Source organism: Dermacentor silvarum, chromosome 1, assembly GCF_013339745.2.
Source record: "Dermacentor silvarum isolate Dsil-2018 chromosome 1, BIME_Dsil_1.4, whole genome shotgun sequence".
In the NCBI taxonomy this organism is placed as follows: Eukaryota; Metazoa; Arthropoda; class Arachnida; order Ixodida; family Ixodidae; genus Dermacentor; species Dermacentor silvarum.
In genome coordinates this window covers 208,672,722-208,744,810 of record NC_051154.1, presented here as the reverse complement: position 1 = coordinate 208,744,810, position 72,089 = coordinate 208,672,722, and the positions used below count along the sequence as shown (strand labels likewise).

The 72,089-nt window shown below is 45.0% G+C and overlaps 1 protein-coding gene across 1 annotated transcript; it reads left to right on the top strand.

The window, feature by feature from the left end:
* Window positions 1–23,020: 23,020 nt before the first annotated feature.
* LOC119436710 (pancreatic lipase-related protein 2) lies at window positions 23,021–71,650 on the top strand. Its single transcript, XM_049659797.1, has 7 exons — window positions 23,021–23,144; window positions 48,796–48,881; window positions 52,359–52,487; window positions 53,961–54,260; window positions 62,142–62,394; window positions 64,691–64,885; window positions 71,258–71,650. The coding sequence occupies exons 2-7, from the start codon at window positions 48,801–48,803 to the stop codon at window positions 71,557–71,559; spliced, it is 1,260 nt and encodes a 419-aa protein (XP_049515754.1). The 5' UTR covers window positions 23,021–23,144; window positions 48,796–48,800; the 3' UTR covers window positions 71,560–71,650.
* Window positions 71,651–72,089: the final 439 nt, after the last annotated feature.

Sequence of the window (72,089 nt, the reverse complement as noted above, 5' to 3'; positions counted from 1 at the left end):
TTGAGCATAAAGGAAGGGAAGGCGTCTATCGGATTAATTTTGACCAGCAAGTGATCTTTAACGTTCTCCCAATACAGGAGACACGGGCGTTCTCGCATTTCGCCCCCATCGAAATGAGGCCACCGCGGCCGGGATTTGATCCCGTGACCTCGTGCTTAGCAGCGCAACACCATAGCCGCTTTAGTCAACATTAACCGAAATTAGTCTGTCTTTTTATAGTAGAACGAATGTGTTGCCTTATGGTATGTTACATGAAATAAAAATTGCCACCGATGTTTTTAGCGAGTCAAGTCTAACCTGCTGTTTCATCTATCTGTATTTTACTCATCCGCTCCTGCGACCACAAACTTCTTTCGATAATTTTAAGATTCCTCCTACTAAAAATGTTTGCGGTCAGCGTTTGATTCAATTTACCGGGCCTAAGCTTTGGAATGAACCACCAATAGGAATAAGACGGGCGAACCACTTTCCCTCAGTGCTTAAGAAGCACTATCTTGAGGTAAATAAAACTTCCTGATGTTATTGATCATGATGACTCTACTGTTATGATTGTTGTTTTAAACACACGGTAATACACTCTGTAATTCATTGAGATGCAAACTTATATCACAAGACTTTCTTACTACAGCTTGCAAATGTTTATGTTGACGGCAATGTGATGCTTTGGTATTTTAAGTGCTTGTGTTTATCTGTATTTGTTAAACGTGTATGCCTACAAAATAATCTAAAATGTTATACATTAATTTTCGTGGCATTTCTTTATATCTTTGACCAGTTTTAACGTAAAGTAAAAATAATACCGGTAAGCATGGGATGTACTTACTTCTGTCAAGTAATAATGTGCTAACCATGTTAATAACATTATTACCTGTATTTGCCTGACTGTTACTCTTCCATTGGACCCACAACTAGACTTCAGCTATGGGTCCAACCTGTTTTGGAAACGTCGTATGTTTTACACCTGCGAAATAAAATTGAATTGAAATAAATTGATCCTAGACTTAAAGCTTTCCCTCCACTCGACCAAGTTGAGCGCTATATTGAAGAAGACGCTTCGCTTCTCAAGAATTGCTGGGGAGTGTCAAAGGAGCGCAGTGACTGTTTCGGTCGTGGGGCGGCGCTACCATCAACTTTCTTCAGGGTGGCGCTGCCATCAACAGGGAATTGTTATGGGATATTCTTAAGCACGAAGGGCATAGATGACGATTTCGTGGAGCTGACGAGGGAGATATATAGAGACAACCGCGTACAAGTTGTATGGGAAGGTCGAAAAGGTAATGAAATGGTGGGAATTCACCAAGGATTGAAGCAAGGATGTCCTCTGTCTCCATTGTTGCTCACGCTTTATGTTAAGGGTATAGAAAGACGACTGGAAAACAGTGAACTAGGGTTTCATTTATCCTACATGCGTAATGGACAAATAGTGCCACAGAAGGTCCCTGTACTGATGTATGCGGACGACATAGTGATACTAGCGGACAATACAAGAGATTTGCAGGCACTTCCGAATGTCTGTGGCAACGCAGCGGCAAATCTAGGCCTTAAGTTTAGCACAGAGAAATCGCGAATTATGGTCTTTAACGAAGAGACGAGTAATCACTTGGTGTCAGTTCAACAGCAACTCATACCCGTAGTCACGCAATATAGATACCTCGCCGTATACATAAACGAAGGAAGAACTTACTCAAATACCCACCGAGATAATCTGAAAATAAAGGGGAAGCGGAAAGCAGCAATAATGAATCAGAGCATTGTGGGGCCACAATAAGTATGAGGTGGTGCGTGGAATCTGGAAAGGAGTAATGGTGCCAGCGCTAACGTTCGAAAATGCCATTCTGTGCTTAAAACCGTATATCTTGTCGGGGTTGGAAGTTAACCAAAGATCGGTAGGCCGCTTGACTTTGTGAGCCCACAGAAAAACCACAAATGGGGCAGTGTAGGGTGAAATGGGGTGGGCCTGTTTTGAAGTCAGAGAAGCGCAGAGCAAAATTAGTTTTGAAGAAAGGCTCAGGAACATGGATGAAAATAAATGGGCTGCTAAAGTGCACAAGTATCTCTACATGAAAAGCGTGGACAGAGAATGGAGGAAGAGGTCAAGGAAGTTGGCAACCAAGTACAGGATAATCGAAACTGTAAATAGACAACCAGGAGTCATCAGAAAGAAAGTGAGAAATATATAGACAGTGAATTGTATGCAAAGAATGGAAACAAAAAGGACCATAGATATGTACATCAATGAGAACAAGGAAATTAAAAGGAAAAATCTGTACGATAACACAAAGGGCTATCTTATAACACAAAGTGCTTGCTATTTGAGGTTCGAGCCAGTTGCCTAAGGACAAAAACATACCGGAGCTAATATTCGGAAATAGATTAGGCATGTATATGTTGCAGCGAAAATCTGCAGAGCACTCAGCACATCCTCAAGAACGCGAAGGGATTCACCCAGTGAGAACCGTAGGTAACGTACAACTTCCAGAAGCTCTTGGGTTTAAAGTGGAAGGAAACATCAACCGATCAGCTGCGAGTGAAGCGAGTGAACTCACTCTCTGAACTCACTTCACTCGCTGCTGCTCAGCAGCGAGTGAAGGTTCATGCGGTCTATCGCTTCAACGGAAACTGAGCGCCGAAAGCACAGCGCATACAAATGTAGGAGCCGTGTTGCAGATCGCTTTCAAGATACGGTGCGCGCGACCACCTGTGGCCGCGCAAAGTACAAGTGCGCAGTTAATTGCTCGCAGAGCAATAGCCGCACTCCCTCCCTCCCGCGCTGCCTTCCCGCTTTCCTCCTTTCGAGTGGGTGATTGAGTCGCCAGTCCCCAGCCCTTGCGCCCGGTCTGTAGTTAAACGTCGCCTCCCCTTCCTCCCTCCCATCCCCCCACGGCCTTTCGCGTGATGGAAGAGGTCGCGTTTGCTCTCCGCCGTGCATTCGCTCCCCGTGAAAGCGCACGTCCCTCGCGCGCTTTCACTCGCACATACCGCTTTAACTTGCACATACATCATACGGCCAATGAGAGTTATTTTCTACACGCGGACATGCATGACCATCGGAGACTGATCAATTAACAGCTTCACTGTAAAACATGCATAACATACCTAAATAAATCAAGCAGGCTAGGTGACAATGTGTCACAGTCCCATTTCAAAGGGGATGCCATTAAATCATCATCATTAAGTCGAGGTGGAGTGTTGAGTGGAGGAACGTTAAGCGAACACCATGGTAGTAGAGGTTATCTAGTCATATAGGTATAATAGCTATTTATAACAGTACAAGCGCACGCGGAATACAAGTAGCGCGTATTTTCGAACTTACCGCACTTCCACATTTTTTTCTTCAGCTTTTGTTACAATTCCTTAGTAATCGTTCGGTCACCGCCATATTTCATGCAAGTTGAAGCTATTGGCTCGTTGTTTGCGTTCGGAATAGGAATAGGGGGTATCGTATATTTTACACATGCCTTAGTGAGGAGCCAGTTTGGGTATCAAAGAAATTATGAAAAACTATCTTAGTGGGCGTCTGTCTGAAGATTTTCCAGTCTTGTTAGTGAGCCGTGCTTAAATAGCGCTGCGCGTGCGCACATATGGGCGAATGGCTCAGATCAGAGTGCTGCATTGAGAACACTAAAACGAGATTGCAGCCTGGAACGCGAAAAAGTCTAAGCAATACATATTGAGCATGACCCACGTCGAGCTACTGCAGTTATTGAAATAACCTAACCCATGGATGATTAACGATGTGGGAATTCAGTGGCTATTCAGGTGTATATGCAATGTTGTTTCCTTAGCTCCCTACACGCAGCTTCAGTATTACTGGCTCTTAAGCGTTCACGTTTCGTCAGACCTACAAGGTTGACTTTGGACACCGCCTCAAACGAAACGTGGCAGGGGCTTCTCCGGTAAGCTGCAACATCTCTGAGTGTGATGATCAATAACAACGCTGTTGAAATCAGTGCCACCATCGGCGACGTCGCATGCATGTGAACGGCCATGCGTTTTTGTTGCCGAAACCAACAGGAAACGAGGGAAGCAACAAATGTAAACCGTAAATTTTGATCTATAAGGCGAGGAGGGCGGTAGAGACAAGCCGCTATTCCTCTGACTCTCTTTATCTTCTTCTTTTCCCTCTCTCACTTTCAATTTATATATATATTATTTATATTATATATATATATATATATATATATATATATATATATATATATTTGTCAACTGTCATGCACCGAGATTGAAAAATGCGCAAATGCCACGTAGCTACACAGAACCAAGGTAATGTTGTTTGCCGTCGCTTGGAGATACTCAGATTAGTTTTTGCATTCCGCCTAATTGCATAATTAGTCTTAAATAATTAATCAACTTCTCAAATATTATAAAAGATGAAAAGTGACTCGAGCGGCCAATCACGCGACAATTTTGTGTGTATTCACGGTCTTCTTTCACGCACGAAAAACACTTTTATGTAGCACGTATTAAGCAACAGAAAGCTGCGTTGGACAAGTACAACATTTGGGATCGGGCCACGTGTTCAAACTGCACTTACCATGTGCACGGCATTAGAGTGCACTACCTACGCGATCGGTCTACTATTTTAGATGGCCCGAAATCTTCTCACGAAAAGGGTTAGAAGCAGACATACCCGTCACGGATAACTGGGGGTAACTCGCCAAGAGATACGTTGTCTTGCGTTGTCTGCGCAGAATATTGTTCTAGTTATTGTGTTACTGCTCCAAATTATGGCGTGGAATTTCATTTTCTTTTCCTATATTTCGTTATAAACTTCTCGGAAACCACTTTGAGATTCCTGCCATGGACTACGCCGGATATCGGCGGACATCAAAACAACCAGGGGAGTGCTCGTGAGCCCTTAATAAGTGTCGCTGTAGAAAAAAAAATAAAAAAAACGGACAAAAAGTTGCACACTTCACTGCATATTAAGGATTTGTGCAACAGACTCGTTGTAAAAAAACAGGAGCGGCTTTTCATGTGTGTGCCATATCATACTTTTGAAAGGTTGCCCACCTATCACGCCGGGAAAGAACCGTCCGACAGGGCTCTTGTATAGCGGCGCGCTACAGCTCCGTTTGACCTTTAGGTAGGGCTATAGTAGTTTACTCTATAGCGCCCAGGGTGCGTCGATGCGAATGAGGGCGCGCATACAAGCACCCCAGCTTGGCATCTCGGTGAAAGTCCCTCCCTACTGTCTACAGACATGTGCGATTCGCTATAGAGAACCTTCCGTGTAACGAAAGGCGTTGTTTGAGAATGGCACCGGGAAGTGAGCAATATCTTGCGCTTTGCAAGCTCCAGGCAAGAAGAAAAGTCGACGAATGCTTAATTGGGAGTGTTTTATTATATGGCGGTCATAAATCTTTATAACAGTATGAGAAGGAAACTTGGAGTTTCCTTGGAAACGTCCGCGTTCGCGCTGCTTATCGTGAAAACGTGGCGCTGAAATCCCTCGATCCCCGTTTTTGACATTGCATGGTATTATACCAATTTTCTAAGGTTTGGCATGAATTCTTCGAGGAATTAAAGCACAGTGCTGCTTCTCTTATTGATATCCGCAGTTGGCGAAGTGCGCGCTAGCCTCGCGATATTTAGCTGTGTATATGTCTTGCGTTCAGTTAGCTCATTTCATTACGTAATTGTCGGTACATAATAAAAACGTCACTCATTAGAATATACATGTGTTTAAATATTCATAACTCTAGTAATTACTTACTAGAGAGAGAGAGAGAGAGATAACTTTATTTTGTCCAAAATGTGGTTAGAGGAGGGGGTAATGACTAGAAGCCTCCCCCGTCCCCCCTTTAGACGACGGCCGGCAGCCCCTGAGCCGCGGCGGCGTCTTCAGCCATTTGGGGTACTCTTGCTTGAACATCCGGGTCCGAGCTGAGCAACACGGTCTCCCATTGCTCCTCATTTCTTATTATTAAACTGGGTTGTTGTAGTTTTGAAGAGTTATTGTTATTATATTGTGTCTTTGGGCATGCCCAGCTTATGTGTTGAAGATCTGCTCGGTTGTTACAATGCTTACATATGTCTGTGTATACATCTGGGTGATAGTGACTGAAGGCAATGGGGTTGGGGAAATTGTTGGTTTGTATTAGCCGCCAAGCCACTGATTGCCACTTGTTTAATGAACAATGTGCTGCCGGATATCTAGCCCTGGCTAGTCTGTAATGATCAATGATTTCCCTAAAGGAAACCAGCCTATCTCTGCCCGACCGGCGGATTGCGAATGCGTCCGTGTTGGTGTTGGTGATGTCGTCTCGGTCTGCGAAACCTCGAGCCGCGTCATGCGCATTCACGTTGCCTGGCAGGCCAGAGTGGGCTGGTGCCCAGATGATTTGTATTCCCCTAGCTCGGTCTCCGTGGAAACCAGCCTGGATGATTTTTTGCGCCTTTGGCGAGATGCGTCCTTTAGCGTAATTTAATATGGCGGTCTTGGAATCACTTATTATAATTTTATATTTGGGAGAAGATGTCATTGCTAGTGCAATGGCGACCTCTTCTCCTACCTCTGGCGTTGTTGTTAGGATTGTGGCTGACGCAATTGCATGTCCTTGACTATTAACTACTGCCACTGCCATGGCATCTTGATGTTCATAGTCGGCTGCGTCTACATAGAGCACATCATTAGAATTATCAAACCTTCTTCCTAATGCTTTGGATCTTTCTTTTCTTCGTTCTTCGTTGTGCGAAGGATGCGTGTGTTTGGGTAACGGGGGGATATATAGGTGTCTCCTAATGTCCGCTGTTATATCTGTTTTGATGTCAGTTCTGGATTCATAAATTATGCGCAGTGATTCCAGAATATGTCTTCCGGTTTGACTTTTCGAGAGCCTCTCCATCTGGGCAGTTCTGTGAGCTTCTATCAATTCTTCTATGGTGTTATGGAGTCCAAGTGCCTCGAAACGTTCATTCTAAGTGGAGACCGGGATCCCCAGAGCTTGCTTGTAGGTTTTCCTGATCATGACGTTGATTCTTTTCTTTTCTTCAGTTTTAAGGTCTAAGAATGACGCTACGTAGACGATCCGGCTGAGAACAAAAGCTTGAATTAGTCTGATCAAGCTACTTGACTTACTAGAGTTTTGCTTGTAATTACTTTTTTTCATTCTTGACGAATATATTTGTTTTCTATGTCCAAAATATCACTGAATTGTTCAAATTAGAGGTCCAATAAGAGACCACGTATTGCCAGATGACAAATTTGCAGAGAGAATTAAGCTTCAAGGAGCCTAATCAAAGAATCCACATCATTCGAAGCCAGAAGGCCGACATTTAGGTATATTCATGATCCACGCTCATTCCACATTTGCGGCGCACGCTGACCGCTTAGTATATTTAGCAAGCAACTGTAGGATGGTGGTGATCTGCGCTCGGTTTTTCATTCACTTTGGATGCATATGAACATTGTGCAATTCAATGTTTCTGATAGAAGTGGGAAACACGTGGGCGCACAGGAAGAACACTGATATGGTACTTACATAATCGTTGCTGCTTTGGCACCGAGTTAGCGCGTTAACACGTGGACACATCTTTTAGTCCTTCTCCTCCGTCCGTTCCACCGACGGAAATGGTGGTACTCGCAAAGAATCGGCACGAAAATGCACGGATCCACCGCTCGGTACATGCAGTTGCATCGCCCGAATGACGTGAACCCGAAGTAAATATCCAACGTTATCGTTACACTGAACGTAAACAGCAAATACATCGTCGCACTGGCAGCAAATCGGTAATACGTCGTCGCACTCTCAGAAAATAGCCAAAAAGCATAGAACTATATTACTTAGTCTCATTGTGGTTTCCACAATGTGCTGCCAATATTTTCTTTTTTTAAACCTGACAGCAAAACTTGTCCTGCATTGTTTAGAAGCGTAATATTCGATATTTATTCTCCGTGATGGCGTTCCTTCTATTCATATTTTGTTTTTAGTCGGATGAATAATCGAATTATGGGCAGAAATTAGAATGTCTTTGTATGCTAGCATCACATCACTCCACTGCATTCTTGCAACTCTTCCTGTTCTGTCAACTCTTCCACGTGCGGCGACCACAGAAAAATGGTCATTTGTATCTGCACGGACCGCGCATACGTCCCCCACACGGTGCAGCCTCACGCTAATGACCAATAACTCAAGGTCAAAAACACACTTCTACAGACCTTAGGGACCAGCTCTGGTGTCGAAATGCACCTCCGGATGAAGCAGTACCCTCAGAGTTTCCTTCTTTGTTCCCTCTTTTTCTCCCTTAACCCTTTAAGAATGGTAAAAAAATGGAAAAAAAAAGCTTGCAAACAATTCTGACCTTTCGTTTTGCGTGCAAGCAATTCTGTTCATCAGATAAACTTAGACCATACTAAAAGTTTGTGCGAAGAAGGTGAAGTTTATTAGAAAAAAAAACATTGTGCACTGTATTGAAGGTCTGCTTGACTATACTCCAAAGGGGGCTTCACTGCATGTGTTGGTTGACGCTCACAACTTCACTCAGTAACTGCCTTTTTGTGCCATATGATGTTGTTTACAACAAGCACAGAGCCACGGAAGAACACAAGTGTACGGGAATCCGACACCGTTCTGTTGGGCTGAACCACTGTGCGCCCTATTTGCGTGAAATGTTCCGTGATGCCTAAGGTTGGCCTTTCTCCATCGCCTTATCGTTCGGTGGTAGAGCCCAATGCGTCGGCGGAAAGTTGTAGTACTTTCTTGAAGGTAACGTGGGGTTCGCTTTTGCTCCGAAAAATAAACGAAATTCTCGGTATATTTCTGAAACTGCGGTAGCATGTGTAACCAAGACTAAACTGCTTCGGCGGAAAGCTTCAAGCTTTACTGTTGGTTTTACAGCCGGGTGGCCTTTCAACGTAAATAGGGTGACTAGACCGGCTTCAATGTACGTATTGCTTTATGGGCTGCTAATGACACCAGCCTCAGCTAAAGCTATTGACGTATCTGTAGCTGCACATATTTTTGGAGGTGTTGCCGATACTACACTGTCTAGGGAATTGATAAACTGTCAGTCAAAGTAACATTGTCGACAGCCAGTCTTTGAGCACATCCAAAAACCCACCTGCACTTTTTAAGCTAAGAAGTGTAACTTCTGTTAGGATACTCAAACATTTGCGCGTCTCAAGAATTTTCTTAGGCTTCATACCAGTCCTTCTTAGGCCGACTCTTGCATCCACAACTTGCAGTAGGAAAAAGAAAATTGCAATGTCATGACAATGATTTGTCATGAATGATGACAAATTGTTCTTTCATGCTTCTTGTACCACTTACAGCGATGACACTTGCTTGCGTCTTCCAAAACACATCAAAGTTTATCATGTGTGCTGACGGTATAACAAAACAGTGGTGTGCGACATTTTACGGCGGCTAAGTAATTCCGGAACAGGAGATTTTCTTGCCACCTCAATTTTTTACCATCTTGCTCATGTTAGTTACAATCATCTTCACAGGCAGCAAGATAGCAGATAACATACATTGTGTTACGGTATAAGTGCAGGCCAGCACTGCCATCTAGCGCAGTGCTGGGCAAGTTATACATGCGCATGTAAACTGTATGTAGGAGTGCCTCTGCTTGGGGTCTAGTTGATGAAACATAGTTATCTGAAGAGGGGCGCATATTAACACACATGCACAGATGAAGTATAGACAGGACGCGCGCTACTACCAGCTGCATATTTAGGCCTTCAAAATTCGCCTACATACTGCACATGATACCTGGAAGAGATGAGCAGAACCGCAAGGCAATAGACGAAAAAAACAGGCTAGAAAAAGGCAAACGGTTTTCTGATTCTGTGTGACAACTTACAATAAGGCGCTTTCTAACCGGTTCAAAGAATACAGACATGTCATTGATGAACCTATCTTCGTTTTTATTGATGTAGTAGGCTTCTAAAATTTCCCTCCTTGTCGGATTCTAGCTTTGCCCAATAATTTCTATGTTTGAGAAGCACGGTTCACAACTGCAGGAACTACAACGCTCTTTATTTTTGACTACTTTATTTTAACTAAAAAAGGGTTGATGCCGGACGACTCGGCTCAACTGACAACCGTAAAACCTGCTCGTGCAGACCTGAGACCCCATTGAGTCAGCGCTCAACAGCAAGTCGTGCTCACACACGATGCTGCATGCAATGTTTTCATAGGCAGGTAGGACGGCAGTTTTCAGCTGGATTCCCCTGCTTATCTGTGGTTGCAGTGGTCGAGGTCCTACTACGGAAGGTAAAAGGCGCACCAGTAAGAAAGTCTGAGGCTGAGCAACCCAGGATTAAACCGGATGTGGTACACTACAAGCATAGGGTTTCGCATAACCTCAAGAGCGCCTGTTGTGTTGTATACCTGAACAAGCTCGCCTGCCTACGCACTCGCATCGGTTGCAAACGGGAAAGGAAATAAGCTTGCGGTAAGAACCCCACCACATGTTTTGTTGATTGCGTGATAGGTCTGGTATATCGCATACATCTGTCTTGCTGCAAGTGCTACATAAGACAAAATGGCCGCTGCTCGAAAGACCGAGCATGGGAACATGCATTAGCGTTAGCTTTCAGCACCCCGTCATGCCACGATCACACAACGCAATTTCAAGTGATTAAGCTTTGTTGATAGCTTGTTGTTTGGTTGCTGTTTTACCAGCTACCATATATTGATGAGCTTTTTTACAGTTTTCATGCAAACCCAGCGTTTCCAGCCATGCTTCCCACAATGCAATGCGAAATAGTCGATCCTTTGTTACAGTCCATCTGGTAGTTGTTGAGATACCAGCCAATGTTAATGCTTGGCTAATTTTTTTCTTCAGGTTCCTGGAGGCATGGCGGCACAGCGCAGCACTCTGCCTTTATTCCAGTTATCTGAAGAAACTCGTCAAAGTTTCACTGCTCAGACCTTGCCAAGCCAAGCAGCATTTTTCCGGAAACGTGTTTCGAGCTTTGCGGTTGCAGTTGGAGCAGGAGATTGAGGAGTTCGCTGTGGATTCATCATAATCATCGTCATACTTGTTATTGTTGTGTTTTCAAGAAGAAACTCATTTTTCCTACCGCTGAAATCATTGCAATAAGGGAAGTGAGCTGGTGACTCTATTTATTCTTTTTTAAAAGGGAAAGCGCAGAGAAACATCACAACTTTTTTAATATCGCCGGAAATTGAAAGTGCAACAGTGGCAAGTAGTATTGCAGGGTTGACCCTGTGCAACTGTGATTACTGCGTCCGGGCTGCCGACGGTGTCCTGTAGAAGGCGCTCGTCTGTATGACCATTGCCGTAATCCAAGTTAACTTGAGAAATAGTATTTGTGCTAGAATCTCCAGCATCAGTTTACGCTGTATGTCGAACAGCAGTCGATCAACTAAGCCAGAAATCATACAGCTATAGGTTTGGTTTTGGCGAGAAGCTTAGAAAAAACTGCTCGTGTCTCGGTAGGTATCCGCAGCATCCTAACGCGAGTCTCTAGTCGTAGGTCGTGAAAGCAATGGCAAGCTCCTGAATACGAACAGACGGGCGAGAGGGGAGAGGGGTGAGTAGAAGAGGCAGACAAATAATATATCATGGCAGTTCTGGAAAATAATCAATCAGATGCTTTGCTGGCTACGTATCCCCGAAATATTCAAGCGTCATTACCGAAGAGTGTGTTTATTCTCATGCATCGTTCATTCACTGAGAGAGAGAGAGAGAAAAGGGGGAGGGGGGTGCTCATAAATGAAAACTGGAGAGGTTTGCCTGGTGGCACACTTACCGTGCTACTCCAGGTGAATGCGATGATAAATTAAAAGATACACACAGGACATACGACATACGACAAACACATAACACACACACACACACACCTACAAAACATACCGCATACAGCACACAAAAATAAAAGGAACGGGAATAATAAAGGGATTCGAGGGACTCGATATTTTCATAGTCACAACCACATGAAGAAACAAACAACGAAACCAGCGAAAGCATAGGACAAATTATTTCCGTTTAGTTGAAATGTCGAAATAAGTACCTAAGTCATTGAGACCAATGTCTCTCAGAAAAGTTAGAAGCGCTTTCGTAGTGCGGGACACGCAGGCGGCACTATAGTATGCTGCATGGTCCAAGTACATATCGTAGCTCAAAGTGCGATCCATGAGGTATATTTAGTACAGAGATTAGTACGATGCTTTGGAGTGTGAAGGGGCTGCAATAGCAGATTAAGTAAGTGTGCTATCTGCTCTTGTACATTAATCCTGTCCGTTTAACATATATAGAAGTATTTTGCATAGGCAACTTTCAGACTAATGCGATGCAGACATGCATGATCACGCCTGTTAAGTCATTCCCGGAGGCTTTATCGCCAATTCACAAGTTTGGCCTGTTCCTTCTCCACTCGCACGCGACGCGACCGCACTCTGTAGGACAGTCGCCAGGTCGACCACGCACTCTCCAGGCGAAACGTGGTTGAGCGAATCCTTGATAGGTGGCAGCAGCATCCTGGGTAAGGACGGCAGCTCGGAAAGCCGTCGGCCTTGTCGTCGTCCAGATCGCCGATCAGCTTTTCATGATTCGCTGTCGTGTGTGAGTAGGCTAGTAGTAGCGTTCAGTCGTTATAGATTATCGCCACAAGACTAGCGTGTGAATGGTGACTTCAGATGTTTCATATTTTGGAATATTTCTATCTTCTTTTCTCGGAACCGGCAAAGAAAAAGAAGAGCAACAAAAGATGCAACTTTTGCAAACAACCCACGCGGGCTTTCCCGAAAATGTTGTGCAACTTTTATTACTTGAGAGGATTTTCCCGATGGCGCCTGTTCGCCTTCTGCTTGCAAAGAGCGCCGACCCGTGCCAACAGCGGGCTGGCCTTTATGGGAGTGAACCGAGCCGTTTCTAATGCGTGGACAGCTCTTGTCGGATACATTCTATGCAGTTGCAGCAAATCAGCACTCTGTTTGGGATATAGAAGGCAACGACGGTCGCAAAAGGACTCATTGGCGAATCTTTTGTCGATTTTACATTCCTTTGTAATTCGTACGACCTGCGTGTTTTTTTTTTTTTTTTTTGTGTGTTAGCATTAAGAGTGTTAAAGTGGAAAAAAAGTGTGTGGGTGAAGTGTGGGAAGCCGGTCACGTGGTAGAGGTAGAGCTGGGATGGGACAGCTTAGAACAGCGTATATATAGAGTAAAATACTACCCGAACGAACGTCGGTTAAACTAACTCTTCAGTTGTACGAATTTTTTTAAATCCCCCGCCAAAGCGCCATTGGACCCAATGCTAACACATTTCAGTTTAACGAAATATAGTGCAGAACGCATTTCAGTTCTACGAACATATTTTGTGACACCATCCAATGCCTCCCGCGTCATGTCGACCATGTCATATTGATCCACGTCATATTGATCACAAGTATAACCGCACTTTCTGTAGCATAACTTTACCTGTGGCCTTCGCGATAAGTTCCGCCAGTGGCGCGCCACCGGCGCCCATCGCGGAGGCTACTATTTTACGCTGATAACGGCGCTTCATACCACGTAACAAACAGATGGACCCCTTCGGCTTTGAACTGGATTGGCTGGTTACGTACACCCGTGAGCAAAAGTATACGGACTACAGGGTCGCCGAAAAAACTGAATTTCTTGGTAATTGACATGGATAAACTGCAATTGACGAGTACACTGGAAAGTGCGCAATGCCAAGTTTGAGCCGCAGTCCTCAATTTCCAGTTTCATTCGCAGGCAGTTGAAAAAATCGGCTTTTTCGCCCAATCCCTGGTCCGTATACTTTTGCTCACGGGTGTACGTACTTTCGTAACTAAACGGAGCCACAGCCGCACTGCCGCAGTAACAGCTGCAGCCTTAGCCCTGCAACCGCATGCTCGTTATGAGTGCCAAACGGAAGCGCCTGTCTCTATACGAAAAACTGGATGTTTTGCGTAGGCTGCACTCTGGGCAGCGTCAAGTCGATGCTGCGAAGGCATTTGGGATCCTGGCATCATTGACCATTGTCGACGATTAAGAGCCAGCGTCAAGCAATCATGGCCGCATCGGAAAGTGCGCAGCTCGGGCTCGCGCGCAAGAGACTGTGCACTGGATATTTCAGTAAAGTAGACGACGCTGTTGTTACATGGCTAAAGAATTTACGATCCAGAAACATTCCGGTTTCAGGACCCATGATTCAAGAGAAGGCTGTGGAATTCGCAGCACTTTTCAATGTCACTGGTTTTGACGCAAGCAGTGGATGACTGCATCGTTTTTCGGGCGCATTATGGAATCGCATGGAAACAGGTGTGTGGACCACTGCAGTCCTAAGTGCACAGAGTACAGCAAAAGATTAAAAAACTAATTAATTAAATTATGGAGTTTTACGTGCCAAAACCCCGATCTGATTATGAGGCACGCCGTAGTGGGGGACTCCGGAAATTTGGACCACCTGAGGTTCTTTAACGTGCACCTAAATCTAAGTGCACGGGTGTTTTCGCATTTCGCCCCCACCGAAATGCGGCCGCCGTGGCCAGGCTTCGATCCCGCGACCTCGTGCTCAGTAGCCCAACACCATAGCCACTGAACAACCACGGCGGGTACAGCAAAAGATTACTGCAATCTTCAAAACATGCTAAATAAGCAGAAATTCACATTCAAATAAGCAGCATTGCAAATAAAAGGGTTCAAATTTCATTTCAACAACTCATGAAACAACTTAAGCGCCTGATAACAAGTTGCAACATAGTTATTTCAGTTCAGCGAACTTTCACTTCAACGAACTTTTTCTTGGAGTCCCTTGAAGTTCGTTCAAGTGAAGTTTCACTGTATATATATATATACATTGCAACTGATGGTGGTGGTCTGCTCCGGACCACCGTCAGTTAATTGCACTTCGCGCCGTGTAAAGACAGGAGGTGTGTCGAGTGAGCTCCTCAACCACACTTAGCAATGCAACGAACGCGGTTTAAATCATGGATCCGAGAACTCAAAGAGGTGCGACGTAATGCTGATGCATTTCTCGCAAAATCACCACTCATTTTTTTTTCCCCTTTTCTGTTACTGCGTGTCTGTTATATTCTTACTGGCGCATTCTATTCTTTGTCGTTGTTTTACTTTATTATTTGTGGTCTGTCATCTTGCTCTTTTTTTTCTCTTTACTACCCTTCTCCCATGTTCTTCTTTTTTATATATCCTTCTTCCTAAAGAGTAGGCAGGCGTTGTGCCCCTCTCGATGGCAGTTAATTGCCAGCCTGCTCCCTCCCTATTTCTCTCTCGCTCCATTGTATATGTGTATTTTCATACCAAATAATAATAATAATAATAATAATAATAATAATAATAATAATAATAATAATAATAATAATAATAACTATAATTGGAGTAAGCAGTCTAACATTAAAGTTTGTTATTTTCTATGATCGACAATTCATTTTAATTGTGAGGATTCCTTCGGTATACGTAGACTAACTTCGTTTTCACGTTAAGTGCGTTGCAGTATATTGCAGATGAACGTATAGTAGTCCATTGCTATAGTGGGACCTGCTAACACAAATTGTGTGGGACATAACACAAATTGTTGTATATTACTGAGTACAACTCTTAAAATCGTACTAAAGCTTTTACCTCAATTGCAACTCTACAATTTCGCACTTATAGTCGCGTACAACTTCCTGTTGCAATGAAAGTAAAATTTCGGATGCGAAGAGCACATGTGACACCGCTCCCAAAAATAGCCGCACAGTCTCATTCTCGTTCGTTTAAACGGGAGAACCGAAAAAAAATCGCAGTTTCGCGTGAAAGGTGAAGCATTGATTGCGATAGCAAATACGAAATACGATTGCGGCAGCTATACGAAATAAGGCTAGTAGTTTTGTCAGCTGCATAAACTACTGTAAACATTTGCTTGCTAACTAAATCAAGAATCGCACTGTCACGCGCGCACAGGCAAACTCAATGGATGACCACGGACGCAAGCTCTCAGAACAATGGCGTCATAAAGAGCGGCAGCACTGTCGAGCGAATTCCCCTTCGTGCTGCCCCTCACTTCAATGCGACTAGGCGCGCGAGAACACAGCGCACACGAAGCCATAAACTATCTCTTGTCGCCATAGCCTTCGAACCTCATCGCAGATTACTTCCAAGTAGAGTGTACTAGACAATGTTTTTTATTCTAGTACACTCTGCTTCCAAGACAGGGCGCGCGCAGCCACGCTCAGCCGCCGCAGCCGAATAAAACAGATGCGCACTAACTTGCCTCCTTGCTGCCCTCCCCCCCCCCCCTCCCTCGCGCGCGTGAGAAGACGCCGCCAAATCAAGTCGCCAACCTTCTCGGCTCACTGTCGCAAGCTTTCTCTCGCAACGACAGCATACGGCGCGCGGCCGCGATGTTATCGCACTTGGACTTCATACGGAACATCACGGCGACTCCGACGCCGACGGTGGAAATTAGCCTGGAGTGTCCATATAATTGTTATCGCCATAAAAATAAACGACTGAATACTGCAGCACTTATATTACAATGAAAATAAATACGCTGCTCTTTTATTTTTTACTTTTTCATTTTGCTCTTCAGCGCTTTGACAAATGCGAAACCGCCTGGAGTAGCAAGCTACACTGACTCAACATCAGCTCCGAGAAACAGAGACATAAAGTGGCGTCCGACTCTGCATACTACTTGCCGCAGTGGCATATGTGCAGAAGCTCCAACCCTGGAGCTTTCCCTTCATTGTCACGGAAAGTTGTCCACGAGTACAGTTCGTAAAACTGTGTGATCATACATCAACTTGTTGATGGTGTCCGTTATCCTGGTTACAGTCGCGATACCATTTACAATGTATCGTTTGTGCTCGCATACTATCAGGCTATTGCGCTACCGCGCTCAGTATCGCGCTACAACGCGCGACCGCGCTTTGCTAACACCACCTAGATAGCGCAGGCCTACGCACTCCGATCTATGATATCATGCTACCTGACCCGAAATTTACATTGCCAAGGCTGGCGTGACGAAAGCGGTGACGTCAAAATCACTGTTGCTTACGCGGCAGGATCCCCATTAGATTCTATGGGAGTTGGGCCAGGTAGCATGACGTCATCATCGGAGCGCGTAGGCCTTGTGCTATCTAGGTGGTGTTGGTTTTGCCACGCGCTCGTGCGTTTTCACTCACACCGAGCAAAATACTACGCTTAAAAACAACCCACCGCCGCATATTAGACTCCGTATTTCACATGTTCTACGCGATCCCTTATTTTAAATGCTATGAGTGGCTAAGCGTGAGCCGGGAATGACCTAAGCGATTACACAACGCCGAGACAAGCAGACAAGCGCTAAGTATTACGAAAACAAAATAAAGTCGCAGTTTCGCCCGAAAGGCGGAGCATTGATTGCGATAGCAAAGTAGACTACATGAAGTAAGGTTCGTAGTGTTATCGGCCGTATAAATTGCAGTACGTTCGCTTACTCATTTAATTAACAAGCTTGGTCTCACGCGCACACCGGCAAACATGAACAGACATCATTCGGTGACCGGGAACACTAGCTGTCAGAACGCTGGCGTGAAGGAGAGCGCCAGTCTCGGGGAGCGAACGCTTCGCGCTGCCTCTCGCATCAATGCGCCTCCTAAACTTGAGATTACGCTACGTCCAACGCTATGGGCGCGGGAAGACAGCGCACATCAAGCGACCAGGCACCTCAGCTTACGTTTGCACCCGCCGCAGATTACCTCCCGTGGACAGATTACCGGCCGTGAACAGCCACGCGCAGCCACGGCCGCGCTAGATGAAGAGACGACCCCCCCCCAGCTGAGCGCGCTTGATCACCTGACCCCCAACATTTAGCGCGCCGTAGCACGGCGTGCATCACGCTACCATCCTCTTCTAACAGCGAAGCTGTTTAAGCCGGTAGATGCGCCGATAGGTGCGCGGAGAAAACCCTCCGCCTGGCGATGACGTCACATGCGTCGCCTAGCAACGCCTAGCCCAGCTGCGCCGAGCCTCGCAACAGCTGAGGGAGCCGAGCCATGACGTCATCGCGCGCGCCGCATCGCTTCACCTTAGCTCTGCCTAACCATGACGTCACCACACCACGCGGATTGGTCGTCGCAGCTGTGCAGAACCGGAGCTAAGCCGTTACGTCATGTTCCCGCGGGGTATATATTGCTCCGCGTCGCTGCCGCGTCGACATCGCTGCGGAAGGGAATGGGGCGACCGACGAAGATCGTCACTCCCGAGGAACAGGAAGCGCGGCGCGAAAGACAGCGCGCGGCTACTGGACAGCGGATGAGACGACTTTGGGCCGATCCAGAGTATCGCGCCGGCGAAGCGGCGACTAAACGACAGCGAATGGCAGAATATCCCGAGTTTCGAGCCCGTGATAGGGAGCAAACCCGTTTGAGCAACCGGAAGCGTCGCCAAAACGATCAGGGCCTGCGAGTCCTGGATAATTTTCAGCGGCAAGTGCGGAGAGCAACGGGAGGTACTAATGGGCGGTTTCCCCGCGAGTTTATGAACAGTGAGTTTGGACACAGTTGCCGAGTGTGCGATAGACTGTGGTTTGACGCGAACGTGTCTACGCTTAGCTCCGTGCGCGACTTCGAAAAGCGAGAGACTGCGCTGCGGATCGTAGGAAAAGCGTTGCCCGTCGAAGCTAGGTGGGGCCGCTAGCTTCGCTGTTTGCCCAGTCTTCGCGCCACTAGTGCGAAACTGCCCAATTTTTTAATTAGTAATATTGAAATGATTAATAGGAGAGTTTGGCCCCTTTATGCCGGTATCAGCTACTCCTTGTCATTTAGCGAAGGAAACATATATGCCCCAAAATTAATTATGTCACAAAATGTGGCCCTCAGTAGAACACCTGACGGACGGTACAAATACAATGCAGTCCTACAGCACATTAATTATAAAGTTTTGTTTATGAGTACAGTACACATGTGAACATGTTAAGTCAAATATTTTGAATGGCTAAAACACATAACAAGGGATTACACTGCAAAACACAGAACACGAGTGTTCTGTGTTTAGCGCAGAAAACAATATCACATAGCGCAAAAAAACGAGATCACCACATACATAAATTTTGAACAAAGAACATTTACAACACTCATTGAGCTTATTATGATAAAATGAAATTTAAAGTTTCCCGAAAATCTTTGTCTCTTCGGAAAACTTTTTCAACGGGAGAAGTGCCCTTGCTTTTTTTTTTTTTTTTTTTTGAACTCCTGCTGTTGGCCATGGCCGAAGTATCTTTTTGAGAGTTAATGGTCTTCTATCGCAAATCAACACATTTTCTTGCAATACCCGTCGCGGTGAATTATCTTTTGTGCCCTCGAGGAGTAGATGACGAACATCTTCGTCTGGATGGCCACAAGAGCACTGCGGACTAGAGGCACGGTTTATCCTGTATAAAATGTGTCGCGTAAATGCAGTACCAAGCCGCAGGCGGTGCACTAATGTTTCGAATTTTCTCTTTTCTCTCAGATTTGATGGGATCGATAGATTTATAAATTGGTCTATAAAGTATAAGTCCGAGTTCTTTAGTTAGCTGATCAAACCAGGTAGTTTTGCTGAGACGACAGGATATCTGTCAGAGGAGCAGAAGAATTTCACTCCGCGATGGAGGAAGATTAAATGCCTCCGCGTTATTGTGCGGCCGATTCGCAGCAGCGTCTGCCGCAGTGTTACCAGGAGTATTGCAGTGTCCGGGTATCCACTGAAATGCAATTACTTCATTCATTGCGCTGGCTTTTGTGTGCTTTTTTAGTGTCTCATACAATAGCAAAGTATTCAAAGAATGTTTCTTATCGCTTTGCAGTAATGTTAGAGCGGCTTGCGAATCGTTAAAAATAACCCATTTTTGCGCGTTTTGTTTCTGGTGTTATGAAACGCAAAGCACATAGGATTGCAAACAGTTCTGCCACGGTGGATAATGTCTCTCTGGAATAATTTAAATGTTTGTTCTAGCGCCAAATGTGGAATAACGAACGCTGAAGCAGAGTAATTTTTATGATATGATCCGTCTGTATACATGTGGATGTGGTGCGGATATAATGAGTAAATATGGAATAGTGCCAGTTGCTGTGCGGCTACCATGAACATGTCTCTCTTAGATATCCCTTTCAGATGCCAATTAGTTGTGTTGATTGAAAAGTTACTTTCACCGCATTTTCTACATCTTCAGAATCATTTAAAGCTTACAGCTGCAGAACAGATTAAGAGTTTTCAGTTCTTTAGTGCGTTTTGTCAAGTTTACAGAGTGTGGACTCTATGCGAAAACTGACTGCAGGAAAATGAGATATGCAAACATCAACTATTTCATGTCTACCAGGCTTGAAAAACACTTATCCAGCCACTCGAAAATGATGACTGGCGCAACCCATTGTGAAAAACAATGAAAGAAATCAACACGCTACGTACAATGACATACTGTCACCAAGCAAAATACCCAACCATCTCCTTTCATTCTCGTCTTACTAAAACAAGTTGCCTGTGTAGTTCAAACTAGCAGCATGATTTCAATCAGAAGCGCTTCAAGATGTACGGGACACATTTTAAATACCCTTACTTTAATCAATGCCTTTGCTGTTGATGCACTATCTTCTTGTACACAATTGTGTACATAGCGTCTGAAAGGGTATGTAATCCCCTGGACCGATCGATACTTCTATTTTAGGACTTGCTAACATCCAAGGCGCAAGTTGGAATCAGCTATCGCAAGACAGGGGTAATTGGAGATCACAGGGAGAGGCCTTCGTCCTGTAGCGGACATAAATATAGCCTGATGATGACGATGAATATCCAAGGAGGGTAACTAAAATCCACTTTGCATAATTCAAATCTTGGTAATAATACTTCATGTTCTTCAACAACATCGTGAATTGTGCTTTTGTTTGGTTCTCTAAGCGCGAGGTTTAATGGATGCTTCTCGTGTTGAGTTACGATGCCATAAACATGTCGGCATATCTCAACCATTCGTATGACTTAAAATGGTGGGTGACGAGCTTCAGCAATTACTAGAGAACTCGTGGTAGCCTGGACCCCAAGACACATTCTCAGTCCCTTTGCCAGGAAACGTTGAAAACGTTCCTCAGAAGTTTGCGATATACCATGGAGAATAGGTGGTGCCGAATAAGCAATTTTTTTGTGTGTGTTATATGAGTGCGTTAAGAACTTGTAATAGTGAAGAGACTGATCCCCCCCATGCGCCAGCGAGTCGGCGAAGTACGTTTATTGCAGTATTGGTCTGCTTTTCCATTGCGCGGGTGTGTGATACCCATGACAACTGCGGTCAAGAATAACGCCAAGGAATTTATGTTCGTTCACGAACATCAAAGTTTACCCTTTCCTGTATGCACCGTCTCTATTTCTGCGACACCTGTTTCTTCGACATGCAGTGGCGCTTGTGTTTTCTATTGACAGAAGCCTGTCAAGCCTGTCTTTTAAATGTTTATCTATGTCTCTCCCATCAACCCGAAAACAAAATAGATGTATTATTATCTTTTTATCCAACAGTTCCACTAAACTGACCTGTTTACCTGACTGATATTTTGCCATTTATTCCTTAAAGAACAGGTTCGTCCTGAAAAAAATGCCCTTCTCGTTGTTGTAAAGTAAAAAAAAATTATCAAAATTCACATTTAAACGGTATTGACCGTTATTCATAAACGCTCTTATGCTAGAATTGTAATAGCAAATTCCGGTCAATTCGGATGTTGGATATATTATTTGCGGACGCGGCAGGCCAATGGGCAAAAGCACGTACTAACGAAAATCTTTGGGAACACGGCGCCTGGGCATTTAATTTCATTCTGCCTCTCCGCTGTCTTCACCACCACGACTCCTAAATATGAGATTTCCGCGGTGACATGGCAACGTTGATTACAGCGTTCGAAGCGTTCGGTTAATTTATCTAGCGATGTGGCGAAAAAGCTACAAATTATAGTTGGCATAGAGTTCACTATCGCACGTTCGCCTTATCGCAAAACTACAGCTGCGAGCGCGAAGCCACTCGGTCGCAGCGTGGGCGGCCTCTTCGTTGCGCGGACAGGTCTACTTTACACATACGCTTTCAGTAGAGCTTGCTACTTCGCTGTGAAAACTGCGACATTAGAAGGAAGGTTTGCACATTGGAGAAGCCTATTTCAAGGAAACAGAAGCCGAGTATATAAAATAATAATATAGTAATAATATTATTAAATGACAATAATAAATAATAATAATAATAATAGCTATATTGTCCAAATATATATGTATTGTCAGTTTTAAGTCATACTTCTCGCAATACTAATTCTTTCGAATGTCTTCGTTTGCAGGCGCAAATTTAGTTAATTTCCACGCACTCTATAGTTGAAGTTCACGTGCGCTTGGCGAAAAAGAAACCGGCAGCTAGCGATGTGGCAGCTAACGACGTCCTATTTCTGCCAGTTACAGTAGTGTGTGTGTGTGTGTGTAGTAGGGGGGGGGGGGGGGGTTAAGAGCTCCTTCCTCCCTATCCGCGATGCTTATGAGAAAAATAGGGTTCCATCTGTGCACGCTCAGCGGGAACTGCAGGGCAACCTCTCATCTGGAAGAACAGAAGCCGCTTTGTTTTCGTGGTGTGAATGCAGTCTCGTAGCTCCATATAGGAAGCGTCCGCTCTTGTGTGGAATAAATATTTTACATTGGTATAATGCTCAAAAGTTCAACATAGCTTCAATATAGCTTCAATTTGTCGCATCCGTGTTCGCTAGATCGGTGTTTTAAATGTGAAATATTTCAGATCAAGTAAATACACCCAGAATAAAGGAGCGCGAACCGGTACTGTGTACGAAAAACGTGCACTTCGAGTTGTCTTACTTATTACATGTAAGATGAATGTACACTGATTGGATAACACAGTGGCTGCCAGAACAACTTGGTGAGTTATATAGGTGCCTCGCCAAAAGCCACATATGTCTTATCAGATCTTGGTGTCATACAGCAGCTGGCGCTGTCATACTTCCTCTCTACGCCGTTGCAGGCCTCAGTGCAATCTTACTGGGAAGGCTGCAGCCTTTCACTACTAGTATGGCAACGATATACTCGCACAAAATTTAGTTGAGCTGCGCAGTTGTCCGCCGTTCTTTGGTGCTGTTCGTCCACCTAGGCAGACGCAAAACGTCGAAAGACGTTTTGAAAGAATCTTTAGCATTTTCTCTTCGCTGATTTTCAGCCATCCTAGAGCGTCCTTCCAAGGTAAGACGAGTTTTCCTCGCCCCGTGAGCGAAAGTGGACAGGATCACTCGTTCTATGTCATTTGGTTACGTTGCTGCGGGATTAGAAATATTCACGCTAGAAATATTCAAGACAAAATCCCGGATTAATAGTGCTGTGAGCGGCCGGGGATGTTCTACGCCTTCGTTAAATCGTTCGTGCATGTGTCAACTCAGTACAGAGTCGCATTGATAGCATTTCACATGGAAATTTCCCAGGGGATGCAGTCATCGTGGGACCAAGTCATAAGTTTCAAAAAGAACCACAGATTTCACACTATTCCAATAAATCTTTCTTGCGCCTCATTTAAAGCGCGTATAGTGCGTGTACTCGCTATATGCACCATATGAATAAACTACAGGGATTCACAAATGAGTGTAAAAAATGTATCATGCCGAAGCGCGAACTGAAGTCAAACGAAAGAGAAGACACACGAACAAGAAAACATAGACTAGAACAGCTGTTTCACAAGATAAAATGAAAGTGCGGTATTATATCTCTGCATACCCGGCTACTAAAGTACATTTTGCAGCCAGGAAACTCTGCGTCAGATAATAAATCGCGGCAATGCAAAACCGCTATCATAAATACAAAATTGCGTGTTCTGTCCTATAGGCGTCCTATAGGAAGGGTTAACTGAAGCATCAGGCCGCAGGTTTCTTTGTACTCTGTTTTGCTTCTAAAATCGCGTTTGAATTTATTTTCATTGTACAGTCCATCGGAGAGATTAGGAGTTTCATCAGATGCGGAGGGTGTTACCTCGAACGCGAGCTGTAATACAGCGCCTGTCCAGTTTAACTACCGCTTTAGAACCACAGCCTTTTTGTATTTCGTCAAACAATTACTCCTTAAATGCTAGTGCAATAAAGGAATCATGCGATTGAACTATTTGTCGTGGCGCATTCATCGAGCTAGCCACATGCGTTGTGCTTCGAAACGCATAATGCCTATATCAAAGGAAAAACTTGCGTTACGCTGCGCTCTCCTCAGAAAGAGGGGAACAGGCAGGAAGTTTAACGGGGTTGCACGTGGTTTGCTACCCTACGCAGGAGAAAGGGGACGTAGGAAGAAAATGAAAAGTATAAGGGTTGATGTGCACGCACACGCAAGATCATTCGATCACCGTGCATTCAAAGTCGGTCGTAGGGACCAATCGTTTTTTTTTTATTTTAATTATGCAGAACAAATGCACATGTTGGAATCAATTTCAAGCAAACATTTCGTGAAGCGATCACTTAAATGCTATAAAGCTTCGTTTCCACCCCGTCGTTTTGCAACCTGAAAATTACGTATCTGCCCTGCAAGGCGCGGATACCTCCATCACGCCATACACGTAACCTACGCCGAGTACCGCGGATTACACTGTCTCCGGGATCGGCCCAGTTTTCATTATCCCTACTTCGGTATCGGCCCAATTTCCTATTTCACTCTCTACACCATCATCCCAACTTACATGGCAATAAGCCGACCAAGAGACTGGCTAAACCCTCTGGAATATGGCATAGAATGCCTCGCTTAAATAACGGAATTATGAGCTTGAATGCATACATTTATTCCAGTGAGGAAATTTCTGTACCTTTCGTTGCTTCACAGCGTAATTTGGTAGAGAACAGAGCTGGCCTCCGGGACCTCTGCTGGGGTCGTGCTAATGGCTATATATAAGCCGATTCATTGTACGAGTGTTCTCATGTGTGTGAGCACTCACGAGAGCGTACGGCAAGACGACAGCACTAGTAGGCCGCCGCCGCCACCGCCAGCCCGCAAAGTACGGGAGAGTTCGCCGAGAATTGGCTAAGCATTAAATCTGCAGCACGGTTCTCATGGCTTTCTGTGCAGATGAGGGACGAGTTCATGGTTCCAATATATTTTCTTCTTTGAGCTCTCTGACATAAAGCAGCGCGGAAAGAATGGTAGTAGATGAGGCTATGTACTATGGTATCTTTGCAACACCAAAAGGTGCACGAGGCAGTGTCCATCATGCCCACATGCGAACACAGTAGACGTTTGTAAAAGCGATGCCCAGCCACAAGTGACACACTAAAGTTGGCGTCGCATCGAGTAGGCCAGGTGGCGTTCTTCGTAAGCAGTTGCTTTTATAACATGGATCCGTATTCCGCAAAAATATTCTTGCGCAAGATCTGTTCGTAAGAGCAAATTCCAGCCAATCGTGATGTTGGACGCTAACGCAGGCAGTCCGCCAATGACGAAGGGCACTTACGAACAAAAATTTTCCTAGATTCGGCCCTCTATAACATTTGCCCAATATATTGGGCCTGTATTCGCAAAAATCTCGTACGCTAGACTTGTTCCTAAGAGAAAATTCAAACCAATCCTGATGCTGGACAGTGAAGGGGACCGACCAATTTCTACAAAATATTGTGTTGGCACTCTTTGGCCATACCTGGCCCATGCACCATAAAATACATGTAAAGCCCTTACGAATCATGGCCCGTATTCACAAAAACGGTCTTACGCTAAAAGCTGTCGTGCCAGCCAATAGCGATGTGGAACATATTAGCCAATGAGAAATAGAACTTACGAACGCAAAGCTTTGTGAATTCGGCCCCATCCATTTTAACGATATGGATACGCATAATCAACCAACAGCAACCCCACAGGCGCAGCTGGTGGGCCGCTGCGAGTGTGGCGGCGAGAATATCCCACTCGATTCACTCGATCATCACGCTCGTTTGGCAGTGTTAGAATAAAACGTCATTCGCACTGCAGTACTAAAGCTACTTTTTTTTTTCGTTATACATTCTTTCTTCTCCTGCTTCCCATTTCTTTTTCTGGAAATCAGTGAGATGCGCTAACTGAAAATTTGCGTGCTGAATTGTATAATGACTGCATTGCTGTTTGAGAAGTGCGATTGTTTTATTTTGTGATGTGTCGCTATGTATGAGTTGGCCTCCCTTCTTGGACCTATAGAGTCCGGAGGATGGTCTAAGAAAGACAAGCGCTCAGACGAGCGGCGCGTTCAACAAGTGTTCAGTTACGCCAAGCCCCGCCGCAAGGCGCTGCACATGTTTTGGTGGCCTGTCGCTCCGCCCTGGAAAACATTTTCAGCCGCACTGCCTTCATGATGTCTGCGGACGCCTCCTCAGAAATAAACTGCTATTATATAAAACGTTAATTTGCCCTGTTCTAGAATATGCATCCGTTGTTTGGTTTCCCTACAACCACTGTGAAATAATTTCGTTCAATAATGTTCAACGAAAATCTATTCGTTTCATTTGCCAAAATTACAGCCGCAGCTTCTCACCAACCCAGGCTCACTAATCTCTGAACATCGAGCCATTACTTTATCGCATTACGTTATCGCATCGAAGGCTCAAAACTTTTATACGCAATTAATAACACCACCTCTGATCTTTCCGATTGTAACTACATCTCATTTACGAACGCAAGTTTACCCGCAGCTCCCACGCCTGGAACATAACACCTATCTTTGCTTGTACTAACATATTCAAATACATTTTTCCACGTACAATAGAGCTATGGAATTCTATGCCCGGTAACATTCGTTCACTATCACTAAAATATTTTATAGCTACCACCGGTAAGCACCTCGCTAACGTGCAAAGCGCTTCTTTTTTTTATTTTTGTGTATGTCTATGTCTTTAATGTGTAATGTATAGTAATCTATATTGTTCCCACTCCTGCTATAGCCCTACATTGGGCTGCAGTATATGTAAATAAATAATAAATAAATAAATGAAGGCACTCCCCGAACACATTAAACTTCTAGGCCTGTCTGACGACTATGCCTCGCTCTTCATAGTGGGCCCACTCTGAGGTTTTGTTTTAATGAAGTGTTTCTCCCTCTCTATCAGCCGCAATAGAAGCATCTTGAACACCTGTCGCTGTCATCTAGTGATTGTCGACATGGATTTTGGCCTCAGAAAGCTTTGTTCCGGCTCGCATTGTCATATCGGTCTTTTCGCGCTGGTTCAGACAGCACTTTGTGTTTATCTTAACGTTTTGAGCTGAAGTTTCGGGCTAACAGTACTTTTTTTTAAATTAGCGTTCGATGCTTTTGAAGCTCCGTCAATCTGTAGTACGTGATTTGCGCACTTGGTTAATAACGACAAAGAAACACGCAAGACGAAACTTCCAAGTTTATGCCACTTTCACACGAAAGACCAGAGCATCTTCGGTCTTGTCTTGAGAACTCGCAAGCACGTTGTTTGCCGTCGTGTGTAGCATCTAACAGGAGCAGTGGACGATCGAGGAGGCCTCGCTTGAGTTTGGCTGTTTCCGAGGTAAGTCATTTGGTTTTCTCTTCGCAGGCTGCTTTGAAGGACAATTTGAGTAGTTAATAAATATCGCCGCAACTATACGCCTCTTCTACAAGACGTATACTCGCCGGGTTGTACTTGCTAGCACAAGGTCGCCGTGACCAGCAGTCGACGTCTTGGTAAGAAAATGAGGACAGACGTGCTTTTCGCAGACACAGACCGTTGATTGAAGATGGCCTTTTTTCACAATTGCAGTCGATCTTTTTCCCGGTCCGATGAAAATGTACACTATTCCTTCGCAGGAAGCGTAGCCGCTGCAGCACTGCGCCACGAAGCACTTCTGTTTTATAAGAATTGGTGCGAAGTCGTATCGCGGACATAATAGGTCTGACGGGTGTACTACGTAACCACCCGAGCGTTGTTACCACTTCCTGAATGAGGGAGAAGCAATAAAAATACAACACTCTCTCACAAGGAAACGAAGGATTCACATCGTTTTCGTTCAAATCAGTGCAAATATTCTAAGAGAATTAAGAAAGAAATCACGAATGTGAACAAAATCTTTAAACCGCATATCAGACTACTACTCAAGGCACCTAGGCAATGCTTAGAGCGCGGTCAATGTCACAAAGGAGTATTCACTGGTCCTGAATAAGTTAAAAATCGCTGCGTGGCAACCGTCCGCAAGCGAAGTCTGAGCGCCGTCTGCTTGAGCAAACAATAAAAGCCACCGCGGCTGATAAATCCGCTGGCGACGGAGGAAACGAACACGGAATTGCACACTCGTGAGTATTATGTTTCATAGAAGCTCGTAAATAATTCTTGTGAAGATTAACGGTCGTAGCATATAATTTACAGCTAGTTATTGACGCGCAAACTTCTGTTTCTCACTGAGGCCAGTAAAAGCAAAGTGTCGGCTCTTTAAATAAAGTTCATTTTCTTCTTCTTGAATTAGCAGCGAAATCAACAAAACAGCACACAAAGACAGGTGCCGCTCCCTGACGTCGCCTAACATTTATTCGATATCCTCTCCCCAATGCGGTGGGCCGTCGGAACACCTTCCTTCGTACACCGTGGTCTGTAGTACTGCAAACCAATTTGTATTGTTTCTTTGCCTGGATTCAAAAGTTGTGTCGATACATAAGCAATCAGGCACAACGCTTCGGATGCATGCGAAAACATTTTCAAGGATGAAGAAACCTGTGACCTTGTCACTGTAGTATAATTCGTTCTCAGAAAGCAAAGGAAATCGTATTGATTCTTTTTTCGTCAGGTGGGCGGAGGACGATTTTTTGTCATTAGCTTCGAGGAAAGTGCGTGACTATCTAAAAGTTACGAAGTGCTTGCTTAATAGCATTGCAACCCTTTATTGTGCTGCTGTTCTACTCTAACTCCTGCATTAAATATATATCGGGGATCATGATACGGCTTCTACAGCTGCTTGGGCGGAGCATCGCCTCCCATGCCTCAAACACTACGAAGGTATTCCTGACTTTCTCATCTGTGTTCACGTATACTTCTTGACTGCTCTCTGATTTGCCTTAATTACACTGTTCAAAAGCAGACAATCATGCTCCCCTCTTGGTATGTTAAAGCAGAAAGGAGAATGGAGCGTTCGAAGGTGCTGCCTGTTACGCGAAACAAAATACAAGTTTTCTAATATTAACAACGACCACTTTATTCAAACATAAATTTCAGTGCATTTATCAGGCCTGTCGAAGCAACATTCGCATTTTCTGGCACAGACTGGCAGCAGCAAGGATTCAATTCAAAACACAACCAAAGCTGTCTAACATAAAGTCTGAATTACTGCTATATGTTCTCATGTATTATTAATAGACAAATTAGGCAGAGTAAACAGCTACAAGGAGAGAGATTTTATTCAAGCAAATGCTGAGAGGTCGGCCTCTGCTAGTGTGCTCTAGCCCGCTATTGTGTACAGGAAGAAGGCAGGAAGGGAATGAAAAGAAGGAATGAGTGCTTAGATGCAGGATGTTGCAGCACTGCTAATGACATGGGCCTAGTAGAGGTTGTGTAAATGTTCCCGGACATTAATCAGTCAAGATTGCTGTGCATCTTGGTAAACGCCCACTGACGCAAGTAAATGTCCTTAAAGACCTGTCGAACATCGCTACCCATCAAAAGAATGAACCAGTTACTTGCACTCACTCATGGGCTTACGAAACGCGCATAACCTCCGAGCTTCGTAGGTTCGAGATATGAGTTGTAATGTCATTGCTAATGTGAATGGTGCATAGCTTTCGACAGTCAAAGGAAATTGACTCACACAGGAAACGGTTTCAATTATCAGAATGTAACCACTGTCTACTGAGAAGTAGGCACGTAAGCAATAACACAGGTATATGACTAGCTTCAAGAAAGGCATTGAAAAAACAGGCACTAAAATGTACAACCAGGGCCCTTCAATACGCCAATGTATTGAAGGACCCTGGCACAACCTCGATGACAAGAGGAAGCGCCTCAAGTCATGGTGCTAACCGCAGCAGTGGCGTAATGGTAGAGCGCGTACGCCTCGTATACGAGAGGTGCTGGGTTCGAAACCCACTGGGTTATATGTATGTGTGTATACATATATATATATATATATATATATATATATATATATATATATATATAGAAATGCACTCCGATCTGGCGTTCGGTTGTTTATATGGGCTTTCATCTCGTTTTGTTCTTGTACCAAATCTATTTTTCCCTGGTTTTTACCGAACTTTACTTGGCAATTTCTTGCTTTTCCCCTTTTCATTGTTGAACTGTTTTATATGTTAACATATTACATAGTCGCCTTATATACTTCTGTAGACTTTCTTTCATTGCCTTAAAATTGCCTGTTAGACATAAATGTTGCCTCTCAGTTCTATGGTCTCAAATATTTAAACCATCGTTGTAATATCTTTCCCATGTACTCTGTGTTGTTCTGCGAACTGCCTGTTGCTGTCATTGGGAGGGGGCAGCCACCTCGCCAAGCTACTCGCTGTAGTATCTTTTTGAGACTGCTCCTTTCTTTCCCAGAAATATGAATAAAGCATTGAATTGAATTGAAAGGGGGCCCTATAGGAATTGGGCACTGCTTCTCCTCCCAGAGCTTTGGTGAAATAGTCGAGCAACTGCCGCTGCTGTGGGAGGCAGACGTGTGCGGCCGCCGGTTACGTACCGGTAAAATAGGTGTCCCAAAAGGAGTCGGGCGATCCCTTGCCGCCAACTTCCCAATAATTAGGTGTCCTTCCAAGCATCTGGAACTCCCGTAGTTGCCGAGCACCGGGCCGGGAGCTCACTCGTACCGATTTTACCAGTAGGTACGCGTCGGCAGCACTCGTTCACTATTAACGCGATAGCGTTAAGGGTCCCGTGTCGCAGAAAATTCGGCGTCGGCGTCGGTGTCGGCTTCCGTGGCGGAGAAAATCATACCGAACCACCCCGACCGCGCACGCCCTTCGCGTGGCGCAAGGTGTTAGTGAACAAAAATTGAATTTCTCACAGTGAAATCCATCAGAAAAATGGTAAAGTACAACTTAACCACAACCTACATCCATGGTGGCGTCGGATTGTAATTTGAATGTACGCGAAAACATAATTCTGTTACGAGGAAACTCAAACAGAAACCCCTTTTCTAGCATTTCTACCATACAAACAGTGGCGCGCTCGGGTAGGTTACTTGCGAAGATTATATCCAGATGGCGCTCGCATCCTCGGCAGGTCAAATTGGGACTTAGCCTGCCTAAAGCGTTTTGGACAGGCGCGCGCGTCGGGGCAATAGCAAACAATAAAATACGAAAATGCCCTAGGGCCTTCACATTTTATTATACGAAGACTTATATTGCCCCTGGAAAAAACGTCTTCCTGGCAATGTATTTCTGTTTAAAAGTGAAGCCGACTTTAAGGGGATCGGTGTTAACTTGGTCTTTGTAAGCTGGCTTTCCCACGTTCTGTGGGCAGTGAAGCCTACTCATAAACAAAAATGCGATGCGAACGGGGCCCGATTACGCTATCGCGTTCCACTCTTAAAGGCGAAGCTTAAGCGTTCTCCAATTTTTTCACCGCAGCGGTGGTGGGAGAAGGGGCGCCCAAAGAACTTCGCAAATTTCTATATTGCTTCCTTCGAGATATGAGAACCCATATAAGCAACTGAGCGCCACGTCGGGGTACAGCATACACATTAGAAAAACCGGCGCTTTTCTAGCGGCACCCGAAGCGCCATATAGAGAGGTTCAGTGTTTTCGGTTTTTATCTTTCCGAAATTCGGGGAAGGGGGAGGCGGGTGCTGTTTTCGGTTGTTATTTTGACCCAAAAATTCAATTTTTCTTTTCTTGTTGTAAAAATGTTTTTCTACATTAACTTTGACCGGCTTTTTTTTTTCGGTGGATAAGTTTTCGCGTCGAGGCTTACCATCTGGTTTCATTGAATATCTCATTAACTAATTTTGCTGACATTGAAAAGTTATCCAAACTTTAGTTGCATTCAATACACAGAATAACTAAGTTTTTGAGCAGCTGTCTACAAAAAAAAAGGCCATTCAGCGATTTTGAAGTATCTTTTCTAAAGAGCGCCACATACCCGGTGACAGATAATCAGTGACCCAAGTTGGCGTCAAAGAGGTGTATTGATGAGTGTCATATATCCAGTGCCACATACCCATTAACGCAAGCTGGCGTGAAAAAAAATGTTCGCTGAATAGTGGCACATACTTAGTGTCACATACCCACCGACTCAAGTCGGTCCGATGGTTGGTTTCTGACTCGGTTCCATCAGCAGAGCACCTCGATGTTCTACCCATCAGACCATGGACTGCCCAGTGACCCAAGTTGGCGGGAAATGGTTAGAGACAGACATCGGAAAGTATGTGAAGTATTCTAAGAATTCTAATACCATTAAGAAATGACTAGATAAGATAGATAGATAGATAAAATTTATTACAAAGATAGAGTTTTTGTGTTGCCCCGATGGGGCATCGCTAATGGTCGGGGCCCCTAGTCCAGGGCTCCGCTGGCTCATGCCACCTTCTCTGCGCTCTGGATCAGCTTGAGCCGGTCGTCGAGGGCCGAGCTGGACAGCAGTGTCTCCCATTGCTCCCTCGTGGTGTTCGACCCCGCAGGACCCCGCGTTACCATCAGTGAAATTGCCCACTTCATCCCCCGCGGTGGTCGCAAAGCGAAGACTACAAGGATCCGGACAAGGGCTCCAATCCGATCCCTCTGCATACCCCCGTCCCTGCTCCTCGTGTTCGTCGTAGCGGCCGGCATAACCGACGCAAATGAGAAAAAAAAATAAACGTTGCTTGGCTGGTAGGGTTAACGCGTGACTTTGACCTCTGAAGGCTCTTTGCTTCGGAGCGCACGTGGGCTCACAGCTACGCACCAGTCGCCGTCTTAGCTCTCTGGTCTGGTAAATTGGCACCACTAACCATTTTTCGGTTAAAACCAAACTCCTAAAGAAAAAAAATGGGCGTACTTTGCTAAGCTTTTTTTTTTCTTCTTCTTCTGTTTAAACTGGAAAGCACCTCTAGCCCCACACTCGTGTTCTCCAAGGGTGAATGCCGCGGGCATTTTGAACGCGAGCTGACGTAATAAGCGGACGTCCTTGGATGGAAGAAGGAAAAAGAAAGAAAGGCCAGATATTACGAAAGGAAGTCGCCCCTCGCGTATCCACTGAGAAGGCCGCCCGAGATGCGCGAAGCAGCGGCGGGCAGCATGCCGATAAGTTTTCTCGCGATCAGTTCTGACGCCTGACGACGCGCGGCCGCTGCACACTTGCCAGGAGGTAAGCGCTTGTTTCTACGCGCAAGCGCGCACTGTTTGCCATTTTGCGTGCGATTGCCAAGATAACATCTCCGCAGGCGTTAAAGAACGATAAACAAATTACGGTGGAGATTATTTCGCCACGCGCTCGCACGCGTGCCCTTGCGATTTGGTCTAGACGCCGAGACGAGCGAGCGCATTTCATATATGAATGAGAAAAGAAAGGGTTGGAAGATGCAAGCCACGAAGCGGTTCGTCGAGACGTCCGAGCACCGGGTACATAGAAACCGAGAAGAATCTCAACGACTTGGCGCAAATATTTCACACACGATAGCGTGGGGTGAAATTATTATTCTCCATAACAAACAAAACCGGAGAATGAAAGCGTGCGCAGTGTGCTTACCGAAGGTGGCAATTAAAACCAAAAGAATTACGCGAAAATCATTGGCAGATATGACCGTGACACCTTTGCGATACGGCCTATCCGAATCAGTACATCTGCACTCGAACGAGACGTTGTACCCTTGGGCAAGTTATCGTTCGTTTTTTTTTTTTTTTTTTCTTTCTTTTCGTAGACGCTCGCTTTTTTTATTATTATTATTGTAGGTGTCTTGAACGGTAGCGCTGCTGTGGAATGCACAATTGGCGTCATATGATGCTCCCCTAAATATTTGCGTTTGACTTTCACATGCAGCCTTGTCGCCGTGGCAGGAATCTTGAACAACCTCAGGACGTAAGGCGAATATCTGAGAACGCCTTTAGCATAATCCTGGCAATAACTTCAGCGCTGCTTCCAAACGATGGCTGAGAATGCGCTAGTAAAGCGTACGTGGTTGAGATTTTTGCGGATAACTGAAACTACAATGAAGAATTTGAGGCGTAAACACTTACTTAGGGTTTCACTGAAGCGGGTTCAGTCCTGCGTTCTTGTTTCCACAAAACGGTTATCCTTCGTCTGAAGGTAAACTGAAGCATGTTTTTTTTTCTCTGCAAGCGTCTGAAGGTAAACCCAAGCATGCATTTATCTCTGTCAATATTTGCATCATTGACAGAAATAAAAAAAAATATTGTGCACATTTCATAGTTGCGGCGATCCTTATGAATGGGGCTAACTTTCCTTTTAGCTGTGTCAGCGCGATGTCATGTCTGCTTACGTCGAAAGCTTCCACACTTCAGAAACTTCAGGAGATTCAAGAACATTCATCAACTTAAGCAAGTGTTCATTCCACTACTGACTACAAGTCTGATCAGCAAACGTGAGCTGTCTGATTCATGGTGTGGGAGCCACTAGAGAATATGGCCAGTATGCTGAAGTGTGGCGTCTTGGGTAGTCGCAAATGTCGCGAGGTTCCGTTCATTCAGCTAACGCCATAAGTGCTTTTGAACAAAGCATGTAAGGAATCGTAGAAGACTGTATGGCCACACCTGTAGCGCTAAAGTTACATGAACGAGACAAGCAGATAAAAAAGCGATAGTTTTCCGGAGGCCCACCACTTTGTCTATTCTGTGTCACAGTGGTGAAAAACTGCCCCTTAATTAAACAAATAAATAGTGGTGCTTACCTGGGAGATGATGTGAGTAAAAGTCATCTGGGGTAAACAGCTCCAATTTTGCCCCTTTAATGTCCGTGCCAGACGGCCTGGCACAAAGGTTAACAAAGCTTCAAAGGCTGGAAATTATGCAGAAATGTTGGTCATAATGACCATTCCACCACTGGTGTCCGTTATCATAAAAAGTACAGATGAGCTTAAGCGAGCAAAAGCTGCCGAATTTTTCGTTCTTTTCTTTCCCTAATGCTTCATTCAGCAAAGTCTTCTGCTCAAGTTTATCTTGCTTTTGCGGATGTGTATTATAAATTGCACGAGACAAATCGCAGGGGCAATTCACAAAACCTTTAGTTCGTAAGTCTTATTTGCTATTGGCAGGCCACCTTCACTAATAATATTAGCCCATTCTCCCTTCTTGAAGTATACGGGGAAGAGGACAAGAAATAGTGGTGTGCGATGCATTCTAGAAACGCTTCTTCAGTCAGTAACTGAATAATTCCATTGAATTTAAATTCATTTCTTTATTTCAAAAAATGCTGGGAGTCCCCGATGCAAAAAACAGTTGCAATTCACTTGGCATTGCCTGCGAGCCCAAGTACATGGTAGTACGGTCAAATGTATACTGACGCATTACAGGAACAAAAGTAGCATTAAAAATAACAACATACAAAAAAATATTCAAGTACTATAGCACTTGAATATTCACATATTCTAGATGTTCACTATATATAATGGCACAAAGCGAACGTCAGCAATATTTCGCTGAAAAGGTGCATTTAGAATCAATCGAGATTTTGACGGTGTCATGGACGACATGACATGCATTATTAGCGTCTTGTTAGAAAACAAAATCACGGACTTGTTTTCTGATGTGTTTAGAACAGGCGACTCTATTTTCTTATCTGTTTAACAGTGATGGCAAAGTGAATCTCAGTGACGGTCGAAAGTAAACAGAGTACCGAGGCGACACAAGCCATTTATTGGGGCAACGTGTGTTTGAGTCACTGTGTTGGTTAGTTATAGGGCCGAAATTCGTTTGAAGAATGTTGTAGTAAATTGTTCACTAGCTTATGAACAAGAGTTAAATAAAGGAAAATCAAACATGCGCTTCATACTAATTACTTTATAAGTGGACATCAACGTAATGTGGAATGAGTGAATAATGATCAAGTATATTAATAACTATAAGTGATGACCAGGAAGCGCATTATTTTGCACTTAGTTTTCAGGGCAGCTCAATGCAATTGATAAAAAAAAACACAAAGGTACCAGTGCGTCTAGCACGCATTTCCCCCCAAAAATAATAATAACTCCAAGCCCTTGTGCCGAAGTGAGGCTGCTGCAGTAGCCCGAGCTTCACCAAATTTATAGCCAACCGGCATCACTTGGAATGTCTTTCAAAGTAGCACGTCGTGTATACTAAGCCGACGGACACTGATTTGCCAGACATATTTAGAGCATGAATAACAGTGCGAACTAGACGTCTATATGTTCGTGTACATAAAACCGAATTGAGTGAGCCAGTTCAGAAGTCCATTTGGGCACATCCCTTGGCACCGAACCTGTGGCCAAATACACAAAACCTTTCTTTAGTAAACTGCTCGCCATTGGACGGTCACTTTCGCTAATTGTATTTCTGTCATCACGATTGACCGCCATCTGCTCTTACGAACAGGTCAAGTGTAAAACATGTTTGTGAATACGGTTCCGCGTCCGGAAAAACGTTCTATAGCATAATTGGGTCGGAAAAGGAGCTTTCAGCCAATGCTGATGTTGACATATCATAAACGACGTCGGCTGGCCAATGGCTACGAGCACCTACGAACCAAAAGCTTTGTGAATTTGGCCCACAGTCCCTGGTTTACACTGCGTCGTTTCTGACGTCACGATTACCCGCCGCAGTAGCCCAGAGGCTGTGGCGTTGCGCTGCTGAGCTTGAGGCTGCGGCTTCAATCCCGGCCGTGGTGGCCACATTCCAATAGCGGCAGAATGCAAAAACGATCGCATACATGATGCATTGGGTACATGTTAAAGAAAACCTCAGGGAATCAAAATTAACACGCAGGCACGTACAGCGTGCCTCATAATCAGATCGTGGTTTCGGGACGTAAAACCCCTGAATTTGATTTTGACGTTCAAGATCACTTGAACAGGTACAGGCGAGGCGCCTAATATCACGAACAGTGTTTCTAATTAACGGTTGCTGGCTGCAATTTAACTGTCCGACCCGACCGCATTGAATGGCACCTTGCAAAGAGGATCAGACCGTGTAAACCTATGTTCGCGCAGACGGTTTTACTTAGCTCCACCCAACATTTCGTTATCTGATCTGTGTATGCAAGAATTATGACAGACTAAAAGAACCACGGTAGTCTCGACGTTTTGCGAAAAAGCGTCCTTCATTTCCTAACCGGGCGAGTGACAGAGGCTGCTGCTCTGTGTGCAGGTGTTTATAACACACCGAGGTAGTACATAAAGTGTTGTTCCAAGTACATAAAAAAGACCCCGTCTATCGCTGTGGCGCAACATATATGATTAACTCGGAATCCTGTTATGCAATTGTGTGCGCAAGGAGTCATCCGAGCTGGGCTGCACCTGTACTGCCTTGCCTCTCCGTGTAGCACAGTTGACTTACACTCGCGCGTGCGGTTTCATGTTAATGTTTGATTATTCTATAGAAGGCTGCAGCGGAAAATGGTTTCTTTATTGCCCGAAGCCCCTAATTATTTCCGGCTTTCCTACCCATTATATTAAGCAGGACGCAACAGACGTTCTGACGTCACCGTGGTAAAGCGGAAAATCTTGTTATTTGAAAGCAATAAAGATTTTGGGGTTGAATCTGATGCACAAACGTCATCTATCGGTAGTCATTCTGACTTTACTATTTCTTCAATTTATTCTTCACAGAGGAATGTTCAATCGCTTACACTCGCGCCACCAAGATGGCTATTTTCTCAGTTTTCTAGGCATTTCAATTTTGTTGTCTTTAACGAAGAGTTCACATGACCTTTGATAACTTCTTTCCGTTGCAATTTTTTTCCGCAAGTGAACTCCTTTGCCGTCTTGCGCTTCAAGCGCTCGCCGTGCACTTGAAGCGCAAGACGGCTCTTTATTTATTTTTATTTTTTTTTTTGCTCTTATCGCGTTGCTCATTATCTACTAAGGCCAGGCGCTTATAAGGGCACGTTCACCATAACACCCGTCTGCAATTGGCTGTGATAGCGGCCTGCGAAAAGTCGGAAGCCATCTGGCTGTGATATGGTACTTCCCGGTTGCTAATTGGTTTGTTTCTGCGTGCGGCGCGCATTCAGAAGGGCAGCGCTGTTTCTGCGTAGCCGTCAATAAGACGCAGATAAGGGACTGAATTCACTAAGCTTCTCGTTCGAAAAAAAAAACTATGTCTCATTGGCTGGTTGCCTTCATTATTATTATGTCCCCGCTGCGGTAGCCCAGTGTTTATGACGTTACACTGCTGAGCTCGAAGTCGCGGGTTGGATCTCGGCAAGGTTTTGTTACTTTCTTAACAAAACGTCGTTTTAAAGCGACACTAAAGGCGAAGACTAAATCGACGTGGACTGTTTAAATACAATTACAGAAACATGGTAACTCGTGTTTCGTGCAGAGGAAAGACTTAGTTTACGAGAAAATTGCATCTGAAGGGTGCGAATACCTTTATGGCAATTCAAATCTCCCGCCATGCCAACCGGGGAGTGGTGACGGTGCATACGCCATCACCGCCTTTTGCTGCCGTCGGTGAATAAAACGGTGCCCGACAGACGGATGTGCCGCTGCAGCTGCTTTTGGTCAAGCGGCGTGGACCGTTTGGGAATCCCGCGACATCGCTTCTTTATTCTATGATCACATGGGAGTGGAATTCTCTGCTACTTGCAGTTTGTGCGAGTTTCGCGAGCCAGCAAAGCCAGCGCAGCACTACGCGATACCGGCAACTACTGAAACGCGAAAGCGCGGGCGGCGCATTGTTAGCGAATGCTAACAAACGCGACCGCCCGCGTCGTTGTCAACGGTGTAATGACAATGAGTTCTTTTTTTCTAAGAATGAAATAGAACTGGTCAAGTAGCATTTTCTTTCCTCTTATAGTACAATACAATTATGTTTTTATAATGAGTGGTTGAGTATTAGCGACAGCATTTAAATGAGGAATGCCTTCGTCATCGGCCAAGTACTTGAATGTCCCGGGGGATTCTCTAATCGTGTCCTGCATTTACCTCAATTTCTCGATTACTGTGGCTCTGTTCGCGATAATATTGACGCCATAGAGATAGTCGAGCACTAATCCATCACTTTATCGTTACTTCGTATTTGCCTTTAGTGTCCCTTTAAGCATTGAAGCGCAAAAGTAACTGGGACGCCAATGCATTTTTCCGCTAAGTTCGATAATTAATATCTCGAAACTGGTGTCATCCTGAGAATTCATTCCAAGTGGATCCGCCTTGCGAACTCCATGGCTAGAATTTGTGAATTGCAATATGGGCCACACGGTAATTAATTAAAAGCTTAATTCGTCATTTTTGGTAATTTGTCGATTATGCATTTCCATTTTTTGTGCAAGTAATGTGCGCCACTTCGAGTAGCCCAGTTCATGAGCTAGACTTGTGCTATCTAACACATGCAACCTTTAAAATTTTTTTAAAGTGTTCGCTGAAACACCCGGCATTTCGCTAGGGCTGTTATTAACAACATGGCCCTGCCTGATTGTGATGTGAACAAAATATTAACGAAGGTGGCTGACCGACCATCAACAACTCTTCCGAGCACCAATTACGAGCGAAAAGCATCGTGAATTCAGCTTCCAGGTCAGGGGCTGAATTCACGAAGCTTTTCATTCGGAAGCGCTATTTAATTGCCAATGGCAGGCCATTGTCGCTAGTGTGAAACCTCACAATTAGCCTGAATCTGTTCTCACGAACGGTCCGAGCGCACGAACTTTTTTGTAACAACGGTTTCCTATAGCCTGTATTCACATAAAAAGTTCCTACGCTACAATTATTGACAAGTGCAGGTGTTAGCCAATCGTGATATCGGTCATAATATTAGCCAAAGTGGCCCGCCAATGACAAATAGCGTTTACGAATTAAAAGCTGCGTGAATTTGGCCTCTTAAGATTTATTTGTTAGTCATTGGCTGGTGTAGCCTACCAAAACGTGTTTGTCGTTTCTTTTTTTTTTTAGCGTACATAAAAAAACTGTGTTCCTCTCAATTTAGCGCTTGTAACATGTTCCAGAAATCTGGGACCGAATTCACAAAGCTTCTATTTCGTAAGCGATCTTTGCCGTTGGCCGGCTGCCGTCACTAACCGTATGTCGAGCATCAGAATAGGCTGGAATTTTCGCTTACGAACAATTCAAGCGTAAGAACACGGGCCCTAGCTGTCTATACCGTTTAAATGGTGTGTTGTGGCTTTTTTTTTTTTTGCGTTGCTGTGGTATGACACGCAATGCTTGTGAGCAGGAGGAACCATATACACACGCGATACATGTAATATGCCCGGAAGATTAAAATTTGCCCCATCTGTCTTTATTATTATTAGCTCCGTCACGTTCAAGCGCTCAAGATTGCAGTATAGACGCCTGGAATTGGAGCGCGACGCATGCGCACTAAGCAACTGCTCTCACGACGTTGTTTAATGAAAACTTCAGGGTCTGAATTCACAAAAACTTCTTACGCTATAATTTTTCGTAAGAAGGAATTTTAACCAATCCGGGTGCTGGACATGTCATTAGCGAAAGCGGCCAACAGATTTACAAAGAAAAGCTTTGTGAATCTGGCCCCAGATTGGGGCATTTAATAAGTGTAACCTAACCGGCATTTAATTCTGTCATAATATAAACGCTAGAAAGACACAGGTGGGTGCAAATTATGGCATTTATTGAGTTAATGAACAACAAAGTTCACGGCAACGTGCGGTAATGTGATCACGGGAATGTGATCGGACGATGTCTCTGCGCCACTGGCCCCAGCGCCCGTTTGCTCGATCGAATGAAAGCGTCACTTAACGTAATGCTGCATATATGTAAGGCATACGGTAAGTACACATGTTCAAATGGTCATTAAATAAAAAAAAAAGAAACAAGGCGAACGTATGCGTGGCTCGGCGCTGACGCGTCCGTTGTACACTGCCGCGAGGACCACGCTGTATCAGGGCCATAACGCGTGCCATACAGAGTTTATCGATTAATTCGACTAATTGGGTACGTCTTTTGGTCATAACAGCGTCAGCGTTGTGGCGACGCCGAAGTCAGAAATAGGTCCGCAATACGTCCCAAATGGTCGGCAATGTCCGCGTAGACTTTTTGTTTATTCGGCCAGGTGAACATTCCGCGTGCGTTGCCGCTTAAGCAACTTGTGAATGTTAACACGAGAAAAAGCAAGAAGAGAATACGGAGAATGCACGTGAGGGCCATTACCATATCACTAACTTTATGTATTAAGACCTGTTTCTTCTTTTGTGTGCGTGTGTATGTGTGTGTGTGTGTGGGGGGGGGGGGGGGGGGGGGGGCGTGAAGGGTTGCCTGAAAAACCCACCACAATATCACTGTGGTGGGTTTTTCAGGCAATCCGCGGAAGAGAACATACACTGCTTATTGCGCCAAGGTGCTCTTTAGGCAAGTCAGAGCTTTTCTTTCGTGTTTCTTATTCTTTCTTTTTCAATTGGTAGTAATTAGAAGAGGGAAATCAACGTTATAGGAAAGCATGCACTGGCAGAGAACTAAAAGCTATTGCCCAAACGCGGCAAGTGAGAGCAGATGATAGAGAAGGATACACGAAAACCAGACGACGTTGAGCCGAATGCACAAATCTTTTTATTCGTAAGTGTTGCCTTCACTAATTATACGTACGGCGCCATGTTTCGCAGGCATCTTCTGTAGCGAACACGTTTTAGAGCAAGAATTTAGTAAGGTGTTAGGACGGCTAACCACTCCTCAATTGAGTGGGGTCCTTTAGGTAGCGTCCGAAGTGCACAAGACCAAGGCGGCGCGACTACCAGTGTGCATGCAGGCGAGAGGTACGTCAATCCTCATTACGTGGCTCTGTCTTGCTCGCCTAATTAGCACAACGACGACGAACTACACTCGCGTGAGTTTCAACGAAAGGCATCTATTGTACAGCTTCAAGCATTCTTGTCTAGAGCGTGGAAGCGGTGTGGTCTTGGGTGCGGGAACGCCTAATGCCGTAAGCGCCGCCGTTTCAGGGCAATTGTGTTTCTGCGCATGCGCTAATAAACGAGTCAGCTTGGCAAAGGTGACGGCCGCAGCGATGCATGATAGGCACGCGCGGAGATGACGCACCACCTTACGGTGTGTCTATTAACCCATGATAGTGCAATTGACTGATCAGCGTGAGCTGTACATGAAACAGTCGTTGTTGTTGACAATTTTCTTTAATGTTGCCGAAACAATGAGAGCCTGCCAGCGTGCAAGTTTCGAATAGTTTTTATTCGATGAGTATCGCCCACGAGTACAGTAGAGAGCGAAAACGCAGCTGGGAACACTGAGTTCATCTGCTCGCTCATTGTACCGTCACAACAGGAATGGGCTTGTTGCAACGACAACAGGGCAGGCTTGCGACAGTATTTGCTGTCATCAAACCATTAAACTGACCGTAGAAATGTCGTGAACACTGTTAATCCAGAAAGTTGAGCTAGTTAAGAGCTTGACAGTGTGGAATATTTCCCGCACTTTTAAGAAAGAAAAAATATGTACGACACGATAGAAGGACTGGGGACTTTCGGCCTTCCTTTCTCTCCATCGTTATTTTCTGTACACAATTTTTCATCACAGCTAAAGAAACGCTGTTATATTGGGCAGTGGTTGACGCTGGAGTGTTACTTCCATGGTATATGGCGTCGACGCTAAGTGCCTGGGACCACCTACAACAAATAGCCTAATGTGCGCATAAATGGAGTTGTTGCTGCACGCATGTGCTGAGCTGCAACCAAATAGAACGTGTTTCCGGCGCATTTTGGGTTCAGTGCCCGTGCTTGTATTTCACGCCACGCGACGCCGTTGCTCGAATCACATCTAAAACGATCGATGCCATGCGAGCGTACGTTAAACCGCCACAATAGACAATACAATCAATACATCAAAGCTACGTTAGGACGTGGGGTGAAAAAAACTCGCAGTTTCGCACGAAAGGCGAAGCATCAATTGCGATAACACATTAGTAGAGCTATACCTAGTAAGGATAGTAGTTTTATCACCTGTATAAACTTGGACACATTCGCTTATAACTGAATTAACAAGCTTGGTGTCAGCGCGCACAAGCAAACATGAATAGATCACCCTCGACTACCGCAGACAACCGCTGTCTAAACGCTCGCGTGAGAAAGCGCGGCTGCAGCAGCGAGCGAAGGTTTGTGCGGTCTATCGCTTCAACGGAAACTGAGCGGCGAAAGCACAGCGCATACAGAGGTAGGAGCTGTATGTAGATCGCGTTCAAGATACGGTGTGCGCGACCGCTCGCAGCAGCGCAAAGTACAAGTGCGCAGTTGTTGGCATGACAGAGTAGAAGCCGCACCCACTCCCTCCCGCGCTGCCTTTCCACTTTCCTCCTTTCGCGGGCGAGATTGAATCACCAGATCCCCTTGCGCTGGGTCGCTAAATGCACAGTTGGTTCCGGAGCACGACGGTGCCCCACCTTCCTCGGTTCCATCCCCCCATGGCCTTTCGCGCGACGAAGACGTCGCATTTGCTCTCAGCCGTGCGTTCGCTCTCTGTGAAAGCGCGCGTCCCTCGCGCGCTGTATGTGTCTCCCTCGCCCATACAGCGTACGGCGAGCGGCGACCATTTTATCGCCCTTAGACTTTAAACGAAACTTCACGGCGACGGCGTCGACGACGGCGATGGCAGAAATCCGCCTGGAGTGTCCATATAATTGCTATCGCAGTAAAAGGAGCGGTGACGCCAGGACAAAAATTCGCCGATGATTACGATACTCCCTAATGCGAAATTTGAGCGCAGCTCTATACACGTTTTCATTTCGCGATATATTGGCTGGCGCGGACAATCTGTCTCGTGCAGCACATTGCAAACGGAGCGAAGTGTGGCGCGACTACTTCACTAATCCGGAGATCGCGCGGCCTCTCGCGATCTCCGGATTAGTGACGCGTGGGGGTGACTCACAGCAGCTGCCGCAGACAGACCTCCGCTCATGCAGCGCTTTGTTTTGGCCCACTCGCCGCATGCCTTATCGAGGGCGTCATCGGTGAACAGACGACGCACGCAACTCTGGCGCCGTCACGGGTTCTGCGGCGGAACACGTCTTGCGCGGCACTCCGCTTTTCTCCTCACCCTTTCGCCATCTTGATGGTGCATGAGTCCGCGTTTTTCAGCGTGCAAAGAAAGGACGACATAAGTTTAGATTGACGTTTACCGTATGTTTCGCTCAGACCAGTGAATGCTTCATGGTGTGGTATGCACACAGAGCTGCTCAGCAGGAATGATAATGTATGGGCGCACGGCGCTCATGCCAGCAGTGTAAGCCATAACGCTGCCCTGGTTAGGGCGGAGACTAGTGCTTGCGTATATCCGGCAAACCAGCTATCCGGTTTAACCGGAGGGAAGTGAGTCCGGCCTTGAAAACCGGTTATCCGGTTATCCAGATTTATGAAAGCTAGTCTACAGGATATCCGGTTTAAGTAACCAGGATAATCAGATATCTGAACATGAATACGGGGCACCACTCACGCTTCACTAGAACGTGTGGTTCCTTGGGTCGGAGAATGGGTCGCTAAATATTTAATTGTCATATTTGAGGTATCTTTAGAGCAGCACTGCTTATCAACTGATTGGCTACAGGCTACAATATTAGCAGTACACAAATCTGGAAGCAAGCACATTCCTGCTAATTACAGACCTATTTTTATTTATTCCCTTCCACCTGTTGCAAAATATTTGAGCACGTCTTGGCAATGTATTTATCCGAACACCTTGAGGACACCAAAAAGCTAGATCCCCATCAAAATGGTTTCAGACGGAAGTTATCTACTGTAACGCAACTTCTAGAAAGACTGCACGATTTTTCTAAAGCAATGAACGACAGAGATCAAGTGGATGCAATTTGCTTAAACATGTCTAAAGCATTTGACAGTGTTCCCCATGAAGAGCTTGTTAATAAGCTATTTGACCTTGGTGTAAACATAAATACTGTGTGGTGGATAAAAGCATACCTTACCAATAGAACTCAGTTCGTGGAGGTAAATGGCGCAAAGTCTAACCCTCAGGGTTTCCTCAGGGGTCTGTGCTAAGTCCCATATTATTTTTATGCTACATCAATGACATTGCAGTTTCTATCCCGCCCCATGTCACAGTCCGGCTATTCGCGGATGATTGGTTAATTTACTCGGTTATCTCAAAGCAAGAAGGCCAGTTCACGCTAAATTCTGCATTGAACAGTATTGATCAATGGTGCACAGCATACAAAATGAAAATTAATTATGCAGAAACTTCATGTATTTCAATTACAAACAAAACCAAAATGCATTTTTCTTTGATTATGAAATGAACAGGCAGTTTTTAACACGAGTCAACCATTTCAAATATTTAGGCTTCGTTATATCTTTAATCTAAACTGGCATACACACATCAATAACACATGCTCAAAAGCCGAATCGAAGTTGTGGTTCATCAGAAGAAAATTGAAGCTTGCTTCCACAAAAGCAAAAGTAACTGCCTATTTCGCGCTGGTACGTTCAACATTGGAATATGCGAGCGTCGTATGGGATCCGCATCAGACAGACCAAGTTGATAAGATTAAAAAAGTTCAGAAAAGGGTGGATAGGTTCATTCTATCTAGATATAAATTTACAGATTCAGTGAATGGCATACTCCGTGAGCTAAACTTACCTTTACTTTCAAACAGAAGAAAGGTCGCCAGGCTAAAGTTTTTTTTTTTTCTTTTGCGCAATAATCACTTCAACCTAAACACAAGCTCCCACTTGAAGCAGCGTTCCTCGCGAGCTGTGCGAACTTTTCACAAAGATCAAATTACACTCATGACGGCCCGAATTAACTCATTTAAGTACTGTGTTTTTCCAAGAACAATAACTGAATGGAATGTCCTGCCTCAGGACCTTTTCCAAGCAGATAATCTGCTCAATTTCTAACATTGTTTGTCCCGTTACTTATCCGATAAAAAATTCGTGTCATTTTCTTGTCTTTCTTGTCATGTCTTTCGAAGGAAGCTCCGAGTATTTTTTTTTTTTTGTCTGAAACCCCGCCTACTGTTGTGAGTGTTGGTCCGTAAATCTGTTGTACTTGCGGCCTGTATCCACACCGCCGCTAGATGATTATGTTATGATGGTTGTTGGTTTCTGGTTCATTGAACTAGGTTTGTATGAAAGTTTGAACTTGTGGCTATGTACACTTGTTGAGTTGTATTGTCTGCATTGACCCTTTAACGGCCTTACGGCTGACAGAATAAATAAATAAATGAGACCTACGGTGTTCAGTCCCCTGTCCCACCACCAGGATATTGTTTGTGTGCTAATTGCCTAGCAAGTTAAAGATCAATAAACAAGTTTTAAGTTCTTGAATTCAAGGCGTGGTGACCAACCGATAAGAAAACTGCTACTACGTTCTAAAACAAATCATTCAGCTAGCCGTTTTCATCGCACTATGTCATGCTTAAATATTTTTTTTTCCGTGCTTTGCTCTTGGCAAGCGAAATACGAAGGGGCCATGCGTTATTGCGTGCCCCCACACCACGACACCAGTGGTCCGAAAAGTGAAAAGCAATTCTAATTACCTGTGATATCGTTATTATTACAATTTGTTTGCAAGTTGCGTACAAGGGAGGTGTTTGGGTTCGCGGGCCTTCCATCATTTCAGTGCGTCCAAATTATGTCCCAGGTGGGGCTCGAAGAGATACTCGTGGCAGGCGACTGACGTACATGGCGCTGGGCATTGAACAGTATGTAGAATGTCGCTGCTTCAGTCTGGCTAGTACTCATCTCGTTTTCATCAACCTGAGGCGTCGTGTTGCTAAGTATGTCTCTAAAATCGAAACGGATTGCCTGCCCGGCTTCTTGCTCCTCATATTGGAGGCCTTTGGGCTTGGAATCGAGAAATACTGCTCTCTAACGAGCAGAGACCGAGCCCTGCTGGGCGGCCCAGTTCAGGTAATTGCTGACATATATCTCTATACGAACCGTTTTCAATGTAATAAACCGTGCACTCAGGCTCTAGTTTCATCATGGGTGCCTTCATCAACGGACGAATAATGGAGACAGGGGATGTCATATCCTTGCAGATGATGGTAGTCGTGATCTGAAAATACTAGTGGCGATGTGAAGGTGAAGACAGCAACAAATTTATCCCTGTAGATCTCGCTCTGCGCGTGGCTTGCAAACGCTGGCTGCTCAAACCTAGGCGCAGTGTTGACGTACGCTGGGAGTAATTCGTTGCTTTCTTGTTCGACATTCGCACGGCGGAGTAGAGCTATTCAAACAATTTCAATACCAGTACGGAAAAAAACAAATATACGGATATTAGAATATCCGGATATTATAACCGAACAAGCAGGCAGGCAAACCGATTGCTCCGGTTATTCGGTCTTCAAATTCGAATACCCGGTGAACCGAATAACCAGATTTTGCCGCAAAACCGGGTTAACGTTGCTGCACTAGAGGTGCGCCCACTTGGCTTCGGCACTTTTGCATCCGAACGCAATGCACACCTCTAGAGACATTCTATCCCTCCATTCACAGGCCGCGCGTGCGTGTTTGTACCGCGAAAGCACGACAATGTCGACGCCGCGAATGCGGCTGGAGCGTCCGTATAATTGATAAAGCGATAGGTGCAACGTTAATGGGGCAGGAAGCCAATGGTGTGGACTAGAAGGCAAACGGGGGTAGCCGGTATTCTAGTTCATATTAAGAGGAAGAAGGGGAGTTGAGCAGGCCATGTAATTCGTAGGGCAGATAACCGGTAGTCTATTAGTGTTGCCGAAAGGACGCCAAGTGAAGGAAAGCGATGTTGAGGACGGAACTGAGTTAGGTGGTGTGATGAAATTAGGAAATTTGCAGTCATAGGATGGAGTCAGCTAACGCAGTGCAGGAGTATTGGAGATCGCTTGAAGAGGCCTTCGACGGCATAAAAGATGATGATGATCAGTACACAGCTGATATGAGCGTTATACGGATAGTATGCGTGATTGCGGCCTTAAATTGCAAGCGCACAAAATACGACTAAACTCTGATTACAAAGTGGACATCACGCATCGTGCTTTAAATGCGTGTGATGACGTCTCGCAAAAAAAAAGCACACCGGTATTACGTTTTATGTGGTGGCCGCTTGCCATATGAGCTATAATCGCGCGCATGTGTGCTGCCGATGAGTGCATGCGAATGTATACTGGCGCTTACTGCGCTGCGATGGAGGTTCACGCGGTGAAACTTCCAAGCAGTGAAGGCAGCGTGATAATATAAGAAAGACAGCAACATTCACTAAGGGACGCAGTTGCATGGGGAACTAGCAGTGCTGTTTTGTACATTTCAACGCAAAACGAAACCGCAAGCTGTTCTCTTTTTTTTTTTTCCTTTTCGCGGCGTTTTTATGGCGTGTTTGCTATAGCGGTAGGAAATTTTCTCCACGTTCCAAGGAACAGCTGTATGTTCCCTCACTCTGACGCTGCCATACGTTCTCAGAGATGAAAATACTTCGCCTTTGTGCTTATACAATGCTGCTCGTGCACGTGCAGCTTGGTGTGTCAAAAGGCGCCATTTTCTCACCGCAATGGCGATGCCGAGCTGCTTCAGAGCTCAAAAGCACTCGTTTAATGGGTGCCTTCAACACGAAAAGCCAGTATTTCGAAAAGTAACTGACAACATGCAACGAGAGCCATGTGCTGGTTTTTACTTCACGTCAAAGAACTTCACGTAATTGTAAGCTATCTAGTGCGCTTCGAGGCGACGTCCCGCGATACCCGCGCTTCGTTTTTGAAATAATTCAGAGCCCTGACGAAGAAATTATTTGGCTTTGAATTGTAAAATACTCTGTGTCAACCCTTGTTTGCCAAGCTGCATAAGACATGTGCTTTTGTCCCCCTTTCTTCCTTTCCATTTGCCCACAGCTACCATGACCTTACTACTGGTGCTACTGTGCGCTGCCATCGCGTATGGAGCAAGCACTCGTAATACCAGCCACTCTCACCTAACGGTACGTAAGTTTTACACATGTTCTTACAATCGATTTGCTTGCACGCGTTAACCTCGACGTGATGACAGTGCATGCGTGTAATACATAACGACAGCGTTTGTCAAAGCTTGCTTCTTGCCAATTAGTTTATCTGTGGAGGGAAGGCCCAATTTCATCATTTCCGTTGTTTTATAGGTAACGTTGCGTGTGTATAGGTGTAATGTTTGTATAATGTATTTTAAAGAGTATTTCTCAGCGTGTTGAGACGCTTGGCACCGTTTTAATGAAATATCAATTATATGAAGACTCCACGAGGTCAATTATATGAACACTCCCACCAGCCAGCCAGCCAGCCCTCGGGAGAGAGATAGAAGTCATAATGGAAATGCCGGGAGTTTAACCAGGCTATGACCGGTAGTCAGTCAGTCATTGTTTATTTTCACCGAACAAAAACATCGGTGAAAAAGCGGAGACGGCAAAAAAAGCTGCGGATACTCCAGCTTGACTAAGCACCGTCCACCCAGGAGCAATGACAGGGTTAATATACAAGCAAAAAGCAAATAATTATACAAGCAAAAAGTGAATAATTAAAGTGACGAGATAAACACACAAGCGAAAACAAATAATTAATTTACACTTGTAAGAAAAATAATAATAGTACATATAGCATCATATTTGTACATAATAAAGCAAGAGAAGACAAATGGCATCGTAGTTCTATGCTTAGTGAAAACATAATGATATAAACAATACAATTTAAGAAATGCGCAGTTACAAAAACAAACTAATTACATTAGTGGGGTTTAGTGTTTTGATTTCGATGTCTTGCTGCTCATATGCGTTAAGAGTCCTTGGTAATGTGTGGCTAAGCCTTTGCGTTCTGTAAATAGTGCGTGAGAATGAAGTTTTCCAGCGGGGTTTATACCGATGGAAGTAAATACTTTGAGTATGTTCAAGATTTGCAAGTGTAAGAAATGTGTCAAGCTTCCCGCGATTTGCACTAATGTAGGATTGTAGTAGCCTGCATTTCTATATATCGTTCGCCATAACACTTTTATGCTTAACAGAAAGATGTCTGGTGTGTTAAAAGTATGGTATGTTCTCTATTGCCCTAATAGCTCTTTTCTGAAGTATTTTTAGCTTATTCGAATTCGTTAATGCAGTGTTTCCCCATATTAAAGCACAGTTGTTCAAGTGGGCATGGAAGAGAGCTTGATAAATAAGTCGCTTTATGCTAAGAGGCAAAAGAAATCGACAACGATTTAAAGCACCAATTAGGCTACCCTCAGCCCCCGGGAAGTGCACGAAGTACCCTAAAAATGCTAATCGCTAAAACACCGATTTCTTCAGTTTTATTACGTTTTGTGAAGACCATTACTCGCAATAACTGTACAATGTCCCTTTGCGTCAGAATTTCAGCGTCACGTAGCGAACGATGTCTAGGCGTGTTCGTGTTCCAATCGCGCAGACTGGCACTTAGAGAAAGCTGTATTGTACGACCTCAGGTTAGACAGCTTTGGTTGCTGTAACTTGTTATAACACAGACTGTGCTGACCTTGCCGGGTTGTGGTATATTTTCGCACACGTGGTAGCCAAGGTAGTACGTGCGGTTTCTGCAGCAAAGCACCGCGTTCGCACAAACATGTCCCGCGTGCTGTCAGAATGCCAGCCGCGAAGCTCCTGTGAAACGCTGATCGCACTGAAGCAAGGAGGGCCCGCATACACGCCAAGACCAATCCGTGGCCCAGACGCAGGAAACAACGTGCTGCAGAGTGTGCGGTGCACGCTACAGCTCAACGCCAGAGGCACCTAGACCCGCCTTCTTCTTTCTTCTTTCATGGGGTTTTAGGTGCCAAAACCAGTTCTGATTATGAGGCACCCCGTAGTGGAAGGCTCCGGAATAATTTTGACCACCTGGGACCTGGACCCGCCGCTCCGGAAACAGGATACCAAGGCTAAACGACAACGTCGACAAAACCTTGCCGTTCAAAACCGCGAAGCGGGCGTACATCGTGCCCGCCGTGAGCATGTCGCAGTACGGGAACGCGAGGATGACGCAAGGCGACAACGTCGTCAAGAAACCTGCAATTCTAAACCACGCTTTTCGTGGTCATCTTGTTCTTTGTGTTCATGCGCACGCCATGCTATGCGTGATGTGGTGCGTGAGCTCAGGTTTATGCAATTCATAGTGCCACTAAAGCTACGTGTAATACGTTACCACAACATTAATTTCTTCGCCCTTATGTCAAAACTGCGATTTCCTAAATAAATTAATGAAGTGATCTAATTGCGAGATTGGAACAGAGGACATCTAGCACAGAAGGCGTATACTGTAACCATTACGCCCCCGACGATTTTCCCCCGCAACGGCGTGCCTCATAATAGGATCGTAGTTTTGGCATTTAATACCCAGCAAAATTATTTAAAATTAATTAGCACGTCATCATAATTCAAAATATGGGCCGATCTCGCAAGTAGTGTAGTCTAAAAATGTGTGCTGATCCCGCAGATAGTGCAGTCACAAAATTTAATAGTCCCACAGTCCTCCTAGTTCCCTCACGCGACTGGTGACGTGATAGAGTGTGATGCGCAGTGACTCCACCCCTATCTAACCCTTAACTCGCCCATAAAGACTGTCTTTCATCGACTTCAACTGCATGTTGAATTACCTTTCAACTTCTTGCACCTTAACGAGAATGTTCAAGTGCAGCGGTAATAGCCATCAAAAAGCAGCCAATGAACGAATAAAGGTCTATCTGACAACGACAAACTAGAACCGTCTTGATTTGAAGACCAATTCTCAAACCACTCCAGTATAAGGACTCCTGGAAGCTGTATGTGCAGCGTGGTTAATAAAGAAAAAAAAACAATAAGAAGTGACGCCGCTCAAAGGAAGACCAGAGAAGAGAGAGAGAAAGCAAGGAGAGGAAAGGCATTGCAGATCAACCAGACGAGCATCCGGTTTGCTACCTACACTGGGGGTGAGGGAAAGGGGTAACAGACAAAGGAATAGTGAAAGAGAGGGAGCACTGAGTGCATGTGGGCCGATGCACAGGAGCACTATTCTTGTTCTCTCAAACCGGTGCACTTCAAGTTCTGTACTAGTGCACGAATCGCATTTTTGTGCCAGGTTCTCTGGTCCTTTGACCGTTCTCTGAGTCAAAGGACCAGAGATCCTTCAACAGTCTATATGGGGAAAGTATATGCGCATGAGACCTCACACGAGGTCCAAATATATAAATCTGTGGTGTCAGCTCATGCAAGTTTAAGTGAGCTGCCACCGTTACCTGTGCGTGGAAGAAATCCTGCATTTCTTTTTTGTAACATGGCTAGCGCCTATGTAGTGAAGGTTTCGAGAGCACTAATATGCGTAATTTGCCCTGAGAACGCCTTGTTTAACACCCTGTACAGACAAAGCGGGATGTTCGCTCTCTAAGCCTCAGCTTTACGGGAACATACAGTTGTCCTAAAGAATTATCGCTTGTTCACAATCTCCAGACTCCGGAAACCACCGACGGTGACGTGGATGGCCGCATCAAGTTGCCTGGAAAAGCATCACGCTTCATTGGTGCCTCGGTTGAGCTCTTGGATAGCGTGTTGCCAGGAAACCTGGCGGATGCCATCAATGTAAGAATGAAAACATGTATGCACATAAACATTTGTCGCTATTGGTTTTTTTTATGCTTGCTGATTCGCTGTTGCACGCATCGCTAAAATATGTTTCATGTATCATCCGGAGCCCCATACCTTTTCTTTCCCGTGCCTTACTGGAGCTGAAAACACGGTAAAAAAACCAGTTGACTTTTCACCAGAACTACGTAAACGCACAAAGGAAAGCCTAGGTGTAATGTTTCACTGCGATCAGTGCAGTCGCTTTCCCTGTCACGTCCACTCTATAAAACGGGCCGCAACGTCATGACCTCTCATATACGTATACACATTATTCAGGAGCAGTTCATACAATCTTCGTTCATTTTCCTTCTCCCTGTGTGTGCCACCATGTCTTCCTATTCGCTCATTGACGCACAGTCTCGTCGCCCTTGCCTCCTTTTCTTTTTTTTTAATATAGAACTTTATATAGAACGATGTTTGGTGGCCATGTGGTGGTGCCAGCTGTTGCTTTTCTTTTAAGACCAGGCAAAAATGAGGATATTAGCGCAATGTTATACAAGATCCATACATAAAACAGTACATGCAAGCAGAGCAAAACGACAACTTTGTTTTATAAGTAGAAAACGAATACAGCGGGTACCGCAGATGTGTAAAGTGTACGGGTTTTGTAATATGCACAAAAAAAGGGGAAAAAATTGGCCACATATCTGCTTGCTTCTCTGCAAATGATGTCGAAAGACGATAGTGTTCTTCCGCCCCTGATACGTAACACCCTCTTTTCTCCCCCCCCCCCCTCCCACCCCTCGCGCTCTTCCACTCCCTTCTCACTCCTCCCTTGATGGATGCACTGGAGGTTTTGCTGAATTCAATTCAAATTTCCCGCGTTCGCCCTGCTCTCGCGCCATCTGTTGGAACCTTTTATTATTGTTGGCTTAAAGCCGGCTACAGAGCCGCAGCTTCAGCCGGCTTGTTTTTAAAGCGTACTGTCTCTTCGACACCATTTCTAACAGGTTGATTTTTTTCATTTGCAGCGTTTCATTTTTCATTTCTTTCTGTCTCTCTCTTTCTCTCTATCTGTGTTTCTCTTTCTCCCGCCCATAGCAAGTTCTGGTACAATCGTTGGTACAACGCAATCATGCTTCCCATAAATGCAGGTTCTACAAGCGTGGGTGTATATCCTAGTGGTTATGACGCTCGCCTTCGGACCGTGGGTACCAGGGCTCGAATCCCGCCTCGCCAAGAAAGATTACTTTATTTATTTATAACTCTCGCTCTCTGTCTGTCTCTCTCTTTGTCTCTCTGCACCTCATCTCCTCATGCTTGGTTTTGGCAGGGCGGTTCAATCGAGTGACAGGCAGACAGACCAAGTTCTTCGCGCTTAGGCAGCCCAAGAAAGACGGTCGTCTTTAATAAACCAACAAGAAAACAGCACGGCTGTGTGCCTCGTCGTTCGCGGTTTTGTTGGCTGATGGCCCGCTTGCTCCGCAGGTGACGGACACGAGCAATGACAGCGCCTGCTACCCGCTCGTGGGCTGCTTCCGCAGTCGGGACCCGCTGACGGTGCCGCTCTCCTTTCCCGATCCGCCGGAGAAAATCAACACGAGCTTCCCGCTCTACTCGCGGCAGAACCGCGACTCACCGCTGCGTCTTGACTACAGGTCTCGGGCGAGCGTCGAGCGGCTCAACCTGTTCCGCGAGCGCAAGCCACTGAAGCTGATCATCCACGGCTGGCATGAGGCGGGCGACAGCGAATGGGTACTCGAAGCGAAAGACTTGCTTCTGAACCTGGTAAGCATTGCGGTAACGCTGGCGCTCCCTTCACACGTCGATAATCTAAAAAAGAGGAGTGGGCGCGTATTGTGACGCGAGAGGAAACCACCAGCGTAAACACAAGTGCGAACGGCTAGAAACTAAGAATGTGTCATTTTATGCGGTAGCAATTAATACGGCAAAGTCGAAGAGCTGGGCAAATAGTCGCTAAGCTAAAACAACGCTATATTCAATACTTTGTGTCCGATCCTGTATTAAAGAGTGGGGTTTATACCGTCACAAAACCGGTACAGTGGGTTATGAAGGACACCAAAGTGGAGGGCTCCATTTTAATTTTGACCGCCTGGGGTTCTTTAACGTGCACCTAAAGCGAAGTACACAAGCGTTTCTGCATTCCTTCCACACAAAAATGCGGCAGCCGCGACGGAAATCTCATCCGCAACCTCGTGCTCAGCAGCAGAACGCGATAGCCACAAAGCCACGTCAAGAGTGAGAGAAAGTGATATTAATACAAAGGGGACAGAGAGATCGCCCGAAGTACCTTTAACCTGCTGCTCAACTCAGGCACACGTGAGATGGGGAGATCACCGTCGGGCATCCGCCGCTAGAGTCCCTCCTCACCATCATGTCCTGCTGGCGTATATGGTGGAAGTCGGCCAGAGAGAGAGAGAAAGGAAAGAAAGAGAGGAGACAGAGACGTTGATCAGAAAAATGTCTGATTGGCTAGGCTACGCTGGGGCCAAGAAACAGGGGAATAGAAAAAAGACAGAGAGGAAGGCGGTGAATGTGTGCAGGTAGGCGGACAGCACCATGCAGGCAAAGGCGCTCACACAAGGCAGTCGTTTTCAAAAAAGCTAAAAGTGCCTTCACGGCCTTATGGGCCGATGATCAATGGGGACGGTGTTCCAGTGGCGTCTGCGCGGTTAGCGGAAGATCGCCTAGTCGCCGTAACGCATTGGACATTGACTGTCTTTGGATGTCAAATGGAGGACAGTGGCACAAAATGTGGTCTATGCTCTCCTGGCTGGCTGCAGGCATCACATGCATAATATACCACTGGGAAAACGCCCGTTAAAAAAAAAGAAAAAAAGCTCGCGGGTCCTCATGCTTCGCTCGACTGAATGTAATGCGGAAGCATTATGAGAAATTATCGTTTGATGATTACCTATTTACACCCGCATGATCTCTGCTACCTCGTGGTCGTAAGTAAGTTATGACATTATGATATACTCTTGCTGTCTACCTGCTGCTGCCGACGAGTCCATATCATCACCGATGGTCAATCTAAATACAACAACACAACTACTCTTGTTTGTTACTCTTAAACAGTTTGAATATGTATACAGTACACACCACGGTTATTTCTACACAGGGTGTACCAACTAGCATGCACCAAGATTTAAATATATGCAAGTACCGCGTAGCTGGACAGAACCAAGGTAATGTTGTTTGCCGTCGCTTGGATATACGCAGATTATTATTTTCATTCCGCCTAATTACATAGTTAGCTTTAATTAATTAATCAGCTTCTCAAATGTGTTAAGTAGATGAAAAGTGTCAATGCGAAAATTGTAGAGCAATATTAAAAACTCCTCATACAGCTTTCTGTTGCTCATACGTGCTACAGAAAAGTGTTTTGCAAGCATTAGAGAATCCCGCGAATACACGCAATATTGCTGCGCGACTGGCCGCTCGAGGTACTTCGCGTGTATTCGCGGGCTTTGTTCATGCTCGGAAAAACACTTTTATGTAGCACGTATTGAGCAACAGAAAGCTGTATCGAGAGTTTTTCGTGTTGCTCTACAATTTTCTCGTTTACATTTTTCATCTAATTACGTATATTTGAGAAGTTGATTAATTAAGACTAATTATGTACTTAGGCGGAATTCCAAAAATAATCTGAGTACATCCAAGCGACGGCAAACAACGTAACCTTGGTTCTGTCCAGCTACATGGCATTGGTATATTTTTTTTTTTAAATCTTGGTGCATGATAGTTGGGACACCCTGTATATAGTTTCACATACCATACAGCTATCGCTATAGAACTCACAGCAGACTGATCATGCCTATAGCAATAATATAAACCCGCAAACATACATAGACCGAAGAGAACCACAGCTTTCGCTTTATTACAACTACCTCGACACAGCGCTTTGTGGTGGAGAGTATTGTGCAATCCACCGTGCCCTCCGCCGCTCCTCCTAGACTTTGGAACACCACTCCGCTGTTTCCCATTCACTACGTCGGTTTTATCTTGCCAGTTGCTCCGCCGAGGACATGCCTCCCTACTTCTTGATAGTGGGACTTCTTGATACACTCAACTACTAGAATTCACGACTGACTTGCATTCGAACATAGACGCTAACTTACACGCAGACTGCATCTATTTAACACTTTGCTAGAGCTTCTGGCCGCGTTGCACATTCCCGTTTGTTTTTGGAATTATCTGCCCTTTGGCTAGATGCTTTTACACTTCCATGGCTTCATAGCTTTTTTTTTCGCCAGCAGTTTACAACAGTTTACGATTTTATTTTATCAGTGTGTGAGATACCATCAGGTGCACCTCAAGGCAGCGTTCTTGGCCCTTTATTGTTTCTAATACACCTTAACGACCTGCCCTCTGACATATATTCTCGCCTACGACTATTTGCTGTCGACTACATCATTTACCGGTATATTCATTCCATGGATGACCATCTCCCTTTCCAAAGTGACCTTGAACTTCTTGATTACGGTGAAGCGCGATAGGCGGGACAAAGTAAGGCGATACAGACGGTACTTTGTCCCGTCAATCGCGCTTCCCCGTACCCAAATATGCATCAACAACTGGCCCAAAATTCTATTCTTTCGATGACCTTAAAATCATTTTCAATTGGTGTAATAAATGTAAAATGACACCTAACTCGACTAAGTGTAAGGTTCTCTTTTTTAGCCGTAAGTGTACCGATTTTAACTTCTCGTACTCCATAGACAGCAGACTAGTGTCTGAGGTAGGGGCGGATCCAGGTTTTTTCTGAGGGGGGGGGGGGGTCAGCTTCTGTCAATGATGATGATGATGGTAGCCCTTCTTATTTACCGAAATTTACCGTTTTTGCTCACGATAAACCCGCGTTTTATACGGCTAGAGCAACACCTGTAGCCATCCGTGGTGGCTCAGTCAGCTCTGGCGTTGAGCACGCGATCGCGGGATCAAATCCCGGCCGCGGCGGCCGCATTTCGATGGAGGCGAATTGCAAAAACGCCCGTGTTCTTGCGTTGTAGTGCAGGTTAAAGAACTCCAGGTGGTCAAAATTAATCCGGAGCCTTCCACTACGGCGTGCCTCATAATCAGAATTGGTTTTGGCAGGTAAAACTCCAGAAAGAGGAAGAAAACCTGTAGCGAAGTCAGGTATCGGTTTCTCCGAGCTTATAGGAAAAGGACGTTACCCAATACAACCATGTGCTTGGCGGCTGCGCCTGATAATACAAGGTGTTCAAAACTAAGCTTTATGGTTTTCTTAAAATTAGGCACTGGGAGGCACGCGAAGACCACTGTGCAAATAAGTTATGTGGCTAAAGGGGCACAAAGTGAGATGATAATTATCGCTGTGAGCAGCCCAATTAACTAAAATTGAACAATTATTTTTGGTTGACTGCAGTAAGTGGGTATGTTTGTATTGAAAACTTGGAGACAGTCGTGTTTCTAAACAGTATCAGTCGGAAGAATTATTCTAGTGTGTCCGTGCTCCGAGATATCCGACTCCAAATTTCAATTGTCGTACTGCGCAGAATAATCGAGTCGACGCGAGAGCGGTTTATGCTTTTCGTTGCTGTGGAAGGGAGGAACTTTGGACATTTTTAGGGCATTGACATCTTGATGGGTGAAATGTTGTCATGAGATTTGTGCATGACAACACCAAGCTTAAAGCGGCAGTATGAAATATTCGGTAGCATAGCTAAAAAGGTTTCTGCTGTTGATGGTGCAGTTGTTGCTCTTGATTTCAATAGAACTTACAATACTTGGAAATCAGCAGTCACTTTATTTGCGTAGCACAGACAAGGACCATAACCCGCCGTGGTTGCTCAGTGGCTATGGTGTTGGGCTGCTGAGCACGAGGTCGTGGGATCGAATCCCGGCCACGGCGGCCGCATTTCGATGGGGGCGAAATGCGAAAACACCCGTGTACTTAGATTTAGGTGCACGTTAAAGAACCCCAGGTGGTCTAAATTTCCGGAGTCCCCCACTACGGCGTGCCTCATAATCAGAACTGGTTTCGGCACGTAAAACCCCATAATTTAATTTTAAGGACCATGCCCGGTCGTCTAGTCACCATTACACGCACGAGTACTGCCCTCCGGCTTCTCCGCTCGCGCCATTATCTCGGCATGGCAGCTGCCGCCATCTTTACAAGCTGCGCGGTCGCGTGTTACGACAGCGGTTACGGGTTCTTAGATTTTTTTTTTTTTTCATTTCGGCAGCCGTGAGGGGAAGGTGAACAGTTATCATCTTTGCCAATGCCTTCGCCCCGTTGTCAGACTAAACGCCGCACCTCTTGCATGCGTAATCCTCACTCTCTTGCATGCGTAATCATGCGAACGACAATTAAAATTTGGATATCTCGGAGTACAGACACGCTAGAAGAATTCTTCCAAGTGAAACTGTGTAGAAACACGACTGCCTCTAACTTTTGAATACAAACAGACACACTTACTGCATTCAATAAAAAGTTAATTATTGAATTTTGGTTAATTGAGCTGCTGACAGCGATAATGATCATCTCACTTTGTGTCCGCCTGGCCACATAACTGATTTGCGCAGGTGGTCTGCATGTGCCTCCCAGTGCATAATTTTAAGAAAGCCATAAAGCTTAATTTTGAACACCCGGTATATCTAGCCTGTATTGTTTCTTAAAATAAATTTTGGAATGATATTTTGCAGGTTCGTTATAAATGCGTAAGCACGGGTCCGTCTTTGTTGGGACACCCTGATTTCCTTAAGGAGATTCTTTGTGGTCGGCTGAGACACCTTCCTTTGCTTTGGAGGACTAACTCCCGTATTCTCAAACAGCCCTGGACTCGAAGCTCTTACGCCACTCTACCTTGTTGAGCACAGCGCCGCTTCTCGACTGATAAAGACGCGACAATTCTCAAGAATTCCCGTGAATGATCATGAAGCTCAGTGACCACTTCTGTGGAGGGATGGTGGTGCCATCTTCTCTCTTGAGTCGTGGTGGTGTGTTCACTAGAGGAACGTTCTTGAATACGGGCGTAACGCCCCGCTCCAACGCAGCAACCACTACTCTGGTTGTTTACGACATGCGAATCACCGCGTATGAAGACTCACGACGCCACCTACAAGAATAACGATGTGGCGTAGTAGCCGAGAGCGCGAGCCAGCGTCTTCATGTTTTGTTTCCCACACGACGTCATTCTTTTACACAAGGCGCGCATCTGCTCCCGTTTCTCTAACCACGCGACGCCATCCTAGGCCCGCGCACTGGCGTTGGCCGCTGACGTCACGCTCCCCCACTTCGCAGTCGCGGCTCGAGGCTTCGCCCCGCTCCGCGAGAACGCCCACTCAGATAAACGGATCCTGCGGGCTTGAGCCTCCTATGCTTAATGTAGGACAACATAACTGCGAAGTTACAATGAAAAACTTGTAGCGTACGAACGGCACTGTGCTCGTACTGGATATTGTCAACGTGTAACTGTGATCACAATGAGTGCTACAGTTAAAGAAAAGTTGCCTATGCGTAGTTCTTAGATTAGCTGTTAGTTGTTATTATTTATATATGAACACTTCAGCGAGAGATCTCTTTCATTAAGCGGGTTGGCCGCGGAACCGATGACAGCCAATGAGGCAACCGTTGACACCCCAAGGGGAAACTAAGTTAATCAGGCGCGAAGGCGCTCGAGCGGACCTTGGCGTGCTTGGCAAAAGGGACGTCCCCTTGTTCATTCGACGCCACCGACGGGACGAGTAAGGCACGGCAGGCGCCATGAGGTCCAAGGTGTTCATGGGAAAAAATAACTACGGCAACTTCCCGACACCACACTCCTACGGAATACAACTAAGCATGTGAGCGAGCTAGCTTTACTTCTACATGGCTGATACCACTGGTACTCGCGAAAAATACTTTTGAAGAATGCTGGTGGCCATATTTTTTTGCGACAGGGCCATATACCTGTCAGCGAGGGGGCGATGCAGAAATCTGAGGGGGGGGGGGGGGGGGGTCAGGACATCCGGACATCCCCCCTGGATCCGCGCCTGGTCTGAGGCATCATCTTACAAGTATAAAGGCCTTCACCTCACGCATATATCTTTCATAGGCCACGTAAGAGTGTATTAACGTCATTTGCGCCAAAGCTTCTAGGAGACTAGGGTACCTGCGCCAAGCTAGCGGAATTCCCCTAACAATGTCAGAAAACTGGCCCATCTAACGAGTGTGTGGCCGCAGCTACAACATGCGTCACTTACATGGTCCCCATATGAAAACTACTTAATCAACCTGCTAAAATTTGTACAAAATAGAGCCACTCGTTTCATTATACGTAACTATAGTCCCCATTTGAGCAAAACACAAATCACACTTGATATTTCTCTCGAGTTATTAGATAATCGCTATTGCACCGCTCTTTTATGCTTATTTCATAAATAACGTTACAGCACCAGGCCTCTCCGTTACCTCTCGAATCAGCCTCACGCATTCCACGTCGCTTACATGATCACCACAGCATCAAGCGCATATACGGAAGAATATAAGCCGTCAATTCATCAGCCCTTCCCCGGGCCATAGTTCTCTGGAATGATCTTCCCGAAATTATCGCATCCAGCGGCAACCATTTGTCCTTCCATAATCAGCTGCGCGAATAGAATAAACTGACATCGTGATGTCAAAAAACCTTGTTCGCGTGTATCAGATCCTGTGTGTGTTCACATTTCACATTTCACATTTCACACAATAATTCACATTTCTATTATGAACAGCTGTCTTTTCTTTCTTCAGTTCTGTATTTGTTATTTGTGCTGCATTGATATCCTTATTCAATAATAGTATAGTGTACTTCGCACTTATGTCTGTTTCAGCTTTTTTTAGTTCTAGCCAAGTACATTACTTTTTCTTTCCCTTTTTTGCCCTGTATACATTGCATTTGCTTATAATGATGTCCTCTTTCGTTACCCTCATTCAATGCCCTTTTGGGTCCTGTAAGGTATCTTGAATAAATAAACCAGTGCACATCGTGCTCTTGTATCGGGATACAAGAGCCGGGTACAACGCTGTCGGCCCATTTTTAACCGTTATAATGCTTATACATTGGAAGTAATGTGCAATCTCTCGAAAGTTAAATGTATTGCTCTGAGCCAGTGAAAGTGTGTGAGAAAATGTTTTTCGCAGCGTCCGTCCCGGTAGGAATCGGACATGAATAAGACGTATTTATTATCGCAATACTGATTTTGCCACCAACGGTGTTTCCGACTACGAAAAAAACCCTATAGCCGTCCATTGCACTAGTATAGTCAATATTGTCGGTATGGGCGGCCACTCTCAATTGCATCAGGATTATTTACCACCGTCCATAATAATATGCTGTTACAAAGACCTTCTCACTATAAAATCTTTAACTTGCGTTGCTATTACTTTCTTTTATGCTGTCTGGCTTGTGTGGCGGCCCCTGTCTGCTCGAAATTATTCCTAGCACACGTACTACCTGTCCGCAAAGTCTTCCTTTTTTCTTTGTCTCATCTTTCCGTTGGCCTCTCTCGTACAGGATTGCCAACAATGTATGCTATAACTCGGTGTTGCTCACCATTTTTCTTTGGAGCTATTGTAACGGTCTTTACTAAGTAGTTAAGCCGTGACAAAAGCTCCAGACCATTGTATTCTTGCCAGACACCACACTCTAACCACGTACGCAGGAAGACTGCAACGTGATCGTGGTGGACTGGCGGGGTGGCTCACAGCAAAGCAACTACATCCGGTCGGCTGGCAACACAGCGCTCGTCGGCCGCGAGGGGTCGCTGTTGCTCCAGCAACTGTTGTCCATCTACCGCAACACCTTGAGCCCCGAGGACGTGCACGTGATAGGCCACAGCTTGGGTGGCCAGGTTTCTGGGTTCCTTGGTCGCCACTTCCTCAACCAGACCGGCGTGCGCTTAGGGAGGATCAGCGGTGAGTCATAACCGTTCAAGTACACAAACGTATGCACACAAATAAAAAGTGTGTGAGCCGGAGCTGCTATTTCAGAAGAAATGTTCTCGTATTTAGTGAATTTTCAGGATCTTGCGGGACGCAACGCGACACGACGATGGTGTAAGAAACGTTTTTACTTCTTTTGTTATTCAAGTCCTTTTACCTGAAAAACTTGTACTTTCGGAGAAATAAAGAAATATTTGCACCTAATTTCCGAGGATAAACAGACAAGCATAGTGGTGCTTAAGCTGCTGTTAGAAAATAGGCAAATATTCGTTTTCAGCGTTCCCCTGTGGTTTCACGCTATGGTTATATTGACTGTTACTGATGTGCACTTAGGAAGTCTACACAATTTCCATAAAGCTTAGGTGTGTATACACTTTGATGCGTGCGAAGATTCATCTAAAGGTATGTCACCACCTTTGAAAACGCATATACTTAAATTCGTCTTTTTCTGTTTTTTACATTTCGAACATTCCTGTCTATTCGAGATTATTTAGCAAAAGAACTGTGTTTCAAAAGTTACAGCCATTTATTTCACAACCCTTTTTTTTTATGCACTAGAAACCGAAACTAAAGCCAGCAGATTTTAGAAAGTGCGCGAATTATCCCAAAGTATTGCTACGCTCCCGTATTATTGTAGTCAATTTCTGTTTAGGAGATATAACACACTTATGAGTATGCCTTGTGGGCATTATTAATATTGAATTTATTGAAATTTTCACTCAAGGGCTGCATGACGTCTGCTGTTCGAGTCGTCAGCTTGCTTGTTGGTCATTGGGAGCTCGGACTTGTTAATTTAGCGTGTTTAAGACAAACTTTCAGTACTTCCTATACTACTATACTCATGGTAATGCTTTGGCAAAAATAAGATTACCACGCAAGTTCTTTGTTAATCAACAACACCAATGGAACATGGCGCATTAGTCTACAGGTGACACATATAATAGCTGACAAATAAAGGCGAGCTGCAGCTCGCGCAAAGTGAGACCTTGTAGCTTCCAAGGAGGACCCAAGCTATGATCCTGGTGAATTTTAGGCATGTTGGATCTTGTTTTCGTAGCTGAACATTGGTTTAGAAACTTCAACCTTGTCTTTCTGAAAAGTTAATTTTCGACATTCTCTTGCTACGCGCAGACTCATGCATTTTTTTTCTGATGCACATTACTGTATAAAACTTTGTGTACTGTTTCTTTATGCACAAACTTGTCCAATGAACCAGTATGGATTGAAACATGCCGTAAAGGATGACAATAGGAGCAATTTTTAGATAAAAATGTGCAAAACGTTAGTATTTTTTATTTTTAGATTTTTTTAAATACAACGTGCTTTGGCCTAGAGATATGGAAATATTGCTGTTTGTGCCGCTTAGTGATACTACTACATACCTGCCAAACCGTTTTTGTTTTGTGCTTCTCAGTTTGTAGTTAACGCTGTAAGCATGACAAATATATTTTGGCGCATTTTTATACATAAAAAAGATTATTTTTTATGTTTTAATGGTTAAAACATCTTAAAATGCCTAATTACTTTGGCTTTACAAAAGGCAACTAAGATTGTAACTTTCGGACTTAAATTCCAAAGCTTTTTCTGAAAGTAAGTGACATATTAAAGTTGCGTTATGTGTATTTTAAGCGTAATATGCCCTTATATGTATTTTATTTATCATCGTAATCACATGGAGTAACATGCCAGGCGTTCGACCAGGCAAACCTCCGTGGCTTTCATGAAAGAGACCCCATTTCACTCTTTTATATGTTTTGCTCAGATGAGGCAGACTTTATGGAAAGTCCATAAATAGCGAATTTGAAAGCTGTAGCATCGATTCCAACGATTCGGTACCGCTACTCAATAACAGCGCTACACACGTTCTTTACTGCTGCCTCTTTAGTTAGAATAATATTACCAATCCCGTAGTTCGTTGTTTCTTCCCTGCAAATCACGGTCATATCTCAGTTAAGGGCGACGTCAATGAAGGCCCATCTCAAGCAACAATGATTACTGGGAATTACACAAGTTAATATACCAGGATAAAAAACTATTAGGAACTCCTATATAATGCTTGGAGATAAATAAAATGAATGTTTTCTTCGCTCTCGATTTGTCACTGCGCCTATTCACGCTTGCCCTCTAGTTTTCATCGTATGCCTGTGCTTTTTTTGTTTTTAGTAGCATTACCTATTCATGTCCTTCAGTATTACATGAAGCATTATTACCGCCGCCGCCACCGGGGGCTACTAAATGGATCAATCTGCTTCATGTCACGCCTATGCAGCTCTGGATGCCGCTGCTCCGCTCTTTGAAGACACGGACGTGTTCCTCTCCCGCCGTGACGCCCAGTTCGTGGACGCCATTCACACAAGCGCCGGAGGAAAAGTTATCAAGGGAGAGTTCGGTATCCTGAAGCCCTTTGGTCACGTGGACTTCTACCCAAACGGTGGCCAGAAGCAGCCCGGATGTCCGAAGCTTGGTCAGTGGGGAGTATTGGAGAGTGTTATATGCATGTACTCTATAGGTAACAGCCCAACTGTTGAGACAACACGAACGTGTCAGCTTTTTTTATTATTATTATATGGCACATAGGAAATGTTGTCGTCTTTAATTAGCACCGGCCACTCTTTTTCACATAGAGATATGAAAAAAGTTTTAACACTAAAATAAGAATTACCATCAATGCATTAAAACTAAGAGTCCACTCCAAATCACGATTACACAAAGTCAAGGCACTTAAGTACACTAATGCCACACTAAAACTGAAAGTCAACTCATAAACCAAGCAATGCAAAGTCCAGTCACATGGGTGCCCTACAGTAAACACAAAGTCAGGTCACATAACTACATTAGCCATGGCGGCCACATTTTCATAGGGGGCGAAATGCGAAAACACCCGTTTACTTAGATTTAGGTGCACGTTAAAGAACCCCAGGTGGTCCAGATTATTCCGGAGTCCCACACTACGGCATGCCTCATAATCAGATCGTGGTTTTGGCACGTAAAATCCCACAATCTTTATAACTACATTAGAATCAGGGCACATAAGAATGTTCGGATAAGATTCAAATGAAGGCACATGAATCCAGGAATTGAAGTAGCTAAAGTCGGGTCAGAAAGTCCCATAGAGTGAACTTATCACAGATAAACTATCTACTCAATAGTTTCCGAGAATATTGCTGGCTTATAGAAATCGTTGAAAGGCCAGTAACGCTCGTCTTTGGAATGAGTATATTGGCCATGGACCGAAGGTCTTCCTGAGGCTGAAGGGCCTGCGCTCTAATGCCACTAAATCACATGCTAAGCGTTGTCTGTGTGTGGTGTGCCATGGAGATTCTACCAGAAGATGATGTACATCCTCATCCGTGTGGCCACAAGTGCATTCCGGACTATCAGCTCTTGAAATTTTATGTAGAAAGTGTTTTGTATACGCGGTACCGAGCCGCAGACGGGGAATGAACGTTTCAAAGGCTCTGGTTGTATCCAATGTGGACGGGATTTGAAATTGAAGCAATAGGTCAATGTGAAATAAATCTGAAGGTTTCTAGTTCTTATCAAAACATGTCGCTTTGCAACCACGGCATGAGATATGTCTTAGTATGCGCCGCAATTCGTTTTGCGTTAGAGGGAGGCCATGTGTGGCTTTATTAACATGCGCTTGTCCAGCTGCCTTGTCTGCTGCAACACTCCCAGGGAAATTGCAGTGGCCAGCTAGGTATCCATTGGAACATTATTGTGCGATTCTCTTTACTTGCTTTGGTAAGTTCCTTTAGTGTGTCCTAAACTAACGTCATGTTTTGCGAATTGCTGATGTCACTATGAAGTGGAGACAAAGCTGCCTGCGAGTCACAAAGGATGACTCATTGGTCCCCTCTTTGCATTGAATTTATGTATCGTACCAAAGACAATATTGCAAAAAGATCTTCTGTGATTGATGATATCGTGTGAGATAGCCTAAACGTCTGTATTTTGTTCAATTCTGGAATGACAAAGAGAGCTGTAGAAGAAATTCTTTGGCAAGAACCATCTGTATACGCTTGAATATAGCCATGGTATCGAAAGTATGTCTGGTATAACGCTAGTTGTTGTGCTGCGAGCATAAACATATTTCGTTTGCGAATAATTCCTGCATTTGTATGTTTGTATTTCAATGTTTCCTGTGTTTGTATCCTAAGTATCCACTCCTGCATGGGACCAAGAAGGGCCTGCAGTATCTGTAAATAAATAAATAAAATAAATCAAAACCGAAAGTTCAATTTTTGGGGCGACGAGTCACCATGGAGGATAGGAGATATCTGAGAACCAAAATTCGTCATGTGGTAGTAGATTTTTGTGCACCTGAATCAACGTATTTATGATCACTCTGTCTCTCTTAATAAGTGCAATTGCTAGTGGGTGCCGTTCGGGCTGCACAGAAACGCGAAAGTAGTGTCGACAGGTTTCAACGTCCTCATAATAGGAAATGGAGGGTGACGTGCCTCTGCAATTATTAAGGAAGTTGAGTTTGCTCGAGGAACGCCTAGGCATACTCTAAGGCTCCTAGCTATTAATCGTTGAAGTCGCTCTTCAGATGAATGGAAGATCCCATGCAGAACAGGTGAAGAAAATGCTATATTTTGCTTTACAAGTGCATTATGTACTTTTAGGAGTGATGAAACCGACTCTCCTAATGTCGTGCCTGCTACACGCCTAAAACATTTATTATTGAGTTTATTTGTTCTTCTAGGGCTTTAATGTGAGGATTCAAAGAAAGTTGTCTGTCTAGTATGACCCCCAGAAATTTGTGTTGTTTTAATATGTCTAAAGGTTGTCCCTCAAGGTACAGCTGAAAGCCATTTAGATATCTTTACGTGAAGAGTAGCATAGCCGTCTTACTGTAAGACAGTTCCATTCCACTTTCCTTTAAGAATTTTTCCACAGTGTTTAGACCTTCCTGCAAAGTTGATTGAACATGGCTGGCATATGAACCAGAAGCCCAAATACAAACATCATCCGCATATAAAGAGTAGTGTAGTGTAGGTGGAAGTCTCCGTGATAAATCCGCCATCACACAATTAAAGAGAAACGGACTTAAGACACTACCTTGAAGGACTCCTTGAATAAACTTATGAGAGGAACTTTTTTCCTTCGCTTGATTGAATAAATATTGATCTGCCATTCAAGAAGTTGGATATCCACCGTAGCACCCTTCCAGAGACTCCTAGTTATAGCAGGCCACACAATAAATGAGCATGTCTGACTGTGTCGAAGGCTCGTTTGATGTTTAGAAAAACCGCTATTGTGACATTTCCCCTATCCCATTCATGTTGAACGCAGTTAATTAACAGTATCCAAAATTGCATCCATGGTGCATCGCCCACTTCTAAATCCTGTCATGTGAGCGGGAAGTGCTTCGGTTTGCTCACACAACCATTGCAGCCTAGCGTCAATCATTTTCTCGACGACCTTGCCTAAACAGCTCGTCAGTCTCCCAGGACGAAAAGACTCAAGAGAAAGAGGAGTTTTACCAGGCTTCAATGTAGGTATCACACGTGCTGTTTTCCAAGGGTCAGGAACACACTCCTTTTTCCACAAGTCATTGAGTAACTCCAAAAGCCTCGATCAACCATTAGGTAGCCATGTTTTGTAACATACTGTATGTAATGAAATATGAACCTGCAGCAGTCTTTGTCGTACAAGATGCAAGCGCACAGTTTAGCTCAGTCATAGTGAATTCGTTGTGTAATTGTACATGCTGCGACTGAAAACTTGCAAGAACTTTTAGTTTTGCTATTGAAACTGAATATTGAAACTCAGGACAAGTAATACAAACGCTTGTTCTAGCTATAAGATGATGAATTCCTCAGCAATCACTAATTCTGAAGTATTCTTGGCTATTGCGACCGCACGCTGTCTTCTGAAAAAAAAAACAGAAAGAAAAAACAGCCGCCTCGCTGCAAGTTTCTTTTAAGGTGTAAAATTTTCTGGTTGAATTACCTATCTGATCTAGCTATCTGTCTATCTAGTCTAGTCTATCTATCTGTCTATCTGTCTGTCTGTCTGTCTGTCTGTCTGTCTGTCTGTCTGTCTGTCTGTCTGTCTGTCTGTCTGTCTGTCTGTCTGTCTGTCTGTCTGTCTGTCTGTCTGTCTGTCTGTCTGTCTGTCTGTCTGTCTGTCTGTCTGTCTGTCTGTCTGTCTGTCTGTCTGTCTGTCTGTCTGTCTGTCTGTCTGTCTGTCTGTCTGTCTGTCTGTCTGTCTGTCTGTCTGTCTGTCTGTCTGTCTGTCTGTCTGTCTGTCTGTCTGTCTGTCTGTCTGTCTGTCTGTCTGTCTGTCTGTCTGTCTGTCTGTCTGTCTGTCTGTCTGTCTGTCTGTCTGTCTGTCTGTCTGTCTGTCTGTCTGTCTGTCTGTCTGTCTGTCTGTCTGTCTGTCTGTCTGTCTGTCTGTCTGTCTGTCTGTCTGTCTGTCTGTCTGTCTGTCTGTCTGTCTGTCTGTCTGTCTGTCTGTCTGTCTGTCTGTCTGTCTGTCTGTCTGTCTGTCTGTCTGTCTGTCTGTCTGTCTGTCTGTCTGTCTGTCTGTCTGTCTGTCTGTCTGTCTGTCTGTCTGTCTGTCTGTCTGTCTGTCTGTCTGTCTGTCTGTCTGTCTGGCTGCTCTGTCTGTCTGTCTGTCTGTCTGTCTGTCTGTCTGTCTGTCTGTCTGTCTGTCTGTCTGTCTTCTGTCTGTCTGTCTGTCCTGTCTGTCTGTCTGTCTGTCTGCTGTCTGTCTGTCTGTCTGTCCTGTCTGTCTGTCTGTCCTGTCTGTCTGCTGTCTGTCTGTCCCTGTCTGTCTGTCTGTCGTCTGTCTGTCGGTCTGTCTGTCCTGTCTGTCTGTCTGTCTGTCTCTGTCTGTCTGTCGGTCTGTCTGTCTGTCTGTCTGTTGTCTGTCTGTCTGTCTGTCTGTCTGTCTGTCTGTCCGGTCTGTCTGTCTGTCCTGCTGTCTGTCTGTCTGTCTGTCTGTCTGTCTGTCCTGTCGTCTGTCGTCATGTCTGTCTGTCTGTCTGTCTGTCTGCCTGTCTGTCTGTCTGTCTGTCTGTCCTGTCTGTCTGTCTGTCTGTCTGTCCTGTCTGTCTGTCTGTCTGTCTGTCTGCTTCTGTCTGTCTGTCTGTCTTCTGTCTGTCTGTCTGGTCTGTCTGTCGTCTGTCTGTCTGTCTGTCCTGTCTGTCTGTCTGTCTGTCTGTCTGTCTGTCTGTCTGTCTGTCTGTCTGTCTGTCTGTCTGTCTGTCTGTCTGTCTGTCTGTCTGTCTGTCTGTCTGTCTGTCTGTCTGTCTGTCTGTCTGTCTGTCTGTCTGTCTGTCTGTCTGTCTGTCTGTCTGTCTGTCTGTCTGTCTGTCTGTCTGTCTGTCTGTCTGTCTGTCTGTCTGTCTGTCTGTCTGTCTGTCTGTCTGTCTGTCTGTCTGTCTGTCTGTCTGTCTGTCTGTCTGTCTGTCTGTCTGTCTGTCTGTCTGTCTGTCTGTCTGTCTATCTATCTATCTATCTATACATCTATCTAGCCTCTTACGCCAACCCAATGACTCAAATTGTCTACCAGCTTTGGCCACTAGGTCCATTATTAGCCCCGTGGTCGTTCTATTGGCGTCATTCCAGCTTCGGGATCGAACTATCGTTATGCACTCGTCGTCACGCTTTCTACACCGACTCAGTGGCCCAAGTTGCCTACTAGCTAGCTTGGGAGACTGTGTGCTCGTGGTCACGATGCCGCCCTGGTCGTTGCACCGACGTCATTCCCGCTTTGTCATGCAACTCTCGTAATGTCATCGTCATCACGCCATCGTCGTCACAGAGATTTCGTGATACAATCGTCCTCACGCCATTGCAGTCATGCACTCATCGTCATCCCGTTGCCCTCATGCTATTGTCATGTCATCGTCTTCATTGTGTCGTCATCATACAGTCGTCGTCCTGCATTCGTGATCATACTGTCGTCGTGATACCGTCACGGTCAGTCCAACATCGTCATTCTAACTTCATCATCCGACTCTAGTCATACCGTCATCGTCTTCCCATGGTCGTCACACAGTCATCATCATACCATTGTCGTCATGCACGTCGTCGTCATACGTACCACACTCGTCGTTCCATCGACGTAAACCCTTCTTCGTCGTTCAGTGGTGATTATGCCGCCGTTGACAATGTCATCGTCGGCATTGCGTCGTCGACAGACAGTGCTATCATGCATCCATTGCCATACCACCACCGTCGTGCCGTGGTGGTCGTGCAGCCTCGTTACTTCAGCGTCATCACGTCGTATTCGTCGCACCATCGTTGTCCGGTCGTAGTCGTCATTCAGGCTTCGCGATACAGTCGTCGTCATAACATTAGCTGTGCCTCCACCAGGTTCGAGATATTAATTTTCAATGTGTCCGAGAAAATGCATTGGTGTTCCAGTTACTTTTATGCTTCAATGCATAAAATTGCGTCTTCTTTAAAAACGCTGAAAATTAATACCTCGAAACTGGGGTAGTCCTGAGAATTCATTCCAAGTGGATATTCCTTCTGAAATCACTATCTACAATTCACAGATTAAAATATGTGCCGTAAAATAATTCATGTTAAATTTAATTAGTGTAATTATCTTACTTATTCAATTAAGCATTTTTATTTCTCGTAGAAGTAATGGCCACCTCATCTAGTCCTTTATATCAAGGGTTAGAATTGTGCTATATGCCACGGACAACTTTTAAAAATTGTGTGCAGCTAAAAAAAACGCCCTATATATGTTCCCAGGTGAAAACGCTTGCGGGCCACATTGCGGCGCTGTTACCGCCTGTAGAATTTTTTTCTTGCAAAAACGCCTAAATAGAAGCAAACTACTTCTGTCGCGATCTCGTTTTTTGCAGAGCTGTACTGCGACCACAAGCTGTCCAAGGACTTCTTCCTGGAGTCCCTACGTAGCCAGCGATGCCGGTTTGTGTCGGAACCCTGCGCCGGTGGCCTGGACGCTCTGCTGGCGGACCGCTGCACACGGAGGGGCGACCGCGGCGAGATGGGCTACTTCGCGGACCGGGCGCCCGGCCGAGGCGTCCAGACGTTGGAGACCAACGATGCGGCGCCTTACTGCCGCGAGAGGCACGTGCCCAGGAACCCGTCCCGAGACGACACACCAAGGCGCGACCGCAACAGACGACCGGCCAGAAATTAAGACTTGCAATCGTACGCGACGTCTCTGAAGACTCTTCGGTTCTCTCAGTCAATAAACACTCAGGATCTCGGTTTTTTTCCGAAATCAACAAGAGAGAGATATGTATATATATAAAGAAGGTCGGGATGTTAACCAGTCAAGAATCCGGTTGGCTACCCTCCGCTGGGGGAAGGGAGAAGGGAGAAGGGAAAGAGAAATAAAGGAGAGTGAGAGGGGGGGGGGGGGTATGGAGACGTGCACGGACCGTACTACAGAGTCAGAGGCGCTCGTATACAAACCATACGCTCTCAGAGCCTTCACTGCCTTTGAGCCGATGATCCGTGGGGACGGTGTTATAGTATAGTCACCGAAATCAACAAGCTGGGCTTGAAGTCAGTGACGTGTTTGCTGCTTCACGGAGCATTCAAACGTCGTCTACGCACTAGAAACACCTCGCCTCGTTACCATTCGCTGACCGCGTAAACGCATGGCAACTAAACATGTAACGATGGTGCGTCGATTGTGAATTCAAAGCCGCGTGCTTAAGCTAG

Bases quoted from the DNA above. Each gene is read 5' to 3' on its own strand.
- LOC119436710 (XM_049659797.1), top strand. From the start codon at position 48,801: ATGACCTTACTACTGGTGCTACTGTGCGCTGCCATCGCGTATGGAGCA. The intron at 52,488-53,960 runs GTAAGAATGAAA...CTTGCTCCGCAG, and splicing joins ACCTGGCGGATGCCATCAAT to GTGACGGACACGAGCAATGA. The intron at 54,261-62,141 runs GTAAGCATTGCG...CCACGTACGCAG, and splicing joins AAGACTTGCTTCTGAACCTG to GAAGACTGCAACGTGATCGT.